The 72089-nt window shown below is 40.4% G+C and overlaps 1 protein-coding gene and 2 long non-coding RNA genes across 6 annotated transcripts in view; 1 reads left to right on the forward strand and 2 right to left on the reverse strand.

Moving 5' to 3' along the window:
- Nucleotides 1-12933: 12933 nt before the first annotated feature.
- LOC140706979 (uncharacterized) lies at nt 12934-41144 on the reverse strand. The gene is made up of 4 exons (XR_012086971.2): nt 26333-41144; nt 24948-25052; nt 23660-23767; nt 12934-20705 (listed from the first exon to the last, which is right to left on the reverse strand). It is a non-coding gene; the product is annotated as an uncharacterized LOC140706979 (long non-coding RNA).
- Nucleotides 41145-45961: 4817 nt separating this feature from the next.
- On the reverse strand, nt 45962-52889 carry LOC140706980 (uncharacterized). The gene is made up of 2 exons (XR_013545356.1): nt 52793-52889; nt 45962-48991 (listed from the first exon to the last, which is right to left on the reverse strand). It is a non-coding gene; the product is annotated as an uncharacterized LOC140706980 (long non-coding RNA).
- A 28-nt stretch (nt 52890-52917) lies between these two features.
- Nucleotides 52918-72089, forward strand: part of OXR1 (oxidation resistance 1) — a 298281-nt gene continuing 279109 nt past the window's right edge. For 2 of the 4 annotated variants that reach the window (XM_078393677.1, XM_078393678.1), the window contains exon 1: nt 52918-53074. The gene's annotated coding sequence lies outside the window, so the exon portion shown is untranslated. The remainder of the gene's footprint in view (nt 53075-72089) is intronic. The other 2 variants (XM_072999256.2, XM_072999257.2) reach the window with 1 other exon arrangement.

The raw sequence follows: 72089 nt of genomic DNA on the forward strand, positions 1-72089 counted from the left end.
ATAGTTGGCTGGATATCTTAGTGGTTTAGATATTGCTCGATCCAGTACCGAGCATACCTTTGGCAGCGCAGGTCACCTTTGCCTCCTTCCTGGGATAACGCGAGACACTTCAGGTCTCCCAAGAGTATCCCGGGAGGGAAGAGGGGAATGAGTGAGCTATTTAAATGGTGTTTCCCCCTCCCTCCATCCTCTTACTTACTGGCAACCCACCCACCTGCCCTATTTTCTAGTGTGAGTTCACCTGGTTGCCTTCGAGGGGCGAATAGGAATTTTTGACCCATCTCCTGATTGACTTTTGGATGCGGGGATTTTTTTGCCTATCCCACAGGTGTGGTGCCATTTTTTGAGGTGGAAATATTTGGTCACACAGGTGGGTAGTGTGGATAGAACAGGTTTTGGTGAGTCCCATCACAATCACAGGTAATATATAGTTCATCTGACCTCCCAGCGCTGTGGATCGTGCAGTTACAGTGCTTAAGGGGAAAGATGCTCTGGGGCCACACCCGGACCAACAGTCAAAAAGCAGAAGGTGGCTTGAGGTCCGGAGGTGGTCAAATTTGAGCCGGTCTTCATGACCGTGAGAACTTGGGGCTAGGGACTTGCCCATTTGTTTTGTAAGGGGTCTGTTGAGACCTTTGTGCTTAAATTGCCACCTAGAGTGGTCTTTTAGACCAGATGGGCGGGGAATAAATCAAATAAATAAATAAATAAATAAATAAAATAAACTGTCAGGACCCCCTTTTACAGAGGGCAAGAATGATTATTTAATAAAGTATGGCCCATGTTTATCCCATAACACTTGTCTCGCATCATTATTCCAGGGTAAGAGGGCAAATGACTGTGGAGCCAGAGGAAGAGAGTTCAATTCCTCACTGTGTCCTGCAGGAGAAGAGCCAGTCTGTGTAGCTTTGGGCAAGCTGCACAGTCTCAGAGTATCCCCAGAAGAAGGGAATGGTAAACATCTTCTGGATATTCTGTACCTGGAAAACCCAAAAAAGAACTAACATAAGTTGGAATTGACTTGATGGCATGTAACTTTGGGGTTCCCAGTGTGGTGTAGTGGATAAAGTGACAGACTAGGACTCTGGAGAACAGGGTTCAAACTTGGCTATTCAAGCAGGCTTTCCCTTCAGTCAATTAAGTCATTCTTATTTTTCTTCTTTTATTCTTGCCATCTTGGGACTCTTTGCTTTAAATTAACTGTTAAAATCGTAAATTTATATTACATTTTATATCATTTTGTTTTTAATGTAAAACTGTATATTTTAAATTGTTTTTATCTTCTAAATTGTGAGCCGCCCAGAGTAGACTATGTCTAGATGGGCGGCATATAAATGCAATAAATAAATAAATAAATAAATAAATAAATAAATAAATAAATAAATAAATAAATAAATAAATAAATAAATTACCACTCAGCCACAGAAACTTACTGGGGGAGTGGGACTGGTAAACCACTCCTTAAATATCTCACATTGAAAACCCTTTAGGATAACTATAAGTTGGATCTGACTTGACAGCATAAAACAACAAATAATAGCAAAACATTTGAAAGCCCATGTTCTCCTTTCAGATTTGATTGATCTGATGAAATATGATCACAAATGCTCTTTAAGCACATTTGAATGAAAGGTTACACCAGCAAAAAGGATCCACTCACTGGACAGTTTTCTCTAATACAGTGAGGGACTGGTATCAAACTGCTTCTTAATAATCCAGAAGGCACCTTCTGCTTAACGTATGAGTACTGTCTTGGTACCACCTACCAGTACCACAACCAAACCTTGGAAAAATTACTTTGGGACTACAATTTCTATCATTCCTCAGTCAGTACAGCAAAACCATGCTGGTTAAGGAATTCTAAGAGCTGCAGTCAGAACTACATACCACTTGTAGGCTCTGATCTCACTGTGGTTTTGAAGGCTGTACTCTCACTTCAGCAAAAAATATGCAAATAATTTGAATAAAATATGAACAAAACACTGAGGAAATAGTATGCAGCAGCACTCTTTTCCATCTGACATACTCAGAGAGTGCTTATCTGCTTATCAATGGATTCTTCTCATACTTGAAGGAGATAAAAAGAGGGATACCACAAGGCTCAGTTCTGGGCCTGGTGTTCATCAATATTTCTATTAATGATTTGGATGAAGGGATGCAGGGAATACTTATAAAATTTGTGGATGACATAAATTGGGTGGAAAATAACATTGAAAACAATCTTGGTAGGAACAAGCATTGGGCTGTAAATAACAGCATGAAATTTAACAGGGATGAGTGCAAATCTCTACACTGGGGAAAAGAAACAAACACACAGTTACTTCACTCAGTAATACTACATGCAAGAAGGATCTTGAAATTGTTGCAGATCACAGTCTGAATATGAGCCAACAGTGTGATGTGTCTGCAAAAAACACCAATGCCGTTTCAGGCGGCATTAACAGAGGTATATTCTCCAGATTTCATTTCTAGTTCCTGCCCATTCAGAATTGGTTAGGCCTCAACTTGAGTACTGTGTCCAATTCACACTTTAAGAAGGATGCCAACAAAGTGAAATAAGTGCTGTGTCCGGCATCTTCAGAGTGCTGTCCTCTGAAGATTCCGGCCACAGAGACTGGCGAAACGTTAGGAAGAACAACCTACAGAACATGGCCAAAGAACCCGAAAAACCCACAACAACCACAAAGTGAAATAAGTTTAGAAGAGGGAACAAGGATGATCATCTGTATGAGGAAAGACTGAAAGAGCTGGGCATGTTTAGCCTTGAGAAAAGAAGACAGAAGATATGGTTGCACTTTTCAAATACCTGAAGGATTGTCATACAGAGAAGGGGCAGGATCTGTTCTCAATTATACCAGAGTGCAGGGCACATAATAATGGGCTCAAGTTATAGGAAGCCAGATTTTGGTTGAATATCAGGAAAAGCTTCTTAACGGTTAGAGCTGTAAGACAATACAGTGGGGTCTTGACTTGAGAACTTAATCCGTATTGGAAGGCGGTTCTCAAGTCAAAAAGTTCTCAGGTCAAATCTGCATTTCCCATAGGAATGCATTGAAAACCATTTGATCCGTATCTGCTCTTTTCTGTCCATAGAAACTAATGGGAAGCTCCTATTCCGCCTTCGACCACTAGAGGGGGATATTTTGTTTCTTTTTTTCTTAGGTCAAGAAAGGTTCAGGGAAGGCAGGGAAAATACAGTCCAGGCAGTCCAGTACCAGGCAGTCTGAAGACTGTCTCCCAATCCACTCTCTAAACGCTGGGAGGAGTGAGGAAGCAGACAGGCACCCTTTTCACTGGCCAACAGTTAACTGAAAGTTCACATTTTGCACTTTCCCTGCCTCCCACGTGGGTTTTTTTCAGTTCTTAACTCTAATCTGAGTATGTAAATCAGGTCAATATTTTCCTATGAGAGCGGTTCTTAAATCAAAATGTTCTTAACTCGAGCTGTTCTTAAGTCAAGACCCCACTGTAGAACCAATTTCCTCTAGTTTTGGAGGCAATCAAGAGAAAATTAGACAGCCATCTCTTGGATCTACTTTGATTTGTATTCCTGCATTGATCACGGGATTGGACTCAATGGCCTTATAGGCCCCTTCCGACTCCATTAGTCGATGAGTTCTCTCAAGGTGTTGGAATCCAGTTCTCTGGCCACCATGTTCAGTGTCATGAGGGTGGAGGATGATGGGAGATGGAATCCAGCTCAGTAGAAGCCACCAGGTTGATGAAGATTGTGATAATGGGTGCCTATCCCTCCTGGATGGTTGACTGTGAACATACATAGGTATACACTTGTGACCTGCAGAAAAAGCAAGAAAAAAACAAGTTTTTTTGTGGCTGCTGTTTTCTATCATCATTATTTTTAAATTACCAGGCAAAGCCCATCCTGCTCTTCAGAGCTTTTGTTAGGATTTGACATGCCTTTTGTGATAGTACTGCCTTTTAAATTACTGGGAGATTTTTCTTTGAATCCTCTTGGTTCTCTTTCTTTTTTCAAAATTATTACGTTGTTTTTGCTAGTTTGCTTCAGTTTTTTTCTGCTCTTATATTCCTACACTTTTTAAATTTTTAAAATCATTTTTAGTTCATGTGCCATTTCATTCTGTTCCTGTCATAGTTCTTATTGGTAGTCACTGTGAGACATTTGTTGAGCGGCCAACTACACATTGTAAAACAAATCCTATAAAGAAGTAAAAGTAAATTAAAAAGCCATAGCAGAATTAAAGACTTGTTTTAATGTGTGCTAATATACAGTGGAATTTTGAGTTAGCGTCTACATTTATTTTCCCATTCCAACCCCTGTAGCGCATGGTATGTTAATGCATCTCGTGGCTTATTTTCACAGCCCTGTAAGGGACATTAGGCTCAGTTAGTGACTCACTGATTCCACCCAAATGAACTTCATGGCTGAGCAAAGGTTTGTTTCCCAAAGATAAGCCTCATACCCTGCTGCATGACTTACTCCTCTTTCAAGATTAGTACATGCATATAAAACAAATGCGTAGTATTTAATGGCAGGACATTATACTAGCCACGTTCAATGTTTTTTGGGCATGGTCATAAACACAATATGAAAGAATCACAACTGTGTAAACCACATCACAAACCTTTTGAAGTGATGTGTGAAGAATTGTTTCTAGTCTTTGACCCCCTTCATGTGTTCCAGGATCCTCCTGGGGGGCACATGGCCTGTTGCGAATGGCTGCAGGTAAAAATATACTCATGGCTCATGTCAGGTTTTGCTTCTGCAGTAAGAGACTGAGTTCGGACATTCTGGGCACTCCATGACCCTCATTCTTGTCCCTTGTTTAGTCATTATGACCCGGCCTTTCTGAGTCAGCTCTGCTGTTCCCCTGAATCAAGTGAACCCAACTTTGGTTGATGTGCCAGTGGCATGGTGGCAAATTATTGCATAAAAGGAGTGTGATAAATGCAATTGCTGTCTCCTATCTTACTATGATGTCTAAACGAACAGCCCTAGTGTGGATGTCCCTGCTTCATGTCATACTTTACAGGATAAAAGGCTGTCAAAAGGTTGTACTTTATTTGAAGACATTCTCTCTTTTTAATAATGGACATTATTTTTAAAAAGTAATAGTTACTTTTCTATATAATTATAAACAATTTAAAACAATGAATATTTGTTTTAAAAAAATATGTGGGAGGCTTATCAAGTTTACAACAATGAACCACAAGAATGAAGAGTGAGGGCCTTGAAGATGTCCATCAACAACCTAAACAGTACAAAGATTTCTAGGCTGCAGTCTTCCCTACTAAGGTGAGATGTACTATATATCTGCTAAAATTAGAGTAGGTATCCTATATCTGCATGTGGAACAAAGTATGCAGATCAGTACCATATTTTGTCAATTTTCGTAGTGCAGTGCCCTCTCTATTTAAATTCTTTGTTATTGTTTTTGTCATCATTTTGCAATATTTGTGTTTCTGTTCAAGCAAATCTGTGTCCCTTTGCAGTAGAACCATGGCACTGCAGTAGCTGCTGGATTATTCCTTAGCCATTGACCATGCTGGCTGTGGCTGATGGGACTTGCAGGACAACATAGGGTTCACCAACTCTAGACCAGTCTTGACCTTCTGTCAAAGTAAAGCCACAGACTACCCTAACTAGTAAATGCTGAAAGAGTTGGAGGTTTAAAACAGAGGTGGGCAATACTGACCCTCCAAGTACTTTTCGACTTGTTGTTGTTGTTTAGTCATTTAGTCGTGTCCGACTCTTCATGACCCCATGGACCAGAGCACGCCAGGCCCTCCCGTCTTCCACTGGCTCCCGGAGTTGGGACTATGATTCACATAACCCCCTACCTTTGACTATGCTGGCCAGAGGCGATGGAAGGCATAGGCCAAAACATTCGAAGGGCCACATACTCCCATCCGTGTTTTCACATGCAGCCCTGTCTTACCCCTGGAAGGGATATTACTACTTAATGAGGCCACTGGATTAGAACACTGTTATTTTCACATTTTAGGGCCTGTGAAAAGAACAGAGGATTTAGCATGGAGGAAAAGGTAGATGTGGAAAAATAGCCAGCTGTATGGCTTGAAATATACTAGATTTTTCTCCCTCCCTCCCCCTCTCTTTTAATGTAGGTTCACTAGGAAATAAAACTCACCATGTATTTTGGCTGGTCAGCAGTAATTCTTATAAAGTGGGAAATATGCTGTCAGACTCCTTATAGAGTTAAGTCACATTTTTTAAAAAAATTAAGTAGTTTTGATGGTTTTGTATAATATAGGGAAGGTTCTGACAAGAGGAATATTAAAGCCTAGAACTGTACCCTATATCCTTTCTCCCACCCCCAAAAAACTATGCTTTTGTTACTCAAAATAAAGATCACCCACTGTTTAGTTTAACAATCATTAACACAGACCACAATAATATCATTTATTTCTGCTGTAGTGTCTTAAAACGGTGTTCAGTTCCTCTTGGCTAGGATGCATAACTTTAGAAGACGTTAAAAATAGATACTTAATGGGGGTAAAACACTTAGTGTGATAAAAGTTCAAACCATACATATCTATTTAAGACAGATCTGTCTTCTATGCAAAGAGTGAGAGAACTTTTCTTTCTTCTGAGGCCTACATTTCCTCTAGTAATCTGTCAGGATTGTAAGCAGGCAGTAGTTGAGAGGAAGTCACCAGTGAGTGAAGCTAGCACTTTTCTCACACACTTACTGGCATTCCTTTTCGTCACCTCCTTTTCTCTGATGTTCCCATTTTCTTTCCACCCATCTTCCATCCTGACCGATCCTCTTACCAGGGTTCTGGATGGAACGCTTGCAGAGGTCTGTTAACATTGAGTTGAAGGCAACCTATTCAATAGGGCTTGCTTCCAAACAGATAGGAATAGGATTGCCCTACACACCATATCAATTATGCTGTGGGAATATGCTGCTGGTTCAATTTAAGGTGCTAGCAATCTGTTGAAGATTTTTTTTTAGCAACCTTGCAGTTTGCTTGTGCGACAGGGGGACTTTTCTGGGCTGGGATGACTTGTCAATCTATCCAGCACTACCCAATCATTCTCTCCCACCTCGAAATTCAAAGAGAGCCCTGCCTCTCTGCTGAGTGATTCCTTTCCCTCTCTTTAGCTTGTTGAAATCTGTTGTTGAAATCAGTCATGTTTGCTGGTTTGCTGTTTGATCTGTTCAGTTGTAAGTAATGAAGCCTTTTATATTTTCTTTTACAAATGTCTCAGTGAATTACTGAGACTGTAGGTGCCAGTTAATGAGAAATGAGTACTTGAAGCTATTCTGCTCTGTAAATCCCTGCACTTCTGCTGTGCAGTTAGAAGAATTTAACCAGAAATTCAAAACTCTGCAGCACAATTACCCATGAATCCTTTCACCACCTAATCCTAAACATCTCAAAGAATTGTTTTCATTCATTTTATATCTCATCAGTGGCCCCCATTTTCCTCAAACTCTACACTGAGAACCAGCTATATATGTCGTAAAATTATGGTGAGAAGTAGATATTTAATGTTTATTCCTAGACTGTGGAGAAAACTTGTACTTCTTTCTCTACTGGTGTTTTTTGTTTGTTTGATTGTTTTTTGGTTGTATTCAATTCAGCCAGCTAGTTAGTTTGATTTTATTTGGGAGCTTTTTCATGTTCTTTGTATGTGTTGTTTTCTATACCTCAACACATGTGGCAGAGATGGAGTGAACAAATGGTCGTAACAAATAGGGATACACTTGGTTTTTAGAGGCAATCCATTTGCTGTTTTGAAGGACCACTTCGGATTTTAAAGGACTCTTAAAATAAATTGAACTTGATTTCCAAGAATGTGAATACTGCACATCAGCAAAATGAAAGATTATTACAATAGAATTAAGTAAAAAGAGATGCCTGTGGGGAAGGTTTTTTTTTAAAGAAAAAAAAACCAACATGCTAGACTTTGCTGTTTCTTAATAACAAAGTATTTCCTCACACTAATTGTAGTACAGTGGACCCTTGACTTACAGACTTTTTGAGTTACAGACTTCTCTGGCCGCAAAATTTAGGTTTGACTTGCAGACTGAGATTTGACTTACAGACCAGAAAAAAACCAAAATGGAACAAAAACGGCCTGTTACAGGATTAATGGGTTTTCAATGCACTGTAGGTCAATGGAGACTTGACTTACAGACTTTTTGACTTGAGAACCGCCTTCCAATACGGATTAAGTTCTCAAGTCAAGACCCCACTGTATTTTCTCTTATTATGAATACAGTCAATGGTGGGGATGAGCGGGGAGAGATGCTTTAGCATTGCAAATTTATTTCCAGCCAACTCCAGTGAACAGGATCATTTCTTGCTAGGAAAACCTCTGCTTGATCCTTCAAAGACAGCTGAAGTTGACACTACTATATGCAGAGCAAAGTATTTGTCTCAGACAACGGATCTCAGTGTCATGAAAAGACGTTAAAATTGTTACCTATTTCACTTATTATTACTGTTATTATTTTCATTTAATATTACTATTATTGCTTTCATTGTTAAGGATAAGGAGATGTGCTTGTGGGATTTTCTGCCTAAGGTGCCAGAATAATTTAGCAGGCTTTAGGTACCAAGGTATGTTGACCTCAATGAACTAGAAGCACCATTTGATGCTTATGCTCAATCAGTAAAAGTTCTTGGGAGGTCCTGACTCAATTGTCCTGACTTAGATAGATAAATAATCTGGCTTGATATACAGGAGTATTATAACATCACATTGGTGGTCCATGTTCAGAATTTGTTGTCTTCCAACAGCCACATAAACAAGAGAAAGAAAAACTTCAAATGAGGCCTTCACTACATTTTCATTGTTACAATGAGTTGCAGTTTTTTAAACAGTCTCTTACTTTTCCAAAGCCCGTGCTCCTTACTTATGAAAAAAATGATGTTCTTTGTGGCATGTTCTTTATGCTTAGTATCGAGATGTCTTCACAATTTTGACAGTCTCGTTGCCTTGTTGGATGATATCCTGTAACACAACACACATTGTGGTAGTTTCTTGTCTTTGGGACCTGTACATGTGAAGTCAATCAACAGATACTCCTTTTTATAATGGCAATACTTATTAAGATGACTGGAAGAAGTTTCATTTTGCTTTGAACAGGATGCACTCTCAGAAACATCATAAGTTCTTTTACAGTTCAAATTCAGCCAGCGATCCATTCTGAGGCTCAGCCAAAATGTAGTGTTATGAAATTCACTGTGATAATATTGAAAGTCACTTTGCTTGACAATAACCAAACAGTTTATTAGCAGAAATCAAAGAAGAAACACAATAATGAAGTCCATCCCAAGACTCAGTCACAGAGGCACTGAATGACTCTCTCTCTTCTTGTGGCTTCTGACTGTCTGTGCAGTAGCAAATGTCACGTGCTGTCTCTCAGCCACTTAGCATTATTCACTTGCATGTTCTCACCAGGTGCAGAAATATCAAACAGTGATGTGTTATCAAACAGTTATTTTCATAACTGATTTTTACTTTCGTTTGTTTTTAATGGAGGTGATACATAGAGAAGGAAGGGAAATTAAGATTTTGTTCTACATTTACTTCTCTTGCTTGCTTTAATTAATTAAATGTCTAATTAATTAATTAATGTGGGAATGGCCGATGGTCAGATTCCAAAAGATCTCCTGTATGGAGAATTAGTGCAGGGAAAGCGCCCCAGAGGGAGATCCCAGCTGTGATACAAGGATATCTGCAAGCAGGATCTGAAGGCCTTAGGAATGGACTTCAACAGATGGGAAACCTTGACCTCTGAGCGTTCAGACTGAAGGCAGGCAGTGCATCATGGCCTCTCCCAATTTGAAGAGACACTTGTTCAGCAGGCCAAGGCAAAGAGACAGTCCTGAAACCAGCCAAATCAGGGAGCTGGACAGGGGACAGATTTTACTTATCTTCACTGTGGAGGGAATTGACACTCTTGAATTGACCTTCTCAGCCACACTAGACGCTGTTCCAAGTCCTCTATTCAGAGCACGTTATCATAGTCTCTCGAGACTGAAGGATGCCTAATCTAATTAATTAATTAATTCTATTTAAACTGAAAAAGATCACAACATTTCTTCAAAGCTTTGCAAACCTCTGTGATGACATTGTGGCCCCTCTGGGGCTCCGCAGACCACAGGTTAAGAACCTATAACATAGAGTATCTCATACGTACACACAAGTCAATTCCCCGCCCCCCCCCCCAGATATGTAACCATCATTTAATATAAACAAAACAGACTTTTAGAAGTGATGAAAGATGACATCTGATGTCGAGCTTATTGACATTTTAGTGAGAAAAGGCTGCATGGCTGGCAGCAAGTGCAGAAGATTCAAAAGCTTGCCAGTATGTTCATTCACCCAAAAGCTCTTCCTCAAGGCTCATTTGAAAATGTCACTGGTGGAAAATAAACAGATGAAAGGCTATCCTAATTATAGTTTGCTATCTAGACAATTGGTTGCTGAACCCATTCAAGTTAACACAGAGAGAAAATAAGGAGTGCAATATAAGAAATGTGAAAATAACAATTTATTTAGATAATTTTTTCTCATTCTGATAACCATTTTTCAAGCATTGTCATACTCTTGTATATTGTAATAATGTTGCATTGGCAGGTTATTTCATTTCAGCTTTTCTGTTTCCAATGTACTCTTGTCTGGCAGAAAAGCTTATAAAATATGGACACTGGGATGCTGAAGAATCCAGTCAAGTTGGAACCAATTTATAGTGAACCTAAGAGGGCCTTCAAGGTAAGTGTGATATTTAAGGAGTGGTTTTACCAGTTCTATACCCCCAGTGAGCTTCCATAGCTGAGGGAGGGGACCTGGAACCCAGGTCTTCTAAGTCCTTGTCCATCACTCTATTCACTACACCACACTGAGTATCTATTAGAATCTTTATCTATAGATTATGACAATGAAATGATATGTGAACACATTCATACAACAAAAGTGAATGAAGATTTACAATAAAACATAGGGGGTCTTGGATACCAAACAGGCATGAACCAACTTCTCAATTACATAACAGTAGATGTTGAAAGATAGATAGGACACTACATTCTATTATGGACAACCAACATAGTCGCAGAGATGCCAAACCATATTTGGGCCATTGGTTGAGCCAACGTGAAATGCCAAATTTACCATTCATGCCCATCTCTACGGCACAGCATAAAGTTGTGCAGGAAGATTTCAGCTAGTGAGTGCAAAAAACAAACAAACAAACAAACAAAAAACAATAGCAGCAGAAGCAATGTGCTATCTGTGGCGATCAACCTTGTGGCCCCTGTTTATTTGGCCCTCACAAAGGATCACACCCTTTTTCTCTTCTAGCTGCCACCAGGTATTCTCCTAATACCAATTATGTTATACACGTGTGCTGCCAAAACTAAGGGTTATTGAACTTAGGAATCAGAGGTTTAATTAACAAATATTCTTTTATTGTCAAGTAAATCATAAAGGTAAATCATGTAAGAACTGTATCAGGTATTAACATGGATTGGATCATGTATGCAATCACTTTTCTTCCAAACTATTATTTACTTTTAAACAATATCTCTCTTGTAGTACTTATAACTTCATTCCTGCTTGTTCAATATTGTTTAACCTTCTCAATTCCCTCTCCTAACACTCTTAGCTCAATTCTCTAACCCTCTTCTTCTCTCTTCTCAACCCTAACTGCCATTCCACATCCCCAACTGTCTCTCTGACTCCGCCCCTCCTGCTCTATCCTTGGCTCCTCCCTCTTGAGCTTCTGTGATGGACACGCAGGAATGACATCACCTGTTGGCTTTTCGCTACACCATCAAACAATTCCAACTTGCAGTGGCCCTTTTGAGGGCCATCTAGGTATACAATACTCAGAGGTTGTTTACCATTGACCTCTTCTGGTGTGGTCTGTGTAACCTTGCTTGTGTAGCCTGGATCTTCTCCCACGAGGCACAGTGGGGAATCAGACTACCAACCAGTAGCTCTGCAGCCAGGTGACCAATTCACTCAGCCATCCAGCCAGCTGATATTTTATCATCAAGTTCATTCCAACATGACAACCATTTCCTAATTTTGTAGACATAGAGTACTCAGAAGTGGTTTACTGTTCCCTCCGTCTGGGGTTGCCCTGGGACTATGCCACAGTCTCCAGAAGGTAAATCTTCTCCACTGAGGCATAGGGAGGAGTCAAATTCTCAACCAGATACAGTAGGGCCCATGGATTCACAGGATGCGAATCCAAGGCTGCGGTTATCTGCAATTTACCACAGGCCTATGTACAACATACAAGGCAGTGGCACTTGTGGCTTTTGTCTCACCTCCTTGAATGTTGTATGTATAGGGTTAACTACTATCTGTGGTTTCAGGCATTTGTGTTCCATCAAGAAACAGATCCTCCGTGGATACAATATCTAATGGCATTCTAACAGCAATCTTTTAATAGAAGATGGTAAACCAGGCCACCATGAGGCTTGTGGGAGTGCTAACATGCTTGCCACTATGGTGATACTTTAATAAACATAATAAACAGACACAGTAATCTGTTTCCTCTTTTGACAATAAACTTATCCAGGCTCACTGAAAATATTTTACATCTCCACAAAGTTTGGCTATTCCCTTGTTTCCTTTCTTCAACTCTTTTCCTCAAATATTGTCCAAACACTTCATTTGAGAACCTTCAGTTCATATATGCCTCACAATATCACAGTTAGCTGCCCTGAACCTTTTTGCAGCTCTTTGGACAATCAGCTTTGTGGAGAATGTGGACGCCCCCAGATAATGTTAGACTGCAACTCCCGTTAGCCTTAGCCAACATAACCAGTGATGAGGTATTAGGAATACTTCTGCAGTCCAGCAGTCTTAGAGGGACACAGAGTCCCAGCCCTGGGGTGAAATCATGTTGGGGTGAATGACATGTAGAAATGATATGAACCAGGGAGATATGCCTAAGAGAAGAAGGCTCTTTCTTTCTTTCTTTCTTTCTTTCTTTCTTTCTTTCTTTCTTTTCTTTTCTTTTCTTTTCTTTTCTTTCTTTTCTTTCCTTCTTTCCTTTTCTTTGCATTTCTTTTCTTTTCATTTCTTTCTTTTTCCCTCTCCACCCACTGCAATATCTTGCTCTATGCATTAAATCTATGTTTGCAGATTTGCATGGAGGTCTCTGTGGCACTAACACAATACTAACAAGCAGCAGGCATGCTTCCTTTTGCATGCAGAAGAGGAATATGATTGAACAGTCTGAAAGAAAGATAATTCTGTGGAGACAGCATTACAAGTCTTGATGGGCTGTGTTATGACATCGGAAGAACCTATCCTTCTTTCAGAGTTGGGTGGCTAGTTAAAATAAAGTTCTTCAATGCACATCTTGCTTGTAAGCTTCACATAGGCAGCTGATAAGCAAACACATGACTAGAATGCACTTAGAATGAGAACAATTTACCATGCTGCAACTGTTATTATATATTAATTGTTTTTATCTTGTCTGTTGTGAGCTGCCCAGAGTAGACAATGTCTAGATGGGTGGCATATAAGCGCAATTAATTAATTAATTAATTAATTAATTAAATAAATAAATAAATAAATAAATACTTTGGACTTTGCTATGTTAGTAGGAATCTTCTGATACAGTATTCTTAAGGGTTATTGCTCTAATGTTCTTATGTTTTTTATAAAATTGTGCAAGGTTATGGGGGTGTGGCATAGTTTATCAATGATAACCAGCCTGCCAAAGAAAGAAACATGAGATTTTAATCTAAAAATAACTGGAGAGTGAAAAATGTGTGTACTGTATATCTCTATCGCACCATTTGCTATTTTGTTAGCTAGTGTGCTATCTGTGTGAAACTTCTTTTGTCCACAACAAATTTCATATATTTATTTTGAGTCATGGCAAAATGAGATCACTATTAAAGGTCAGCAGTGAATAAGTAACTGTAAGTGATTGAGATAAGAATGTTGCAGCATCGCTTAGTCTGTTGCATGGATGTTGCAGGTGCTCCTGAGAACTAAGGGCTTTTTTCACTGTAGAGTCACAATGGAGCATTAAACTTCTGTTGAATAAAAGGGATGCAGAAGGACATTTTGAACAAACTTGAAAGACACTGGCTGAAATCCTATTGTGCAGCTTTATGTGTGCAATAGTGACGATGTCAGCAGCAGCAGCAGCAGCAGCAGAAAATCACTGCTGATTTAAGGCTTCCTTTGGTGATTTCAGGGAATATGCAACATGGTTGCATTATGTATGAGTCATGCACACTCTGGAATGGCTTTTAATCAGTAGTGATTTGCCCTTAATGGATGGCAATTAATATTTATTTGTTTACTTGTTTTTCTCCTTTATATGTCACCTTTCTCTTGATAAGGGAAATCGAAGCGGCTCACAGTGTCAAAAATGTTGAGATTTTGATCTCGTAATGTATTACATATAAATGTTGTAGAGTTGGAAGTAAAAATTTACCTGAGTCATGTACTGAGTGTATTCAGGTGTAAGTACCAAGGTTAAGGACTTGATGTTGTACAGCTGTAGAAAATTAGGTAATCTTATATAAGTAGAAAATAAAGTAATGTATTTTCTGATTGGTCCTAAGAATGTATATAAGTTATGTGTAAAGAGGACATTTTATCTGCTGTAAGTCAGATCAGTTTTTTCTATGCTATGTATTGTACCACGTCATGTTATGGTGCCAGACGAATGTCTATTCTCTCTGTATATATGTTAATAGACTAAGTTGGTATTTTACTCTCTCAGTGTTATAGTGTCTTTGGACCCTGATATTTCCTAACTCTGCTTATGTCCTGAGAATACATATTTAAGCAAAATTCTCAACCAAAAAAACCCTAACAGAATTAAAAACATAAAATATATGTTAAAACAATAAAACTGCAGTAGTATTTAAAACACACTGAATGATCGAATGAGGGCTCTATGTGCATAATCATCCCCATTATGCACATAGAGCTGCACAACATGATTAGATCAGTATCTGCTTATAGTTCAAAAACCTTTACACATCTAAGAAATGTGTTCCAGTAGTCCAGAGACATTTTAAGAAACTTAAAAGGCAACCTCTATTAATGACTCCGCTTCACGGATTGCTGCCTTGTCATGGTGAAGGGGCTTGAGTAATTCAAAGGAGCTATGAGCTATGCCATGCAGGGACACCCAAGATGGACAGGTCATAGTGGAGAGTTCGGACTAAACGCGATCCATCTGGAGCAGGAACTGGCAAGCCACTCCAGTATCTTTGCCAAAAAAAACCCTCCATGGACAGAAACAAAAGGCTAAAAGATACGGTGCTGGAAGATGAGCCCCTCAGATTGGAAGGCATCCAACATGCTACTGAGGAAGAGCGGAGGATAAGTACAAGTAGCTCCAGAGCTAAGAAGTGGTTGGGCCAAAGCCGAAAGAACGCTCAGCTGCAGACACGTGTGGAAGTGAAAGGAAAGTTCAATGCTGCAAAGAAAACTACTGAATAGGAACCTGGAATGTAAGATCTATGAACCTTGGTAAGCTGGATGTGGTCAAACAGGAGATGGCAGAATACACGTTGACATCCCGGGCATCAGTGAACTAAAATGGATGGGAATGGGCAAATTCAATTCAGACAATTACCATATCTACTATTGTGGGAAAGAATCCCATAGAAGAAATGGAGTAGCCCTCATAGTCAACAAAAGAGTGGGAAAAGCTGTACTGGGATACAATCTCAAAAATGACAGAATAATTTCAATACAAATCCAAGGCAAACCTTTCAACATCACAGTAATCCAACTTTATGCACCAACCACCAATGCTGAAGAGGCTGAAATTGACCAATTCTATGAAGACTTACAACACCTTTTAGAATTGACACCAAAGAAAGATGTTCTTCTCATTATAGGGGACTGCTAAAGTAGAGAGTCAAGAGATAAAAAGGAACAACAGGTAAGTTTGGCCTTGGAGGTCAAAACGAAGCTAATAGAGTTTTGTCAAAAGAACAAACTGATTATCACAACAACCTCAGATATGCAAATGATACCACTCTGATGGCAGAAAGTGAGGAGGAATTAAAGAACCTCTTAATGAGGGTGAAAGAGGAGAGTGCAAAAAATGGTCTGAAGCTCAACATAACCCCCCCCCCCGAGATCATGGCCACTAGGCCTATCACCGCCTGGCAAATAGAAGGGGAAAATATGGAAGCAGTGACAGGTTTTACTTTCTTGGGCTCCATGATCACTGCAGATGGTGACAGCAGCACAAAATTAAAAGACGCCTACTTCTTGGGAGGAAAGCAATGACAAACCTAGACAGCATCTTAAAAAGCAGAGACATCACCTTGCCGAACAAAGATCCACATAGTCAAAGCTATGGTTTTTCCAGTAGTGATGTATGGAAGTGAGAACTGGACCATAAAAAAGGCTGACCACTGAAGAATTGATGTTTTTGAATTGGACTGCAAGGAGATCAAACCTATCTATTCTAAAGGAAATCAATCCTGAGTGCTCACTGGAAGGATAGATCGTGAAGCTGAGGCTCCAATACTTTGGCCATTTCATGAGAAGGTAAAGGTAAAGGTAAAAGTTCCCTTGACAATTTTTGTCCAGTTGTGTTCGACTCTAGGGGGCGGTGCTCATCCCCGTTTCCAAGCCATAGAGCTAGCGTTTTGTCTGAAGACAATCTTCCGTGGTCACATGGCCAGTGCGACTTAGACACGGAACGCTGTTACCTTCCCATCGAGGTGGTCCCTATTTATCTACTTGCATTTGCATGCTTTCGAACCGCTAGGTTGGCGGGAGCTGGGACAAGCAACGGGAGCTCACTCCGTTGCATGGATTCGATCTTACGACTGCTTGGTCTTCTGACCCTGCAGCACAGGCTTCTGCGGTTTAGCCCGCAGCGCCACCACGTCCCCTCCCTGGAAAAGACCCTGATGTTAGGAAAGTGTGAAGGCAAGAGAAGAAGGGGATGACAAAGGACAAGATGACTGGACAGTGTCATTGAAGCTACCAACGTGAATTTGACCAAACTCTGGGAGGCAGTGGAAGACAGGAGGGCCTGGCATGATCTGGTCCATGGGTTCACAAAGAGCCGGACATGACTTAATGACAAAACAACAAATTAATGACTAAGCACCAAGGGAAGCATTCCTTGATTTTATCTTTTGTGTGTTTTTTAGTTTGAAGGTGCAATATCGAGACCGGCCACTGATCTTATTTACATACCACCCATCTAGCAAATTGCTACTTTGGGCAATGTAGAACACAAGTGAAGAAACCATTTATATAATATATAAGTTTCATATGAAAATTAACTACAACAAACTAACTCCGTCATTGCAAGCAAGAAGACTGGGACAGAATAAACGTTGCTTAGTATAATATGTATCCTTTCTTCTTTCTCCTCTATCCCAGTTCATTGAGGAGAACCTCTCCAAGAGCTTCTCTGAAAAGCTGTGTTTTGAGATGCTTTTTAGAGGTGCAAAGGGAGGGCCCCTGATGTAACTCCTGGGTTATTTCCTTCCATAATGAAGGCACCACAGCTGAGAAGACCCGGGTTCAAATTAATGTTATGCGCCTCTTGAGGTGTGAACAGCCATAGGCATGAGGTATGTGAGGACCACGTGAAATGGGTAGTCAAACCTGACAGAAGGTGGTCAAACAATATGTTTATTTCAATGGGGATTGACCATTAAATGTGATCAGAATTGGAGTCTTACACTAGGCATTACATAAGGACTGTCTCCTTGCAAACTCAATGGATTTCCCTATTACAACAGAGGTTTTTAGATGGTGTTCTGGTGCAATCTAGAGGTCTTTTGCTACCAGCCTTGTGCAGCTGCTGGGGAGTATTCAACCTCCCCACCATCCATCGTGAACTGAAAGTGTCTCCTAGAAGAAAACCACTGGTCCTTAGAAATGCCATGTATGAATTAAATGAACTGCCCAAAATATCCCCCTTCTTTTTTTTTAGCTTTCAGGGTTCTCTAGATGCACAACATAAGAGGGAAACGTTTCCAGAAATGGAGGGAGCTTGAATGCCCTTGACTCACACCATTTGTATTTGCAGAAGCCATGGCAGAATTGGTAAAATACTTTCATGTGAATCTTCATGATACATCAGTAAGCTTGACTCTATTGACATCCCCGATTGCTCTAACTCCACTTCCCTTGCATCCTGTGGCAGCAGTTCTCTACTGTGATTTATAGGGTCTCCACTGCTTTAAGCAATCTGCAGTTATTTATTATATGCACTATTTTACCAGCTTGTGCTTCAGAAAATAAATATGTCTGAAGCCCCACTGTTCTGTTGGGCTGGAGGCTATTTGTTATGTGAACATCTCTATCTGGCTGTACGTTCCCTTGCGATATGTCTGTTTACAGGATAGGATATGATACAATGCTCTTGGACCATATTGTACTAATATTAATTCTGGCACCCTTCGATTCTGTTGGTAGCATTACAAAAAAAAAATCCCATTCAAAACAATGCATTAGCTGGGATTTAAAATAGGAAGGAATAGTTAGAACAATTTATAACAAGCCTTCATGGTATCTTACCATCGCAGCTGTCTGTCTTCTTCTGTGCTCTTTATTGATTGGCTTTCCCTCTTTCTGTGTTTCACTATAAATAATGTATTGATGACTCACTGCTGTATGACGCCAGGATGCATTTACGATATATTTAGAATCTTTTCTAAATAATATTGGTGTAATGGCTATATGGGGCAGTGAATAAAAATAATTGTGGTGGGAGTGCATTCTGAAACACCTTTTGGAAGTTTTTGCTACCACGCCAGGTTCTGATGCCAGCCCGAGAAGTTTAATATTACCCACTAGGCATCACATAGAGTTTCCCCCACACAATAGAAAGATTTCTGGATGAGTTGCTACAATATCTGAAGGACAAGAGTGTGGGAGATAACCAGCTTTCAAACTGAAGTAAGCTCCACAGCTGAGGTGCCACCACTAGGCACAAGATTTTTGGATTTGGGACTGGGGGTTCAGAAAGGAAGCTCCCAGCTAACAATGGGGCAGTTTCCTTCCATCCCTGAAAGATATGGCAGAGCTAGGCCTATACTAGGTCAAGAAGTCTTTCCAGCTAGGCGTTATCTCCAGGTGAACCATATTTAAGTCTCTGTAGGTATGGGAAGTGTCAGGTGGGAATCCCAGAATGAAAAATTATCTGATTTGTAGTCCAATGCCCAAAAATCCATATCCAGTACTAAGAAATCTGGCCAACATAATGTGATAAATAATGTGATAAATAAAGGTGATAAATAAATGTGATAAATAAATGCCCAAGCATTGGGTATTGGAATGATGATGGATAATGAGAGATTTAAAAAGAAGATCTAAATGAATTTTCAAGCCCAATTTAAGAGTAGAAACAACTCAGAGGTACCCCAGTGGTTTGCCAGAATGCATAAAAATTACAAGCATATTCATTGGAAAATTATTTAGATTTAGTTTTATAAACTCCCACCGTCTGCCTAGCATGTGCTTCGGGTCAAGGCATAATAAAAACGTTAAAACCTGACATAAAATGGATGGAACAAAGGAAAGAAAACATACTATAAAATGTCCAAAAGCATTAAAGTTAAGATACAGCAAAACATTAAACATTGAAAACCTGTCAGTCTTTATTGCCCATCTCCTAAAGAACAAGGAAAGAGCCTCTTTTGCCTCTCATGGGGGGTGATGAGATATTATGAGGCACACAGGCAACAGAAGGGTCTTTCAGAAAAGAAAAACAACATCACACAGAAAAGGAACATTTCAGAGGTTCTGTAGAGCACTTCAGTTCAAAATAACTTGGCACATGTATCTCTGCCATGTGGATAATTATGAAAAGAGACATGGAAACCTCAAAGTGAAGATGAGGAAACTCATGCCTGCAGGCTTGGTATATCTCACAGGGTTCACCATTTGGTCCACCAAGCTTTTCTCCCAAGTCCTGCCCCACATTTGATCACATACCCCCTTGCCTGGAGAATACACTGAAGATGAAAAAAAAAAGTCCTTTTTCTGTAACTGTACTAATGGTCAGATAGCGGAAATTCCATGATTGCTGGAAATGTCTTATTTGAGTGAAAATTGTCTGATATATCTACTTATTGTACTGTGGTACTTCTGACAGGAACAATGAAAGAAAGAATATTAGAGTTATGATAACTGATTACTGCAATCTCAGTCCCATAATCATAAAACATCTGGCTTCAGTACTTAATTCCATGCAAGTGAGGAAGTGGGATGTAACCATGAAAGCCGAGGTTAAAATAAATAAATTTTAAAGGCTTGTTGCCTCTGATCTACTTTTTGTAATATTTTGTAATATTCTATGAGTAATATTTCTAGGGAAAAATGAATTCTACTATTTAAGGTCAAACTATTTTTTATTTATTTATTTTATTGAATTTCTACCTCGCCCATCTAGACCAAAAGTCTACTCTGGGCGGCATTACAAGTTTAAAAACAGTTTAAACCAATAAACATACACTATAAATCCAAGATGGTAAGATGTGAATTTAAGATACAGCAGGAGGGAAAGCTTGCCCAAATAGCCACGTCTTGAGTTTGTTTCTGAAGACACCCGAAGAGGGAGCCAGGCAGATCTCCACGGGCAACACTAAATCTCACTGAGATATTATAGGCACCCCTGTCCACAAAGATATATGTTGTTTCTGTTGTTTCTTTCTTTCTTTATATCATTGGTGGTGTGTGGTGTCAGATGTCTCAACAATAATGATGTAAAAATTGTCTAGGTGGGTAACAAGAAAAATTAGAATAATACACAAGTATCTTAGTAAGCAAGGGGAATAAAACTAACAACATAACTTAAATACAGACATACATGCATACCTACTACACATGAGCACAAATGAGAAAAATAGTGATTCCTTTTGACTGATGACTCATCAAAGTCAACAAATAACAAATTATGGATTTATGGATTTTTTGTCTGATAATCAATGAATCGATTTGTCATTTTTTAAAATTTAAAACCCTATAAAATGCCCCTCCAAGCACCTAGAGGTACCATATTTGCAGGGAAGCTTTCCCTGGAAATCTTCTGCAAGTTTGAGAAGCATGGGTTCCAGACATCCAAGTTATACACCCACAAAGTCGGTCCCACCAGGAAAGTGCCCTGTAACAGCTGGCTTGGGGAAACCCAATCTTCACCAAATTTGGAGGGATTGTAGAGGAAAGTCAGTAGAAGTTTTTCTGTGATTTCTGTGTCTCTAGATGCATGGGGGTGTGTGACATTCCTGGGAGAGCCCTCTTTGAAGATGTGTAACTCAGACATCTGAAATCCAGTCTTCACCAAATTGAAGGGTTTGTAGAGGAGAGTCAGAAGAACCTTCCTTTCAATTTTGGTGTTTCCAAGGGCCTGTTATAGCCAAACAAATCAACGAAGTAAAAATTGCTAAAAATTCATTGATTCATATTCATTAGAGGTATTGATTCATATGATTGTGATTCAATGAATTAGCAATTTTTGGATGAATTTGATTTGTTTTTTTTAATTCATGCCCATCTCTAGTGCCTACATATATGCGTACATACACAGAACTACAGTATCAACAGCAAAACATTAATGTGGCAGAGTTAAAGACATTAAAGTTCTTTAAATGATTTTACAGCACTTGAGAAAACAATAAAGATCATCACTTGGTTCTGAAAGGAAGATGATGCAGTCTCCTGGACATGACATTCCACATTTAAAGTGCATTCATCAAGAAGGTAATTCTCCCTCTGAGGTCAGAGATTAGAGTCCCAGTTTGGAGGAGGTGAGAGACATGACCCTTTCTTCTGCAATGTCAAAGGAATATTGATAAGGGATGGCCATAATTTGGAAAGGGGGGCATGATGTAATGGGGATTGGCAGAGGCTCTGGATCCAAAGCAGTCTGCCATGCCCCTAACACATGGGAAGATATAGATTGGTCCTTTATCTATATCTATAGATAAAGATTGGTCCTTTATGCTCATCTACACTATTTCCATTCCACTAGAAAGAAAGAAGGAAGGAAGGGGGGAAAAAGTACTGTACCTAATGGCTGGTGGTAAATGCCACTCCTCCTTTTCCTCACCTCTGCTGCCAGGAGCTACGTAACAGACTTAGGCAATGGCAGAATGCTTCAACACTACATTAAGATTGTCGTGCACCTCATTCCATCACTGGATGTTCGATCCTTAGATCTGCTTCAGAGTTCATTGCCCTATTGGTAGATTACCTCATTCTGGATTGTTTCTAAACACGGGGCTAAATCAGGCAAATGGGCTCCAGCCCTGTTCTTCCACTCGGTAATGGACACAAACATAGGTTATGGCTAAGGTGCTGTTGCCCTTTGCAGGGCAATGTTCCCATGAAGTAACAGAATGGGAAAAGGGGAAGAATGAAGCAGCTACGACCACAAATATTTTGAGAGTCTTCATGAAACAGTTCTTACTGATGTGTTACAAGGTGAAAACAAAGTTTATTTATTTATTTATTTATTTATCTATTTATTTGATTCCTATCCTGCCCATCTAGACCAAAGGTCTACTCTGGGTGGTTTACAAATTTAAAAACCATAAAATCAAAAACATATATTATAAGTAATTAAGATATGGCAGGAGGGATGGCTCCTTAAAACATATTGCTTCCAGGTTACATTAGGAAGGCTGCATGAACGTAATATTAGTGCAACACCCTTTTCCTCCCCTCTTTTCCCAGATTTTTTTAAAAATCCCTTTTGCTGTTGTCCCAGCGCAATAAATCAGGCTCTGAATTATTATTATTTTTAGCTATAGAGACTGACCTGGACCTTAGGGACCCACTTATTTTACAACGTGATGAAACAGAAGAAACTGTAAAAGAAAGAACTGCCAAAGCCAAGGAAATCTTCCTTTTAATGAATTTTTCAGCAATGCCCCGATCATTATCATTCTGGGTAACTTATTCCCTTCTGTTTTAAGCTCCCTTATATGTCAGTCAAACTGGCATAGACACTCATGTACACATATTCCTTGCTTTTCATTGCTCACTAGACTGAGCACCTTCACCAGAATCTGGAGTTAATGGACATGTCAGTTGTTTGACAACAGTTAAAAATCTGATCCAGAACCACCAGGGGAAATAATATCCATGGCTGGCTATCAATAATAAATAACAATCTCTTTGGGCAGCTGTGTGTTTTTTTCCCCTATGCTTTCAGCATTTTTATTTCTTACAAATCATTCAGCCTCAGGACAACCCCAAGAGAGACACTGGGGGAGGGGGAGAAAATCATGCTTGGCAGGCAAACTGCAAGACTGCAGGTTTTTGAGAACATGGGGCTTTCTCTCCCCCAGCATCTATCCCATCTTTAATTTTCTGTTTTGTTAAAGGAACAGGGGTAGTCCACATAACATGCAGTTCTTACAAAGAATTCTAGGAATTCTGTAGCACTGAAGGATCTGTAAAGAACAGAGTTTATTTTATGGAGCTTGTAAATTCTATGTGCTTTGTGAGGTGGCAGCCTATGGCGAATAAATATTTTTGAAACCAACCTATACATCCATCTTTCAGGCAGATCATCAGAATTTGCAGAGCTTTGAATGCAAGTTATGTCACAGGAGAAACAGACAGTACCCCAAAGGGCGGACTTGGAGCTTTGGAATTTACTGTTCCTAGCGTCCGCCGATTAGAATTTATTTTTGGCTTTTGGGCTGCAGTTCTGTATGTACTTACCTGGGTGTAAACAGGGCAGAGAAGCTTTTTAGGATAGGGTCCTGCCCCCAACACCAGATTTCCAGGAGAAATCCTAAATGGAGATGCTCCATTCAACACTTTGTGGTCCTGCTTGCCACATGTAAAATAGAGAGAAGTGGGCTCAGAAACTCTACTACTATTTCCAGTCCCTGATCAGAGATAATAATAGTGTGAGCAGGGGGTTAGACTCAATGGCCTTCCAACTTCATCATTCTGTGATTCTATGACATTGTGATTCTCCACCTGTCTTTCTCCATGAATCTTTTCAGGTCAGCTTTCTTACAGTGTCATTAACAGGAATAAAATACAACCCATTAAAAAAAACCCAGAGAGTAAAGATGTTAAAAACAAACAGGGCCAGGAAAATAGAAAATAGTAACATAAATCTTTTTTTTTTAAAAAAATGTGTGGTAAGCCACTTATGCGTACTCTGTACATTAAAACCCCTGAAAAGAGTCACACTTAGTTGGAATAGAATGGATGGCATGTCATTATTATTATTATGGTAAAGCAGCACCTGTTCAAGGTATATGCTGCCTAAAGATCAGTATAAAATGGTGACACATTTCATTCCTTATAAAGAATACATCCATACTAGCAGCTGAACTTGATAATGGGATAACTTTTTCCACCATCCAAAGATCAACAATCTAGCTTACCTGGCTCAAAGGAGATCAAGCTTCTGGCGATGACACATGTGAAATTTCAGCTGAGATAACTTTCTCACTCTCCCTAACACTAGAGCCAGCCTTAAAGATAAATATCATCTGCAACCCTGGCTTTGTAAAGGTGTAGCTGTAAGAAAAGTAAGAAATAAAATGGCAAGACAATCTCAGTGGAGTTTACAGAGAACCCTTATTCTCAGGTCATTTTTGGTGAGTTAACTGACAATGCAAATTGTGAGTGACTATTTGAAGAACATTAACATTTCACTCATCTCTGGCCTTGATTATTCATTCCTCTGTCTGCCAGCTCATCCGATATATTATCATCTTTTGAGTTCCCTCTTCTTGTTCTTTTTGTCTTCTACAGAATACCATAATGTTTCCTGTGCTTGAAACAGCCTCCCCCTCTCAATCTGTGAAGGCATCTCCTTTTGCTCCATCAAGTCCCCTCTATTGCACTCCAGAATTCATGCAGATCCATTTTCAGATCCACAGTTACTGATTCCAGCAAGTCCTACTCTGCCCATAATCACAGAATCATGGAATAATGACATTGGAAGGGACTTATAAGGAATGCAGGAAGCCTAATCAAAGTACTATACCTGTCATATGGTTTCCTGATTTTCTCTTGAATGCCTCCAGTGCTGGAGCACTCACCACCTCCGATGGTAATGAGTTCCACTGTCATGCAGGGGTGTCATCAGCAGCTGAAGGATAAGGGGAGAAAGTCCTGTTTTAATACATTTATATTTTGTATCTCTGAACCTGTTCTCCCTCGATGTCTGCCGAAAGTAAAGTGCTATACAATGTACAAATGGGCTGCAGAGAGAGTATACCTTGCCCCTTATAACCTGGTTTACAAGATACATACATAGATGACCACAGAGCACTTGACAGCTGCTCCTTTTTTGTGTTAGATAACACAGACAAGCACCTCAGTCACTGTATGTGTGCAAGCTCAAGTAAAAAAAATATATTATGCAGGGATGCTGACAAATTCTAAACAATTTGTGAGTAAATATGTACAAGAGCTGAGTACTGATGGGGTTCTCAAAAGGAAGAAATGATGCAATCATAGCAGAAGACTGTCAGCCTGCAAAGACAATCCTGAATGTATGACCTTGTTTCAGTACATTTGTCTGCCTTGCAAGCTTTCAATGACAAATGGTTTTCTTCAGGCAGTGCACCAAGTTCTTGTGGGTAGCTCCAAAATTATACATTTTTATTAAAGTCCCAAAGTATCGTGGCCATTGCTGGGGGCCAGGTGCAGCTTCTTAGATGGAAATAACGAGTCTGGAAGAAGCCTGTGGAGGGCAGGGTGTGGTTTCAAACTCCTCCTTAGCCAGTGGTTCGGATTGTATCACCCAACTCTTTAAGCAAAAGGTGGCCTGGCACTCTGAGCCACCTCATCTCCCCTTTCCATCTTCTTCTGAAACTCAAGGGATTTCTATTTGGCAAGGGGAAACAAGATAATCAGAAGCATGGCAAGCCTCCATCACAGTTGGAATTAAAACTTGAGTTAAACCTCTAGGATCAGCCAATTTTAGCCAAATTAAAGCCAAAGCAATCATTGTACCTAGGGGATACTTTCCTCAGCATGCAGTACTGCTTGTCTTGTGTCAAGAGTCCGTGACGTTCAACAACCCATGTTCGTGCTGTGACTATTCTATGGTATCTTACACAGTTAGAGGTCCAATCAAAATATCACCTGTTCCTGTATTTATATAGTTATCTGTGTTATCAAACTCATATTGACAACCAACCAACAGCTCACCAATACTTTAAGATTTTCACAGGGCAACATTTTAATTTTTTTGCAGTTCACAATGCTGGTCTTAGACATGTCTAACTCCATCAGAGGACAGAGGGGTGACATGAAACCAAATATTTGAACAAGCAAGTTTTCTGCTGTTCCAAAGTGTAGGAGCTGAAGCAACCAGCTCAAAGTACAAAAAGGGAGATTTCAAATAAAAGTTAGAACAATTACCTGATGGTAAGAACTGTTTGACAGTGGAATGGATTTTCTCAGACAGTGATATATTCCCCTTTATTGGAAGTTTTCAAGTGAAGTCTGGAAGGCCAGCTTCCAGAATGATGCATGGAGTTCCTGCATTTGAAGTGAGTTGGTGAGATTATAGTCTAAATCTGTAATGACTGCCTAAATCTATAAAGACTGTTTTGGGATGTACTGTGGAGTTTTGAATTTCTGGTAAAATTCTCCTTTGCTCTGCAGTAGAAGTACAGAGACCCACAAAGGAGCCTAGCTCCAAGTTCCCCGGAGTCCACCCCGTTCTTATTAATTGACACTTACAGTCTCAATAACTCACTCTCAGACATTTGTAGTAGAAAGAGTAAAAAACATTTCTTTACTTACAGTTACTTGCAACTACAGACTGGTGTGTGCTGCTTCCTTCACTGCACAAACACTTAGTAACCAACCAAACATATTAACAGTGAACAAACAACTGCCATTAACCAAGGAAAAAGAGGGAAAGAAGCACTCAGCAGAGAGTAGATATCTCTTTGAATTCAAAGGATGGAAGGAATGATTGGTTAGTGCTACAACAGCCTAGAAAACTCCCTTCAAGGCACAGAAACTAGAGACAGCATGCAAGGTTGCAAATAAAATTGTAACAGGAACTGGGTATGTATAGGACAACTGCTCCACCTCCTTGATCTTTAAAACCATTAGAGAAGGTACTGACTCTAGTATTGTATCTTACAAATAGGAGCAAGGTGCAAATTCTTGAAGGCTTTCACAGCCGGGATCCAATGGTTATTGTGGGTTTTCCGGACTGTCTTCAGAGGACAGGAGTCAGAACTCTGTGCTCTGTTGCAGTTTGTTGCAAAGTTGAGTATTTATAGCTGTGGGAACAGCTTTTGTCCTTTTCAGGAGATTGAGTGCTTATGGTGATCAGTGTGTTTTTGTTGTGGGTGTATTGTTGTGATAAGAGATGATCTGTCACTGTGATTGATGGGTGTCGTTAGCTGGTCTTTTGTGTGCAGTGATCATTGGTTCTTGTGGCTGGGTAGAGTTTGCTGACCTTTTGCAGGCTGTATTTTTCAGTGATGGGAGCCAGGCTTTGTTGAGTTTTAAACTTTCTTCTTTTTTGTTGAAGTTCTGCTGGTGTTTGTACAGTGGACCCTTGACTTACAGACGGCTTGACTTACAGACTTTTTGAGTTACAGACTTCTCTGGCCGCAAAATTTAGGTTTGACTTGCAGACTGAGATTTGACTTACAGACCAGAAAAAAACCAAAATGGAACGAAAACGGCCTGTTACGGGATTAATGGGTTTTCAATGCACTGTAGGTCAATGGAGACTTGACTTACAGACTTTTTGACTTGAGAACCGCCTTCCAATATGGATTAAGTTCTCAAGTCAAGACCCCACTGTAGATTTCAATGGCTTCCCTGTGCAGTCTAACATAATGATTGCTGGTGTTGTCCAGTACTTCAGTATTTTGAAATAGAATTTCATGTCCAGCTTGTTTTAGGGCATGTTCAGCTACTGCAGATTTTTCCAGTTGTTTAATCTGCAGTGTCTCTCATGTTCTTTGATTCTGGTGTGAATGCTGCACTTTGTGGTTCCAATATATATCTGTACACAACTGCCAGGTATCCGGCATACTCCTTCAGTGGTGAGGGGGTCCCTTTTGTCCTTTGCTGACCGTAACATTTGTTATATTTTTGTGGTGGGCTTGAATGCTGTTTGTAGGTTGTGTTTTTTCAAAGGTTTCCCCATGCGGTCCGTGAGCCCTTTGATGTATGGCAGAAATACTTTATTTGTGGATGGCTGTTTTTCCTCTTCAGTTTGGTGTTTTTCTTGGTTTGATGGCTCTTTTGATTTCATTCTTGGAATAGCCATTTGCTTGTAGGGCCCAATTCAGATGGTTGAGTTCGGTGCCGAGAAATTGAGCTTCACAGTTCCGATTTTCATGGTCTACCAGTGTTTTGATTATGCCTCTTTTTTGTTGAGGGTGGTGGTTGGAGCTTTTGTGTAGGTACCAGTCTGTGTGGGCGTGTTTTCTGTAGACATTGCTTCCCAATAGGAGGTCAGTTTTGCATATGACCATGACATCTAAGAAGCAAGGTGCTTCTTGTGGTGGTACCCTGTTTGCAAAAGCCCTTTTCCATGCCTGTTGTTTGAAGAGCAGGTTTAAGCAATTCATTTCCCAGCCATTGGGTCTTGGGAGGATTGTATGGTATTATCCATCTTATTGGCACCATGATTTTTGTTTACATTTTAGAATAAAACTTGTATCATTGATGCCCCCAAACACCCTACAACATGTGAAAACAACACCCCCAAAACACACCTTACATACTTTTTTGTTCCTCTAGCATGTATTGATTGATTGATTGATTTCATTGATTGACCCATCTGGTCAAAGGCCACTCTCTGCAGTTTACAACAAAACACACAACTGCATAATTAAAATATCAGATCAACAGAACAGAAATAAAAATAACAACATACAAATGAACAATACAATCAGAATACATTAAAATACATTTACATGAATAAACATTTTAAATGGCAGAATTGGTCAAGTTAAGGCTAGACAAATTCAGCTGAACTCCACAGGTATAATATTTTGAAATGCTTGCTTGAATAACAAGGTTTTTAGACGCTTAAAAAAAGAACACCCACAAAGGGGCTAGACGAATTGCAGAAGGAAGTTCATTCCACATCTGAGGAGCAACCATCAAGAAGGCCTGGTTTCTCATCTTCTCCCTCCAGGCCTCTCCTGGGGTTAGCATCCTCAGCTGGTCTGCTGGGGAAGTTCATGTAGGATGGACAGATCCAGTTGGAAGTAGAAGAGACTATGCTGTTTTACTTATTTTTTTCAGCTCCAGGGTGATGGAATTGCCACTATTATCTTTCCATCCACTACTGAACTCAGGTGGTGAGTGCTAATAGGACTGTAGCCAAAATGAGGCTTCCAGTAAACAGGCTAGAGATATCAAGAAGCTTAGGGGACTACTGAGGTTTGAACAAATTAAAAAGCAATGCTGAGGAAGAAATTTCCCACAGCAGCCACATGAGAACTGAGCATGCCCAGGAGCTGTGGAAGGTAGGAAGGAGCGCTGACAAAGAAGAGTGGAATGCTTTGTTTGAAGGGGAGAGGAGGATTAAGGAAAGCTTGGAAAAACATGGTGTGAGGAGGGATTCCCTGTCTTTGCATTCAGTAACTTCAGGCAGGAACACAATGATGGTTAGCATCTCAAAAAAAAATTATTTGTGGCAATGGTCATTGTGGATAAACAGTTAATGTGAAAGAGGATGAAAACTGGGCCAACCCAACTGGTGATCTCTTTAGCCATTCCTCCAGTGCCCAAAGATTCAGCCAATAACTTTGATCTATTTTATTATAGAATGTGTTTAGATTGCCCCCTCCATTATTTTCTGGGAATTAGGAGACACTGTTGTACAAAAAAGTATCTGGTAAGATTAATTGTTTTGCATCTGCTATTTTATTTCTCTGCAGTGATGTATCTATTATTTATGTTGTAATTTTATTTGACGTTTGTTGTTTTTCTTTGCTAAGATGTCTTGGGGCCTTTCTAAAATGAAAGATAGACAATATATTCCTTAAGCAAATGTTTATATAGTATGTCATTCCAGGAGGAGCAGACATTTGAGTTCACTGGGCCTTCAGGCAATCTTTCAACGCCCTTTTCCAGGTGCCCTTGTCAAATGACGAGCAATGTGTGACTACGAAAAGGAGAGGGACGTTTTAGTGATGATACAGCACTGTGTTCTCCAGAAAGGTGAACTTGATGCCCACATCGTGATCTATGAGGGTACCAAACAAATGTCATTTATGTTTTCTAAGCTTTTTAACTCTTAAGCTCATCTTGCTCTTTTGAAATCCCTAGCATTGATGGCAACTCCTCTTTTTTATTTAATCTGTTGCTGGCTTTATTGTGGTTTAAACATTGTATTTTTCAAATGGTTTCAGATGTTTTACTTTCAACTTTCCAGAGAAACTTGGTAGCTGGTCAGTGTATGTATATTGCAAATGAATGTTCACAAAATTATGGGGTAATAGTCAAAGTAGTTTTTATCTTTCTGTAGTTGTTCTCAATATGCTTTAGTAGGAAAACTTATAAAACTTTTAAAACTATTCAAGACTTTCCTAATTCATCATTTCAAATGATTTGAACTACCTCTTATGACATTTACAGTTCTGAGGTACTGCATATAAATGTGGCGTCTTGCTCGAGCAAAGCATGATTCAGTATTCCTGCAGGAGCATCAATCAACTTAATCCACCTGACCTATGCCTACTGCTGTCTGCATTTATTTAGGACCATCTTGCTGAGCACTGTCTTCTACACTTCTCTTTTGTGAGCTGGCATGAGCTCACCAACTGATAAGCACAAACAAAATTACAATGGTGTTTGAAATAGCAAAGCAAGAGAGAGAAAAACCCACAGGAACCTGAAAATCTGTCACTGTTCTTTTCATTGCATTCTCAGAACCCTATCACCATGCATGTATGCATTTTCACAGAATTCCCCCATTGATTCAAGAGTGTTTCTACACATTTTTTCAAATGGTCACATTTTTAGTTATGACAATTCGCTTGCATGTAATTAGGGGGAAAAATCTGTTGGCAGTTTTCTCCCTGTGATGGGGAACTGAAAAGATATGTGTTTTAATAAATAGTGATGCAGACTATTGAATAAGGTCTCTAAAATACCTCAATCTATGCATTTTTTCAATCCTTAGGTGTCTTCAAGATTACTTCTTCAATAGTTTGTTGACACAAACATACTAATCCTCTAATAGTGGAACCGCTTGCCTCTGGATACTGTGGGTGTTCCAATCGCTTGAGGTTTTCAAGAAAAGATTGGACGGCCATCTGTCCAGGTTGGTATGAGGTCTCCTGCCTTGGGCAGGGGGTTAAACTAGAAGACCTCCAAGGTCCCTTCCAAACCTACTATGATTCTATGATTATGCCATGCTATTATTTGTCTTGTTTCTCTAGATAGATATAATTTGCAGTCAAGAACCTGTTACAGACCATCTTGCCACCTTAGCATTTATAAATTGTTTTGATCTTTTACTTAGCTGTAATAAGAGAGTTGGCCAAAGGAGATTATTTGACCATGTGAAGTCAAGTGAAATAAAATTAACTTTTTCTAAGCAAACTGTGGCTTCCATATTGCTTTCACTGAAGAAAGAATGCAGAATAGTCAATTCTGGATCTGCTCCTGGTTAGTGAGGTGTGTTGTTCAAAACAACAACATTGAAAGTATATGCCAATGTGACCTAGATTTTGTACCAAGAAAAGCTGAACTCTGGGACCTGTGTAAATTATGCATATTGAAAAGATTTGCATTAAGGTGTTTATGTTCTATAATTCATCATCATTGTACCAAAAGAGCTCACGATCCCTTATAGGGTTTCTTCTATATGCCAACAGAATGGGGTGAGCTTTGTTCTCCTTGTACACAATGGGAAGACAGGAGTTGGTTATATTTTTATTACATCTCACAAACAGGTCTCAGCTTTCAAGTACTACAGGACTCTTCATCAGGCCGGGCCTTGCGGAGCTGAGGGGGTTGCAAGAGAAAATGATAGAAGTCCACCAAATTGTGGCCAGGTATAGTGGCCAGTCTCTTTAAAGCATTTCCCAAAATGGCAGCTTTAGCATTGTAGAGTCAGTTTTACCCCAGTTAATGCAGATTTTTATGTTCTTCACAATCTCAGTAGATACTCACTTATTATCCCCCCATTCAAAAGTACCTGTTGGTGACATTTTAGCAGTCTAGCTGCTTGTATAATTCAATGATCTGTCACATTTGGGCGTTTGATTCCCCGATATGCTTTGTAGGAGAAGAGCTAGCCAGTTGGAAAGGCTATACAGCACAGAACCTCTCCAGAAGAAAGGAATGGTAAACCACTTCTGAGTACTCCATACACAGAGAACATTTCAAAGGGCACATTATTATTAATTATTAAAGGTACCATCTACCTTTGTTTTCCACCTATAGGGTTCTTTTGTGTTTTTTCCCCTGCCAGTCCCACTACAACTGAACTCAGGTGTTAGTAAGTATTGGTAGAATGTGTGTACCTGTGGCTGTGATGGTTGACAAAGGCTGGATTATATTGAAATAGTAATATTTCCAAGCTCCACCTACCTATTTAGAAGCAAAACTAAGGAACCCAAAGATAAGTTAATGGGGTTTCACGTACCTGGGAACTCCTGTGACATGCAGAAGTGTATAGGTTTTGCTGCAGCCCTGTACATTTGGAAGGTTTTGTTGAATTCAGTGTAAGAAACTTCTGAGTAGACATGGATAGCATTGCACTGTTTGTAAATAAACAACAAAATTTTCAGCAAATGGACTCAACTTTCAGGACCTCGGTAGAACATTTCAACAAGAGAGATAAGAAATTGCTAGGAATAATTTTCCTATTTTCCCAGGAAGACAATCTCCAAATGAATATTGAGTACAAAAGACAGAAACTCCTGTTTTTATTGCAACGTTAGTTGAGTTGCCTAGGCACAGCCACAGGAAAATCGTGTACAGAGCCTTCGTGCTCATATTCTGCTTGTTAGCTTTCAAAAGATATGCAAGCCACTCTGTGAACAGAACGCTGGACTAGAGAGGAGTTTTATCTGATTGGGCACAATTCTTTCTGTTCTTGATCTTGAAAAGAAACTTCAAACTAAAAACACAAATCAGCAAAGCATAATTGAACATAGGCTCTTGTACTTACTTCATGTCTTACATGTAATTAAACATATAATTATATATTAGATATAACATATAATTACAAAGAGTGCAATTAAAAGGAGGAGAGATGAAATTTCCAACAGTAAGTTTTACTTCTTTGGATTTTTTTTCTTTTTTAAATTATGAAATGGCATAATATAGTCATTGCACTCTAGCTTGTCCTCCTTTGCATCTACTTGCTTTTATTCAGATGCTAAGTTTGATACATTTAAATGTGCTGGCTATTTTATTTAAATTCATACAAAGCATCCTGGTTTCTGCATGAATACTTTTATTAAATATAGCAATTTTTTTCTAACAGTTTTATTTAAGAGTTCCTGCACTTTCTAATTAGCATTACAAATTTAAAAAATAATCCCTTGCGAATTGGTTGTGCCCCCATGAAATATAGCGATGAGGGGCTAACTCTGGCCAACAGAGTTGGTTTTGCTTGCTTTAAGATGAAGGCTGTCCCTGCACTTATAAGGTTACAACTCCTTTTGTTTTTTAAAGTTACTCAAAGCAGCTTGTCTTACTAGCATCATCTTGGCATAGGGTGGGCTTTTTCCATTAATGCTTTCAGCAAATGGAAAACAGCAGATGAGTAGCTTTTTAAAGATGTCAGCTGCATGATCATAGACCCTAAGTTCATTCCCCCTAAATTCCTGGGATTCTATCCTGTGCCACCCACTCAGCATTTGCTATCTCCTAATTGACTAAATTTTCTTCCAGATAAAAGATCCAAACCCCTTTGTGATAAATGGATGCAGAAAGAGGGAACAGATTCTTTCAGCGGCTGCTCTCTGTCATCTATTATTGACAGTCTTAAGTTTGTACTGAAAGAGCTCACAAGAAACCCTTTCTGATCTCTTTGGATTGATCTTGCTCCTCTGGTTTCACAGGCTTGTCTGTTTTAAAGTACTGCTGGAAGCCATAAAGCCTAGTCCGTGCCTGCGTAACTTACAATTCATCAAGGCAAATATTACCCAACCTTCAACCATACATGGTTTTAGGCCAGATATTTCAGAATATTCCTTTTTATACACCTCAGCAGGCAGCAGAAAGAAGATGTACAAACTCTGAAGGACCACCATAAACAAGTTTCATTCAGCCCAGTGTGTCATAAATTGTGTGAGCTTTGCCAGCCTACATGCGCACATATCACACTATATTAGAAGTATCACACAAGACTCAATTTCCCCTTCCCCTGTTCCCCCTCCCTACTTTTCTGTTTTTTTCTTTGCTTTGATGTATGGCTTCAAAATTGGGGTGAAAACTGCTGACTTTTTATTTCTTTGCAAAAATGGCACAACTGGGGTGTAACTCCCAGGCAGTGTGACTTGCAAATCAATGGCTATCCAAGATTCAAATGCAACCCATTCTACAACACATGGATGTTGGCAAGTCTTTAGGTCCAAGTTCGAGTCTGAATCTTTGGTCCCAAGCCCCAAGTCTGAGTCCCTATTAAAAACAAACTATTTTCCCAAGGAAAAAAAATGGACGATGGGTTCTTATCTTGACAAGTCAAGTCCAAGTCATTAAAAAAAAAAAACTGAGTTGAGTTGTTGGTGCAACTTAAGTCCGACTTGACAGCAAGTCCCATGACTTGAGATCCCATCCCTGCTAAACCATGCCTAGGAGGAACAAGAACAGACAGATTATACTGACACTTTGCAAGCTCTGGAAGTAAGAAGGTAGTAACAGAGTCTATCTGCCACACTCATGAGTGTTTCTCCAACTATCCTTTAAATGTCAGCTTCTGTTTCCTGTAAGTAGTCTTGAATAGAGTTGACCAGGCTTCAATGCCTTACCTCCTGTGTGCTTTGTTGGTCCAACAACCAATTAGGCTACCAAGTTGGATAGCAAGGGTAAGTAAGTGCAGAATGCAGGTGTTGTTGGACTACAATCCACAGCATTCCTTATTATTGACTTCACTGATAAGAATTGTAGCTCAGCAACAGCAATGTAGGTTAAGGGCATGCTTCAGGGTGCACTGCTAATCTGAGTACTGTCTCCTGGATAGTGAACTTATACCACCTCTCAAGCAGGTCCTGGAAAATACTTCACTCTAGATTGGTCAAAAAGTTTAAGGATACAGCATATCTCTGTCTAGTCCAGCATCGTCACCAATGCTTTCTTGGTGCTACCTGCAGATATTAGAGACCGAAGCTGGGACCATCAGTATGCACATTGTCTGCTCCACCAATGAACTGCAGCTTCTCTCCAGAGCTGGTTTTCTATGGAGGTGAGTTGCCTATTCCTGACTCTTATAGATTGAGCCTATTCTCCTGCGTCTATAACAGTGAAACCAATAAACAAGCTACCTTCGTGGAATTAATAAATAAATGTATAATATAAATTATTAAGTCAATTCGATTTATTTGGTCAGGATCTCAACTGTTTCTCAGAGCTGGAACTAACTGTGTCTCACAGCAAGATTGATTAAAAGATACAGACAAAAAAAATTACAAAACAATAATATTAAGCCACAGTTGAATAAATTATAATACTGAAACCTAATTGGAATAAAAGCATAACAATAAAGTAAGTACCACATCCACCCATTTAAAGTCTCTTTTAAGAAGGTACATACTCCCTCAAAATTCTCTTTCCATCCCCAGCAATATAAACTGAACAACCACCACCACCACCACCACCACCACAACAACAACGTGAGCTGCCCCCACACCCATGATGAGAGTGTGAGTCTTGGCAGAAGGAGCTTTTTTAAAAGGAGAAAACAATTTGTACCAAAAGTCTTTTGCAGAATTGGGTCTGACTTTCCCCCTGAAGAGAAACAGGCTTTGGCAGATTCAGGCCCCAACAGGCAGTGGGTCCATGGACCTTTGCAGACTTTGGACCTTCTGGCCTGATAACTGAAGAGTCCTTACCAGGACTGGGCCCCCTCAGGCCAGGAGCAGCACAGTTCTTGTCAGACTCGGCCTCTGCTGAGCCAGGAACCTAAGAAGTCCTTGTGGGCACAGGCCTTTCTGGGCTGGTAATAGACAAGCCCAAAAAAAGAGGTCCAGCTCCTGCCACAACCAGAGGCTTTGCCAGCAGGAGGCACCCAGTCCTTTTGCAGCCACACCCCTTAGTCCTTGGGCTCTGCCAGAGGGAACATGAACGCACACACACACCCCTCCTGGGTGGCATGACCAGAGTTCAGGCAGAAACTGTTGCATGAGATGGCTGAGCATGGAGGCAGAGATCAGGCTGAATGGGCTGGCTGAAGAACTCCAGTTTCAAGGTGGGAGGGAATGGGGCCGGCCACTTGTCTGTAATGTCTCCAGCAGCCCTCTGCTCCTCTTTAGCCTTCCAGATGCCTTCGTTCTTGGAGCTTCACCTTGTCCTGTCTTACCCTGACAGCTTTTCCAGGTGACGCTGTCAGTTCCTCTCAAGGTGGATTGGCACAGACGTCTTTTCCCACAAACAGCACCAGTCAGCCCTCTGCATCTTCCCATTGATCCCCCTCCTCTGAGTCCGCCGGTTCACCTTTTATCTCTAGCTCAGCCATTTCCACAGCTGCACCTGCAAGGGCAGCGACATTCTCCTCTACCTAGTCCCAGGATCCAGATGAAGTGTGTGGAGAAATGTAACCATTCAGACATTGGCTGTGCAATCTGGTGAGAAACAGCCAGTTAGAGGGAAAGATACTGCCATGCAATTGCCTTGCCATGTGGGTATTTTCTCCACGGGCTGTGTGAACACACCGGACCACTCCACAAACAGTCCAAATTGTGACCTGTTTTCCCCATGTGATCACACACTAATTGACTGATGGATAGGTCAGTTCATGTTAGGATAAAAGAGGAAGTTCATATTCCCTGATCCATATATCCACAAAAATAAACAAGAAAGTTACTGAATCCTTTATGGCATTTGTGAATTATGCACTGTTTTCCAAGGGTAGGCTGGAAAGAGGACTGAGGATCACTCACACAAAGAAAAGGTATAGCTTCAAACATGAATTCTTCCAGTGCCAGATTCTGAGTTTGCCCCATAGTAAGGATTTAAGACACCATAATACTGTGCCCATTGTATTCAGTAGATTCCCCATAATCGATTTATGTCATAACAGCTCTGTGGCTTGCCCTTTGGAAAATCTTCCACGATCTCTCCAGATGTTTTGATTATCACCACCAGGACAATGGTCAAGAAAGATGGGAATGAAAGGCCAGAATATCGGAAGAGAACCATGTTATGCTGCTTGAGATAATCTGTGTCTAGTATCCACAAAGGCAGCAGGAAAAGAGGAAACCAAATATGAGATGGGCTGATTCAATAAAGGAAGCCACAGGCTTGAGTCTGAGGAGGGTCGTCGAGGACAGGACATTTTGTAGATCACACACTCATAGGGTCACTATAAGTCAAAAGCAACTTGACAGCACATAAAAATAACGATCCACAATCCATATCAAGTGCAAATTTTCAGGATCGCTACCTTTTTGTTGTTACAAAACATGGTGTTACAAAAGGAAGGGCAGGGGAGTGGAGGGCTTTGCCGCTGATCCAGGATGCAACACGGAATCCCGGTGGTCCTCCTCCTGCCTCTGCCCTCGCTGATTCTCCTCCTCTCCACTTCCATTTCTCCTCTCTTGCTAGTAAAATGCAATTTAGTCTGACAGAGGGGTTTATATATGCCAAACCAACTGAATTAATTCCATTTGGCATGCAATTGAAAATAAACATCCTTCTGGCAGAGGAGTATTTTGCATGCCTTCTAGCAAAAAAACAAACAAAAAAACCTCACTTCCCAGGTTAAAAAAAAAAATCTGTGCTTCCATTTACATCATGGAAACATCTTACTTTAAATTGATTTTATATTTTCTTATCTCAAATCAACAGTAGCTCTAATTGGCAGTGTAATCACACCTTTATTTAAGCTTTTCCTAATGTTAGCTAACTAAAATTCAGATACTTATATACAGTATTGTATATGTAAGCTTGAGGGGGTTAGACTAGATGATTTATATTGATTTTATAGCCATTAAAGTGGATTTGGATAAGAGAGTACCTTAACAGTCCTGAAGCATTACACAGAGGGCAATGCTGAAGAAGCTTGCCATAAAAAGAACTATAAAACAAACATTACATTAACACGCAGTGTCAGACTATGGAAGGCTGAGATAAATAAGAATATTTGGATTGATATTTGGGGAGATTTTATCAACTTTCTGTTAATAAAGGGGAAGGTTGTGTGCTTTTGCAAGAATCAATGCAGTTTTGGAATGGGGCTCCGTCAATGGAGGAAAAATTGGCCATATCTCCAGATGGTCCCGGTGGAGAGAAGCATATTGTGTATCTTCTCCCTTCCTCTTTGCTGAAATCACCCCTCCCTTTGACTTTCTAAAATATCTTGAGTGCTTATGGGCACTTCTGTTTCTTTGTGTCTGAGCCCAGTATTCCTGTTTCATCTGTTTTATCCTGAAGTATAGCTCCTGGTGTATGATGAGTGACATTGAGGGCACGGTGCAAGCAGCGATGCATGGATTCCCTTCTACAGTACTGGATTTCTGCCAGATTTCCAGCTAAGACGGTGGCTTCTTACTGTTCTAGACCTGCAGTTTCAAATTGTTCACTGTTTGGTTTTTGGTAAATTCGATGGACTTTCAAATCATTGGGACTGTACACTTCCAACATCACATTTAGGAGCATAGATCAGAGTTTATATATATCTTTGCAATGTACTCATATTTTATTTGATACCAGGAGAAGCACCCAGTTTTCCAAATGATAGAAACTCTTGAGTTCATTAGTATGCTTATCTGAACATCAGCCTTTCATAGTGTGGCTGTTTTTGACAGCCTAAATAACCATGGACTGTAAGGATGCACTGCTTACCTTCCCCACCTTTGTTCTTGACAATCTGAACTTTTCAAAAAATTTACCTACAGGGGATTGCTTTGCTACTGAAAAGACAAAACCCTGGAGTACTTGGGGGATGTTAATACTGGAGAGAAAATTCCCAGTGTCTAACAATTAAGTTCAACTCACAGCTTTGACCCAGCCCTGACCTAGATAGATCTCACACACTGCTTCATGTTATGAAATGAAGCACATTTCTTAACAACGGTGAACTGCATTCCTTTTAGAAGGCCATACAAAGTGCCTAACATTAGTGGAAAGCAATGAGTCTGAGGGGTTTTCAGAGACATGCTCTTTGTAAGAGGAGGTGTGGGTCCTTCAGACCAAGTTGGAGAATGGAGGGTGGAACTTCTAGTTTTCTAAGATTGTACTCTCAGACTGCCTTAAGTTATACATAAAATAGAGAACCAGAAACCCCCATCCCCATAGCACTTGTGCTTGCTTTTAAATCTATTTGAACAGGAGGGGCAAATATCCAAATGAAGTTAGGCATCCTTCAATCTCGAGACACTATGGTAACTTGCTCTGAATAGAGGACTTGGAACAGCATCTAGTGTGGCTGAGAAGGCCAATACTAGAGTGTCAATTCCCTCCACACTGAAGACAAATGCAATCTGCCCCCTGTCCAGCTCCCTGATTTTGTTGCTTTTGTGACTGCCTCTTTGCCTCATCCTGCTGGACAAGGGTCTCTTCAAATTGGGAGAGGCCATGATGCACTGCCTGCCTCCAGGCTGAATGCTCAGATGTCAAGGTTTCTGATCTGTTGAGGTCCATTCCTAAGGCCTTCAGATCCTGCTTGCAGATATCTTTGTATCACAGCTGTGGTCTCCCTCTGGGGAGCTTTCCCTGCACTAATTCTCCATACAGGAGATCTTTCAGAATCTGACCACCAGCCATTCACACGACATGCCCAAGCCAACCTAGATGTCGCTGTTTCAGTAATGTATACATGTGAAAAATCCCAGCTCGTTCTAGGACTACTCTGTTTGGAATTTTGTCCTGCCAGGTGATACCAAAACTGTGTCGGAGACAACGCATATGGAACATGTTCAGCTTCCTCTCCTGCCATGCACAAAGGGTCCCGGACTCACTGCAGTACAGGAGTGTGCTCAGGACACAGGCTCTATAAGACCTGGATCTTGGTCCTAATGCTGATTATTTTTATTTTTTAAAAAAGCAATGGTGTCCCAATAATACAAAACTAGCCTACACAAGCTTGACCTTTCCCTGACATGTCAGTTTTATACTCCTGGAGAACTCATACAACAGCTGGGAACTTTTCAGTTAGGAAATACAGTCCAGCCACATCTGGAAAGCCACATGTACTCTATTTCTGCTGTATGGCTCCTGCTTCCTCTCATTTTCCAAAAAAGAAAAGAAAAAGAAAAAAAGGGGGGATGTTTTCCATTGCTGGTCTATGAAATTAATGAGTTTTTATGGCCATCATAAAATAATACAATAATTGAGTTGGAAGGGGCCTATACAGCCGTAGAGTCTTTCCCCTGCTGAGTGCAGGAATCGAATCAAAGCAGAACTAACAGATAGTTGTCCAATTTTCTCTTGAATGCCTCCAACATTGGAGTGCTCAGCAGCTCCTAAGGTAGTTGATTCCACTGTTGAACTGCTCTTACAGTTGAGGTTTTTTTTTTCCTAATAAAGCAAAAGGACAAAGTGTGCTGCTTATATACTGCTCATTAGTACTTCAAGCACACTCTGGGCAGTTCATAAGTTAATTATGCAGGCTACACATTGCCCTTACCCCCCCAGCAAGCAGGGCACTAATTTTACTGACCTCAGAAGGTTAGAAAGCTGAGTTAAGCTTGAGCCGGCTAACTGAGATTGAACCCCAGGTCGTGAACACAATTTTGGCTGCTGTCCAACAGTTTAACCACTGTGCCATGAGGCTCTAATATTCATCCTAAATCTGGCTTCCTGTAGTTTGAGCCCATTATTATGTGTCCTGCACTCTGGGATGATTAGGAACATCAAAAGAGCTGTGCCGAATCTTCACATTCTGTTCACACACTGAGATGTCTCTAGTGAAGTCTATCGAAAGGACACGTCCTAGTCTCTCCCCATCTGTCTTCTCCAACCACTGACATTCAGAGGCAGAATGTTTCTGAAATTGCACTAACATGCAGTCATCACAGCCAGGCTTATCCTCCACAAACATTGCCTCTCAATGGATTCATGAAATAAGGAAAAATCTTTCATTTTCCCTTGCTGGAAATGGCATGTTTGGAAAAAAATCTAAATAACTAATAATAATGAAATTTAACATAAGAGCCTCGTGGCGCAGTGGTTAAAACGCTGTACTGCAGCTAAAGCTGTGCTCACGACCTGGGGTTCAAATCCCAGGTAGCCGGCTCAAGGTTGACTCAGCCTTCCATCCTTCCGAGGTCGGTAAAATGAGTACCCAGCTTGCTGGGGGGGCAATGTGTAGCCTGTATAATTAAAAATTGTAAACCGCCCGGAGAGTGCTTGTAGCACTATGGGGCGGTATATAAGTCCAATAAATAAATAAATAAATAAATAACAAAGAGGCACCAGAAGATGTTAGTTTTTTCTTTCTCGTAAGGCTATGTATAATTTGGAAGCAAAGGAAACAGTCTTCCATGAATTGAGGTGGAAAATGTAAGAGAAGTATGTTGCTCTTCCCACAATTTCCAGGAGGGTTTCCAGGTGTGTTAGTGCATTGCAGCAAAAAGGAGCTGTGGAGCTGGGTGTCATCAGCATATTTGTGACACAAAGCTCCACATCCCCGCATGACCCACCCAGCGGCCTCATATAGATGTTAAACAGCATTGGGGAGATGAATGAACCCCACAATTGAGGGACCATGGGGCCAATATATTCTCCCCAAGCTGGACTCTCTGGGGACGGGTCTCCAAGAGGGACTGGAACCAAGCGAGAGCAAAGCCATCAACACCCAACTCGGAGAGCCTCCCCAGGAGGATACCTTGGGCAACGGTATCAAAGGTGGCTAAGGTATCAAGGAGAACAAGCAAGGACATTTTGTCCCCGTCGGCCTCCCTAAGTAGGTAATCCAGCAGGGCAACCAATGCTGTTTCTGTGCCGTGGCACAGCATGAAGCCCGACTTAAATGGATCCAGGGCATCAGTTTCATCTAAGAGGACCTTAAGCTGTTCAGCCACCACCCTCTCAACTACCTTACTAAGGAAAGAAACATTGGTGATGGGCCTATAATTGCCAATGTTGTCTGTTGCCAAGCTCAGTTTCTTCCTAAGGGGCCTAATGAGTGTTTCCTAAAGGGCCAGGTCCTCAAGAAGAGACCCATTTATTATTTCAGTAGCCCATTCAGTTATCACCGGCCTGGCAGCTTTGACTAGCCAGACCGGGCAAGGGTCAAGGGAGGAGGTGGTGGCTCGGTGATCGAGGACCTTGTCCACCTCTGCGGACGTCACAGGTTGAAACTGAGTAATTCTCAATGGACAAGGTGCTGCACTGAATGTCTCAGCTCGATCCACTGCTTTCAAATAGGGTGCAGGATCCCGGCGTATGGCCTCCATGACAGTAGAGACAAGGAAAACTACTACAATAACTAATGCAAAGGAAAAGAGCTACATGAAAAGCTGCAGTCAGGGATCTGATCTTATTTTTGGTACCTTTTACATTTGCTTCTCACCTATCCTTTATAATTGTAAGTCTTTCTTCCACCATCCATCTAGATTTTCCGTTTCTTTTTACTACAGGAATTGTCTTTTTTCATTTTCTCTTAATAATATCTCTGGTTACAATCCACAGTTGTTTGGGCTCATGGTCATGAGTTTAGAAAAGCAAACCTGTTCTTTATGTGGACATTAAATTCATCAGGAATGTTGTTTATATTTTGGCATTAGGATACTTTTACTGCTTTTTTCAGCTTTATTCTAACATTTGATATTAACAGTACCACAAATTATTCCTGGTCTTGTTTTGGCAGAGAGAATACAGTTTCTCTATCTCCTGCTTCCAATTACATAGTCAATTTGATTTTTATATTGGCCATCTGGTGATGTCCACATTGTCTGTTCAGTTGTTTGAAACATGTATTTGTGATAAACAAATTGTTGGCTTATATTACTCTATGAATCATTCTCCTGCTTTGTTTCTGAACCCTAGGTCTAATTTTCCAACAACACTGGATTAAGCTTTGTTTCCTACTTTTGTGTTCCAGACACCTCTAATTATAAGCATGTCTTGGTTTAGGGTGTGACTGATTTTCTCCTGGATACTTGCATAAAAGCTTCAGTTTCATCTTCTTCAGCTTCTATAGTTGGAGTACAGATGTGAATGATGGCTATATCGATAGATATTCCCAGAATTCTGAAGGATATTTGGTCAGACCTTGCATTACAGCCCCTAACAGTCTGTGCTAATTCTTGTCTCAGTCATTTCATTTCTTCTGAGTTTGTAATTTCCAGATTAAAATGCTTTGCCATTATCTGACTAAAAGTCTCCCATTCCAGTCTACTTTAGCTGACCGACATCAAGCACTTCAGTGTTTAAATGTTCCATTTCTTGTTTTATGGTTTCCAGTTTACCTCAATTTATACTTCTGACATTCCATGTTCCAATTATGTGTGTTGTACAGCATCAGCCTTTCCTTTCATCTTTGTGTACATCAGCCACTAGACATCCTCATTTGGTAGATAGTGTTGGAGACGAACTCAAAGGGGAATAAATCTTTCCATTTACAGAATGATGTGGCAAAGAAAGGTAATCTCAGAGCCTGGTAGGTAGGTATGATAAAATGGCTATTGAGCTTTATACTCTATACAGGACCTTTACTATATTTCTAAAGGAAAATATTGATACATATGTTCATGACTACACACAAATAGAGTTATTTTAATACATCCTTTTAGTAGATGATTAACTAGGTCATGATGCCCTTTCAAAGGGCAAATACATTTATTTTGAATTAATTGAGTAATGCTGCCATAGGAGATTTAGTAAATGATTAACAGCTTTCTTAGAACTTAAGTACATAAGAAGAGTCCTACTGGAGGAGATCCAAGACCCATCTAGTCCAGTATCAGGTTGATAAGCATGGCTAACTAGGTGACTTGGGTGGTCCATAAATAGGAAATGGATTTTCTCATACTGTATGGGCTCCAACAACCTAGTTTTAAAAGAGGACTTGACAAATGTATAGAGGATGGAGCGATCAATAGCTACTATGCATAAGCATACATTCCCTCTATAGCAGAGGCAGTATGCCTTTGTTTATCAGTTATGGGGCAGCAAAACACAAACAAAGCTTGAATATTTTGTTCTTTTTCCTCCTAGCTATACTCCAATCATTCCATTTCATTTTTCAAATAGAATATGGCCATATCATGAAATATCTGAAAATTGAGGCTTATTTATTTTCCATTTTCTTTTGAAAGGCTAGACAGTGCTACAAAATACTGGGTTCTGTCCATAAGTCTCTTCTAAATTGTTATTGTTTCAACTAACATACTGTCCCATAGTGCTAGATCACTCTATGGGCAGTCTATAACATAGTTATGCAAATGATAACTTGCTCCCCGGTGAGCTGGGTACTCATTTTACCAACCTCAGAAGGATGGAAGGCTGAGTCAACCTTGAACTACGTGGACCCATTGGAATTGAACTCAGAGGCTTGATGAGTAGAGGCTTGACTGCAGTACTTCAATTTAATCACCGTGCCATGTGGCTCACTGAAGTTCTGTTGGCCACTGTTTGAACAGAATGTTGGACTAGAGAGTCCTTTGATTAGATCCAGTTTGGTTCTTCTGTCATCACTTCTCATTAAAGCATAGTTTATATTATTTATTCCTACAGGGGATTTGTTAGGTATGCTGAATCTGTATTTAACCATAACTTCAATGTACATCTATAAAATAAGACCTAAATAACAGAAACATATAGAATTTAATTTGAACATCCAGAGAAAGTGGATTTGGTGGAGGCTGGTAATCCATGTAACTACTGGAATATTTGTGAACCATTTCACCTCCCCTTCAGAATTAGGGTTGCAATATGGGAGTGATGTTAGATTACAAAGTTGGCTTGGCTATGTGAGTGACATCAGTGGATGGAAATGCTGTTGACCACTTCAGGTTGATACATCAGCTGAGTTTTTTTTTTTAGAATGAAATAACAACATATAAGTCTTATATACTTGCAAACTCATTATTATTTTTTTTCTTTTGTAAAGAATTGAGGTAGCTTGAGAAGATCAGGAAATTGCAATCAGTTATAAACTGAACCACAGTGATGTATGATCAAGAAGAGAATGACAGAAATAGTTCAGGCTTGATTTGCTCTAGGACCCACTTATTCATCTTTCTGGCTGTCCAGGCATCTGCAAAGCTCTCCTCCAGCACCACATTTCAAAAGAACCAATTTTTTTTGTCAACTTTCTTCACTATATGACAACAGTAATAATATCCCTTTGGTAGGAATAATAATATGGTTTTAAAAGGCAATGCACACAATCTGACATTAGAGTATATGATTTATTTTTAAAAACTGTCCCCTCTCCTAACATTAATTTCAGAAACTGGGCTCATTCCAAAATCTTTTTGTTACCAATTTAAAAAAATGTCCATAGCTGATAATTTGCTTCCTGAACTTTTTTAAAAATGGAAATAATCTCTACAGTAAATGTTTAGGATTTAACTCACAATGTTTAGTCTTAACCATTTGGTCTGCCCATTCATGTGCCAGCAATCCTGAGAAATAAGAAGTATAGTACTAGTGATAATGGTAGGAAAGTGGAAAGAGCAGTGGTGAGCATCACCACATGCTGTTGACAGCAAATGACAAAAGATAATTATGTGCTGGGTTGAGAAGAAGAAAACCAGACCATTGTATCATCTATCTGAATGTGTGGAAGAAGCTGGAATACGATTACTGTATCTATGCAACTTGTTTGCTCTTAGAATTTAAAAGAAGGGAATTCTCTAAAGCCTCTTCCACTTGTGAGTGGATAGCAATAACAATGCAGAGTAAGCGTTGACCTCTTTGGTCCATTTTTGTTCCATGTGGGAGTAGGAACTGGATAGCCACGAGTTAAATGTGGAAGAAAAATAATAATCTATTTTTGTCATGCCTCTAAAGACTTCCTTTAGCCACACTTGATGAATATTGATAGTGAAACTAAGAAACTTATATAACCATTGTAGCCTGTCAAACTGAAGAACAATAAAGTTATAATCCTACTTTAGTCTAAAAAAGTATTGCAGTATTTCCAGTCTAGTTCTTAATTACATTTGAGTTGAGACTTTTTGGGCAGAGGTGTCAAATACTCCAGGTTGCTTTTTTTTTAGGATGTACCTAAGAGTTTGAATTCACCTCACCTTTTCTGGCTATTCTCCTGAGAAAGCTTGGGGCACATGATTCAGGAAGGAAATGGTGGGGTATGCTATGTTTTAAAGGACCCTCTTTCTCCACCCTCACAACCTGGCCACTTTTGGAACCACAGCCACCTGAGGTACTGGAAGTGGCTAGTAAGACATATAGCTGCCGGCCAGTTAAATACATGAAGCCACCCATCCCTCTATTGTATGCAGTAATCAGGGTTCCCAGAGCAAGGTGCAGGAGAGTATGCTGGTCACTTTGCTATGGCTGTGTTTAGTTTCCAAAAGAGAAGCCTAGCAGTGGGAGCAAGATTCATCAGTCTTGTGGAGGATTCATCTGCCTTTATGGGAATACTAGCCTTACTTCAAAAACAACCTTTTACAAGGCCAGTTTCCCGGCTGTCCTGACACATGGAATCTTTTTAAAGTATCTATTTGTTGGAGAATGTACAGGTTGATATGAGTGGGGCAGGGATCCATTTATAAGAAGAGTCCTTGGAAGTCAGTAGGGTTGGCAGGTCGTAGATACTGCTATAATGGCACCACGACACACAAGACCAAAACCCCAGGGCTTTCTGAGTAGCAGATACTATGATAGCATCCTGCCTAGCATCATACTTCCTTCTGAGTTTAGCTGCAATCTTCATTGGGGGGATGACTGGATATCCCCTGGGGCGGTGTGTTGCAAGTTATCCCTACTGTCATGCAAGGTGTTTTGAGGTGCTTTTGTCTTAAATGACATGTCATTCACTTTAAAAAGCAATTTTAATGACAACTGTGGCCATCATCTGATCCAATAACCATGAACTCTGTTAAAGGACTATGAAAATTTTCCCCTGAAATGGCTGTTCCTGCATCTCTCAGAAAAGCTTTCTTACCACTGTCTCCCTTAAATGGGCAACGAAGAGCTTTACTAAATACTTACTCCTGGTGAAAAGGGTTAGAACTTATTTATTGGGATAGAACATGCATTTTTGGATTCTGGAGGCTTGCTGACTATGGGGACTATCATAATAAGAATCTGTTCTTCCAAATTTACCAACACACCACTGGTCTCAGGGCAGTGGATAAAGTCTTGCTAGGCTTCTTATATTGTAGGGTGGGATTCAGGGAGAGACAAATCTCAGAGAGTTGTTCCTCAAGAGGAGAAAGTTGGAAGTGCTGATCTGTTATCTGCTCCATTATCTGCTCCCATGGATGCTACTGTTCAAAGGTGTTTATACATTCATTGTGCACACAATGAGCCCATCTTTTCTTTCCAGTTTTGGTTCTGAAATCTCAGGAGCACAAAATTTCTGGTGCATTAAAGCAAAGCAAAGCACGCTGCTTATATAACGCCCCATAGTGCTTCAAGCACTCTCTGGGCAGTTTACAAGTTAATTATGCAGGCTACACATTGCCGCCCCCACCCCCAGCAAGCTGGGTATTCATTTTACCGACCTCGGAAGGATAGAAGGCTGAGTCAACCTTCAGCCGGCTACCTGGGATTGAACCCCAGGTCGTGAGCACAGTTTGGTTGCAGTACAGCAATTTAACCACTGCGCCATGAGGCTCTGTGGTTAACCCTAGAAGCTAGTCCAACGCTTGAAACCAACTGGTAGTCCCAACTACTCATTGAGCCAATGAGATTTACATAAATCGTAGCTTTCAGTTGATTCAGTGGTTTTACTTTAATTGGACTAACCACTGGATTTAGGCCTAAACCACAACTAATCTTGCATTAAGTGCTCAAACTAAATGTAGAGAAAAATGTCTTCTCTCACCGTTAATTCTCAGAAAAAAAGACCTGGCTGTGCAGCCAGAAGCTGGGAGTTCAGTTCCTCACTGTGACTCCTTGACAGGGACTGGACTCGATCTATAGGGTCCCTTCCAGCTTGACAGTTCTAAGATTATCATAGATTATAAATTATAGATCTCTTTTGTGACGTGAGGGTTCCATATAGGTACCACGAGAAGTAGCCACTGACATACACATTCTCCACAAACATATGTCATTCAATTTTTAAAGCAATCAACAACTGTGACAATCACCAGATCCAGTGACCATGAACTCTGTCAAAGGACTATGAAATGATTTCCTGCATCTCTCAGGAGAGCTGTCTTACCATTGTTTTTTTTCTGGCCAGATCTTTAGGTAGAACCCTGTGTACTTGGGTTCACTGTATACAGCCGAAGTCTGCCTTTATCATATCTAGCATTTTAAAAGAAAACAGAGAACCACTTCGTGATGTATCCATGCCCTACTTGAAAAATGAAATGGGATGAGAAGGGAGGACAGCTGAAAGCCAAAGTATTTCATGGGAACATTTTGAGAGGATATTAAAGTGACTTCTTTGTTCAGCACACAAGAGATTTGATGAAACTTGAAGTGACCTCAGGGCATCTACAGGCTTAAAATTTTACCAACCCAACCTTCATCATATACACTCGAGATGTCATAAGACATATTCACGTCTAGGAGATCAGACTGTTCTTCCATTGAACGTAGTATTATTGTTTACCCCAGGGGTATGGAATAATTGTCCCTCCAGATGTTTTGGCCTGCAACTCCCATCAGCAATGTTAAGAGTTTGCGGAAGTAGTTGAAAATATATGCAGGGCCAAGTGCCCTTGACCAAAAATCGCTCACTAACCTGGGACTGAGAGGTTGTTCAAGATGCCCAAGGTATTTTGCTGCATGAGGTGAAGAACAAAATGGTGTCCCTCAGTCCCCATTCTGTGTACAAAAAAATCAAAGGAACAGGCAGTGAATTTTACTTTCCCTTTATACTGGTTGCAGGGCAGAATCCCTTGTCAAAGACTGAGAACCAGTTTAGCTTGGATGAGTGGGTGGGTCATTGTTCTGTCATCTAGTAGCTTGTTGCATCTCAGTGTCCCAGTATTTGTTTCCTCCAGCAGTGATCTAATGGTTGGGCTGGCCCTGAAATTTGGGGTACAGTGGGGTCTTGACTTGAGAACTTAATCCGTATTGGAAGGCGGTTGTCAAGTCAAAAAGTCTGTAAGTCAAGTCTCCATTGACCTACAGTGCATTGAAAACCGATTAATCCCGTAACAGGCCGTTTTTGTTCCATTTTGGTTTTTTTCTGGTCTGTAAGTCAAATCTCAGTCTGCAAGTCAAACCTAAATTTTGCGGCCAGAGAAGTCTGTAACTCAAAAAGTCTGTAAGTCAAGCCGTCTGTAAGTCAAGGGTCCACTGTACCTTCAATGTGCCATCCATAGTTGTATTTTAGAAAAGGTAGCTGTTAATCTGTGCCAAGGAAAAAAACAAATTAAAAAGTAAAGAAGACAAAAACATTGTGGCAGACTGAAGAAGTAGACTTTTCCATAAAAGCTCACATTAGAATATAGCAGCTAGTCATTAAGGTGCCGCAACATTTTTGTCTTTTTTTTTTTTTTTTGCCTGAGATTCTATGTGATGGTTTTCTTGTGCCAGTGAAAAACAGCCTACATATTTGCAATGTAACTACTTCCTTTTGAATTCTAACATGCTATATGCATATTCTCTCTGCAAATAACCTTTCTTTTGGAGCTATGAAAATAGCCAGTTTATTCCTGAAGAAGCAGAACAATGCACAAAGAAATAAAACTAAAGCTTAAAATAGTGGAGTTGAGTAAGTTCAACATGAACTAAAATAGTGTCTACAAAAAGTAACCATTCCGGTTATTTCTGGCCAGTAATGACAGCTCTAAACAAACACACGTAAGCTGAAATCCTGTTGCTTAGTGTAGTAAGATGGACTTGAGTAGACTCACCAAATCAGTGGGGATTTGGTGAGTCACTTCCTCTGTAAGTTCCACTGAATCAACTGGGTCTACTCTTGTTGTGATTTGCTCCAACTGCAACTTTTTTTCAGTTGCAACTGGAGTAGGCTCATTTCAGTCAGTAGAACTTGGAGAGGAGTTGACTCACAAATCTTCACTGATTCAATGGACTTGCTCTAGTTGAAATTTACCACACTAAGTAACAGGATTTCAGCCACCATCTCTGGAATACTGGCAAGTAGGTGACTCATCCAAATGATTTCCAAGACCAGTTCCATGAAGCTGTGGGGCCATAACTGAGAACAGCATCTTATGTCCTTAAGGTGTTTGAGGCCTCTGGTGGGTGTGATCGTCTGTTACTGAAGACGGGAGGTTGGCAATATGAACGAGTCTAAGAATGATCAAAACTTCATTATGGTCCCTGTTTTTATATGATATAGTATTAATCTGTAATGTAACACTTAAATAGAGTTGATCAGCCAAGGTACTTTAAAGGAAGTTATTTCAATTGCTATTATGTTACAATTTGAAACAGAGGAACTATGCCTTCAGAAACAGGAGCAGAGGATACATGAAATTTGCAATGTATTTTAGTTCCTGGGCAGAAGAAAATATATTTTAGACGGGTCTCACTTAGGTTGCCTGGTTGCTCCTAGTGATATCACCGGACTTCACATGTTGCCAGTGCTGATCCAATACATTTTGCTGCCTGAGGCAGAGGACAAAATGATATCCACCACATCTTGCATGCTGCTGGTGAACAGGGTATACAGCAGGTCATGTAGTGATACACACAGCTGTGTCCTCCAACAAAGGCTTAGGATAAATAGCCAGGCTAAGATTGCTGTTCCCTTCCTAGGTTCTACAGTCTGGAATGGTCACATCTGTTTCAGAGTAAGCCGGGGCTATATTTAGCGGAGTATGACTGGTGTCTTTCGTGGGGTGCTTAGAGAGCACTGGAAGCTGTTGCTGACAAGAGAGGAAGAAAAAGGAGGATGTCTCCATTATACCACACACTATTGTGTGTTTAGTCGTTTAGTCGTGTCCGACTCTTCGTGACCCCATGGACCAGAGCACGCCAGGCCCTCCTGTCTTCTACTGCCTCCCGGAGTTGTGTCAGGTTCATGTTGGTTGCTTCGCAGACACTGTCCAGCCATCTCATCCTCGGTCGTCCCCTTCTCCTCTTGCCATCACACCTTCCTAACATCAAGGTTTTTTCCAAGGACTCTTTACCACACACTATTGCTTGAGGCCATGAAGACCTTGACAAGAACAGAAACCTGTGCAGTGATGGGCTCTGAGACGACAGAATTTGATTTTCAGAAGCATGTGTGGTGATTCCCAGTGTGGTGTAGTGGGCAGAGCGATGCACTAGGACTCTGGAGAACAGGGTTCAAATCCTTGCTCAACTATGGAAACTTACTCAGGGAGCGGAACTGTTAAAGGTAAAGGTTCCCCTTGACAATTTTTTGTCCAGTCGTGTCCGACTCTAGGGGGCGGCGCTCATCCCGCTCTTCAAGCCATAGAGCCAGCGTTTGTCCGAAGACAATCTTTCCATGGTCACATGGCCAGTGTGATTTAGACACGGAACACTGTTTACCTTCCCACCGAGATGGTACCTATTTATCTACTCACATTTGCATGCTTTCGAACCGCTAGGTTGGCGGGAGCTGGGACAGGCGACGGGTGCTCATTCCGTCGCATGGATTCGAACTTACGACTGCTGGTCTCCTGACCCTGCAGCACAGGCTTCTGCGGTTTAGCCCACAGTGCCACCACGTTAGCCCACAGTGCCACCAACCCTTAAACATCTCACTTACCTTGAAAGTCCTATTAGAGTCACTATAAGTTGATTCCGACTTGACAGGACAAAAACACACATATATCGTTCTTCTAATCTTCCTTACATTAGCCTTCCCAGCCAAGCTGGTACACTCTGCATAGGTTGAACTGCAACCCACTAGGGCCTCCAGGCAGAAAACTGATGGTTATGCTGGTTGAGGATGATGGGAGATGTTATGTGGAATCTTAGCTTCCATCTTGCAGGGTAGTATTTATCTCTGAGTGGCTCTAGTGTGATTGAGGTCATGTTTAAATGACCCAGCCATGCTATGAGTTAAGGAAGGGGTTAGAATCACACTTCTCAATAAGAAAAAAATATATTACAGCTTGATTGCTGAGGAAATACTACAGCTCAAGGGGAAAACATCTGGAATTCATGCAACAACTGAATAGCATCTGTACAGACATTTCCCCCCATCCCCCCCCCAAAAAAGCTCATCATCTTCAAAGGCTTTGTGTCTTCCCTGTAAGAGGTTTAAGGCAGGGTTATTAAGTCCGCGCTTCATAACCTTGCTATCTTAGTCAGAGAAAAAATGAAGAGGTTCTCTATGGTGAGAACAGAAAGATCACAGGGAACCAACCGTTTCCTTCTTTTAAATATATCTTAGCAATACGTGGAAGTGGGTGTGACAGAGAGAGAAAGAGTAAAAGAATAGGTGCTTCCCCCCTCCCCCAGCTGCGATTATATTCACCCCAAGGGGAGCCTTGAACTTGTAACCTGGGTCGCGGCGCTTCCCCGGACCGGGTCCTGTCTCTTTAAGCGCCAGCTGTTCTCCCGCTCTCCTCCCACCCATCTTCTCCTCCTGGCTATTTTTAGCTCGCTTTTCCGAGGCAGCATCCATTCCTCCCCCCGCCCCCCCCCCCGGTCGCCGTCGCCCGCGCCACCTCCCTTCCCGCTCGCTCTCGATGGTACCTTCCACACGGAGAAGGTCAGCCGACTGAGCATGCCTGAAAGGGTTTGCTCGCCAGCTCTGGACTGCGCGCTCGGCAATCCCATTCACAGGCAGAGGGCCCGGGCGGACGCACGCGCTCGCGCTCGCGCTGACTGGCTGGCTGGCTGGCGGGGCTGAGCGAGCGATTGCACCAGGCGCCGCAGGACCCAGGGAGACGCAGCCGCGCTCTCTCTCTCTCTCCAACACCCCCCCCCCCGCAACCCGCCTTCTCCTCCTCCTGCTGCTGCTGCTGCTCCTGACAAGTAAGTTTCTCGGCTTCTGCAGGGTCCTCCTCCCAGCCTTCTTCTTCGCGCCCCCGAAGTCACCGAGGGGTCCTGGAGCGGCTCGGCCGAGCAGCGAGCGGTGGCTTCTGGCGCCGGGGCGAAGGACGGGGGGTGGCAAGCGGGAGCTGTCCAGTGCCCAGGACGCCAAGCGCCCGGGACGTGCCGTCGCCTTCCTTGGGATAGTTTGGCACGTCTTTGCTGACGCTGCTTTGCGGTCCGCTGGGGCGCCTCGGGATTCTGCTTTCCTAACCGTGAACGTTTAATTCAATTTAATGCATCTCTTTTCCCCACCACCACCACCACCACTTTTGTTTTTTTGGTTCGGGAAGAAGAAGAAGAGGGGACGATCATAGGCACCCCGTTTTCATGGAGGAAAGGGTTTTTGGGGCTTGAGGACAGAAGTGGCGGCTGAGGGATGGGACCCGGTCATGACAGGAGACAGGATGACACTTCAAGCGGAAGAAGGAGGGATGGGAAACGGCTGGGAGATAAGGGGCCAGGATGGGACCTGAAGGCTGGTCAGGCACAGGAACGCAAAATCTGGCACGCTCTTGAGGCAGAATTCGCACCCGGAACTGAGGAGGAAGGCAAGAAGGTCCTCGGAGGAGTGAAGGGTGCAGGGGTTGGATGCTCGGGCATAAGGAGCTTGCTTGGAAAAATAATGGGTCCTGGGCAAGAGGCAGGACTGGTGAAGAGGGAGAGGGATGTGAGGGTGCAGGATAGGGCCATTCAGAGGAGGAGGACTACGACTTTGGTTTTCTAATTGCCCCTGGGGGTTGATTAATTGAGATGGCCAGCTTGTGGAAATGATCTAAAGTTAAGCAAATTAGCAGCTGGGACAGATGAATTGGTCCTGCTAGCCCACTGCAGTCTATGTGTCCCTAAGCCACCGTCCACCACCTTCTAGTTATTATGGTGGTGATGATTAGTTGGGGAAGGTGTTGTTTTAAATCCTGCACACAAACACTGACCAGGCAGGCTCATGTTCTGCTTTTACCCTTTCGGCAGGCAGAGGAGTTCGGTTTCAGAGCCAGTGGGGATCATTAGTGATGCCTATGGCAAGAGAGCTTGAGCAACGGGGCTGAGACTACAGAGGGTGATACGTTTGGCTTTTGGAGGGTTGGGTGGGTTTTCTTGCAAATCTCATCACCCGCAGCTGCTGATCCTGCCTCTCAAGCGAGGTGGCTGCCTAGCCCTTGGGTGATAAAGCATCAGAAGCACGTATGCTCCATTGCCACTGTTTTTTTTCTCCCCCTGCCTCCTAGGAGAAATGCCACGTTTTCCTAAATTTATGACACAGGCAGTGAGAAAAAGAAAATGCAGGTGCTGTCTGTATTCCCTTGTCCATCCTGTTTATGCCAGCCAATGCTCGTTCAGCCTAATTACTCAAAGGAGAAAGAATTAACACATTGCAGCTGTCTGTGAGCTTTTTATTTGAAGGAAGAAAAATTCGCACCCTCATTTGTTTGCTATCTTAAGTGCTCCCCTGTTTCCTTTGCTCTTCCCCAGAGTGAGGCTGCTTTGCTGATGAGTGATCAAGTTCTCGCAGTCTCCTGCTCTGCCGCTGTGGAGATGTGCTCTTGCATTGGGCTCATTCATTCTCCACAGAGCAGCCTCTTGAAATATGCATATCTGGCGAGATGGCTACACAAGTGGCGTTATTGTGCTATGGCTGTTATTACTGAAGGCGGATGTTAAAATTATTAATGCCCTGAAGCATCAGCAGAAGTAAACTCTGAGAGAAAGAAACCAAGCATGGTGTTACTGATGCTAGAGGTGAAGCCAGGCTAAACAGCTCTCTGAATTCAAATAAAGTTGCAGAAATGTACATAACCTCCCAAAGGGTGTATGTGTGAGAGTTAGTCTGTAAAGTTGTTCAGAGTACATGAATTTACTATAATCCGTTGGGAACAGGAAAAAAAAAATCTAACCTGCTCAGGGAAAGGGAACGTCTTAACTTTTTATATTTCATGCCAATGTAAGAAATGGGGCTTTTCAGACAGGATAGGACACGATACTGCAGACATGATAGTATATGCACAGTGGATAATATGTTTTCAACCCAGTCAGTGGCAATATTTAAATAACATGGCGATGGAGAGAAGATGCCTCACATTTGACTCTTAGGATATGGCATATCCTATTAAATAGCGTGCACTATCTATCCATAAACATAAATTTGTTTTAGCTGGGTTACGATTATTAAGGGGAAGTAGAAAGAAACTCTTTGTAAAGTAGGTTTCTGTCTTTAACAAAGAACATATAGCTGAATGAAAATGAGGTGATGCTGAGAAATGATCATCTGAAATCCTCTTTTACCTTTGAATTCAGTTTTATTTTCGTTGTTTTGATGTTATTGAGCCACTAAAGAATGTGTTTATGATAGCATGCATTTTATCAACAGAAAAAAATGTAGAAGGGTTGGTTTGCTAATTTGCTAACAGGGTATCTTGAGATAAAATTCCAGATTTGATTGGCCAGCTGCATAAAGGTTGTACTTTATACAGTACTTTAACTATCTTGCTAATCAAAGGTTCTTGATCTGGAAGCTAGATATTTTAGTTTTTGGTTTTATGGAGGAAATGGGTTAGCTTTATTGGCAATGTATTAATTTCTGTCCATTTTTTAATGCACAAAGCAATGGAGACCAGACGTGAGGGTGTGCAAGTTAAAAGCATTGCTTCTATTATTGGATGCTGCCATTTAGTTCATGGAACAAAATATGCAGAGGTCTGGATCACAGCTGAGAAGGCGAGATATCCAGACTTTATTTCCAGCAGTGGAGTTTTCATAAGCGGGTGCATGTCTGCTAATCCACATACCAACAGGATCCCTAAATGAGCCTCTGTACTCTCTCCCATCTAAATTAGCCATTCTCTCCAGTGAACACACTGGAGATGACATTCAATATTAACAAAATGTTCCCAATAAACAGAATGGTGGCTCTATTTGCTAATGGGGTGCCCCAAAGATCTGCAATGTACAGTATTGCTGTCCATTTAATACCCTGTTGTTCTCTTAAAATATAAAGGTCATCCTATACATGTTATATTCATGTTGACAGGCAGCCCATGATGGAATCTCAGTAACAATGTGAAAGTATGTGATGCATTTGTATCGGTGAAGCAAAGCAGATATCTTCCTGTAACTTGTTTGGATAAGAATTCGGTGGATATTTGTATGTCCCACAAGAAGAGCATATTACTATTGCTGCTACAATTATTGTATCTTATATGACTCATAAATAAAAAAAGCTTCCGAGAGACAAATTATAATAACAAGTAGATTATAATTGGTGATGATCCTCTGAATTATGAGCCTTGTGGTACATTGGTTAAACTTCAGTACTGCAACTAAATCTCTGTTTATGACCTGGGCTTGAGGGTCACTCAGCCTTCCTTGTGAGGTTGGTAAATTGAGTACCCAGCTTGCAGGGAAGGCAATGTATAGCCTGCATAATTCAATTCTTTACTGCCCAGAGAGTGCTTTAAACACTATGGGGCAGTATATAAACAGCACACTTTGCTTTTGCTTTTGTGACCAACAGAAGGTCCCATCATTAACAGCCTTTCTCAAGTCTTGCAAACTAAAGACTGTGATTCTTTTATTGAATCAATCCATCTTATATTTGGTCTTATTGGTATTCCTACTGCCTTCAACTTTTCTCAGCAGTATTGTCTTTTCCAGTGAGTCTTGTAATCTTATAATATGTCCAAAGCACAATAGCTTCAGTTTAATTATTTTTGGTTCAAGAGATGATCCAAGCTTTATTTCATCTCTCACCCACTTACTTGTTCTATATGGCATCATAAAACACTTCAACACCACTTTTTAAAAGAATCAGTGGTTTTTCTGTCCAGTTCTAACTTCCATACATAGTAACTAGGAATAGCTTAGTGTAGAAAATGTTATGGTATCTGAAAACACATTCACATTTTTGGGAATCTTTTATAGTTCCTTCATAGATGCCCTTCTAAGTCTCGTTGTTTTAATGTCCTGACTGCAGGCTCAATTTGGATTGAATCAAAATAAAGAAAAAAAGCAAGTATCCTTATTTCTTCACTGTCAACATTAAAGTTAAATAATTCTTCTGTTTTCACACTCTTTGTCTTCTTAAAGTTAATCTACAGTGCTGCTTTTGCACTTTCTTCTTTAGTCTTTCCCAGTAGTCATTTCAAATCATTGCTATTTTTTTTTCAGTGGTGTCACCTGTGTTTCCTATGATTAATGCTTCACCCACCAATTTGCACTTCTTTGTCATCTAGTTTCACCAGTTGTCACATTCTCCTTAATCTAGATATGCAAGTATATCTAGCTTCTACTAGTTAATATTTATTCTAGAAAGAATATTTTTATTGACAAAAATAAATCAATTAATATAGGAGGTAGCCTGTTATTCATAGAATTACAGAACTGTTGTAGGATTGGAAGGGATCTTGGAGATGTTCTATTCCAAACCCCAGCCCAAGGCAGGAGACCTCATACCATCCCGGACAGATGGCTGTCCAATCTTTTCTTGAAGAGGTCCAGCGATGGGGCACCCACCACATCCAGAGGCAAGCTGTTCCACTGCTTAATGGTTCTTACTGATGGGTTTCCAACCATTGGTTCCTGTCCTACCCTCAGGCGCAATAGAGAATAAATCGATCCCCTCTTCCCTATGGCAACCCTTCAGACACCGAAAGACTGCTATCATGTCTCCCCTCAGTCTTCTGTTTGTTAAGCTGAACATACCTAGTTCTTTTAGTTGTTCTTCATCAGATTTTTTCTCCAGTCCCTTGAAATAAGAGAAAATTATTATTGGATTTGCCTGCTGAATGTCTATAACATATCAAAATTTATCAAATTAGTTAAACTACCCTGCTAGAAAAGGGCAGCAGTAGGATATAATATGTATAGAACAAAGGCAGAATCTCTGCCCCTCTAATGAAAAAGAGACATGGACATAAGAATCTCCATATTTTTTTCTTAATCAGAGGCTGTTTTATGGTGGTAGCAACTTGAAGAGGTGAGATTCATAAAACTGGTTGTTCGCAATGAGGCAAGAGTCCATGAAAACATGCAGTGTAGTGATTTAGGAGTTAACAGGCTAACAGGTCCCCTACATCCTCTTTAAATTAGCTAGGTTATGGTGCTTAATGGAATTTGAGTGCTTCATAAAACATAATGAATAAAAATTGCTTCTAAAGATCATGACCCAAGATATCATGCAACCTTAAATTTTGTCGCAGGGAGAACAATAAAAACAATGATACTATGGTTGTGCGCAAAATAGATCTTCTGTGAAAATCAATACTTAGTCTACTAGCATAATTCATATTCATTGGGACTTCCTTTGGACAAGATTTCTCTTTCTGTTTCTCTTTGTACATGAATAGAGGATTTTCCAGGTGCCATTGAATTGTGAATGCCTTAATACAAGAATGCACTGCATACGTTTCCGCCCACTCAGTCTGTCAAAGCTGACTCCAGATTTTCTGCTTCTATGAATTCTATGTTTCAAAAGATCTACACCTTCATTTGCTTTAAATTGTTAAGTTCCTCTTTAACAGTGTTTTTTTTTTAAAAAAAAGAACAAAAACTTAAAAGGGGTGTTATTACAACAATTAGCCGCCTAGAGTGGTCGTAATTGACCAGATAGATGGGATATAAATAAATAAATAAATAAATAAATAAATAAATAAATAAATAAATAAATAAATAAATAAATAAATAAATAAATAAATGGCTTACTGCAGAGCGTTTATAGGGCTGGGATAAAAATGGATATCTGTAATAGACAACTTCAATGCCATACATGACACAAACCACAAGGAAAAATGTGTTATCACAGATTGTCATGGGCAGCAGGGGCATGAATGATTACTGTCTTCATGCAGTTAGTGCTGTTTATAGAGTAGCCAGTTAGTCTGAAGGGTGTCTTTCAAAGCAATTCAATATAATATTTCATCAAATGTACTCCTTCCTTTCAATATACCCATATTTCTATTTTTATGTCACCTATTTTGGGAGGTTTTGTGTTTGGTAATCACTTGTGAAATTATGGTTCCCAGCTGTTTACTTTGGGGGTCCAGTCTTCACACTGGTCCTGATGATGATGATTCATTTTTATTGCTCATCCTGTTATTGGATCTCTGCCAGAAGTCAGAGAATGCTCTTAAATGCCAGCTAAGTTCTGGTCTACCGGTAGAAATTGCTGAGAACTTTGCCATGGTGAAATAGATTGTATAATATTGAATTGGGGAGAAGGGGTGCTATTTTTAATGCTTCCATATGCAATAAACTCTCAGATTTGTTTTTTTTTTTTAACTACTAATGCATCAAGGAGAATGGCTCTTCGTGGTGCAATTCGGTGAGATTGGACCCTGGGCTTAATAGTCTTCTACTAGGGGATGCTTTATAGGCCATGTGTATACCTTTGATTCTGAAGCATATAATTTACATTACTTGTTCTCCTGCGAGCAGACTATTCCATATTCTCCTACATTCATAATATGTTAGAGGAAAAAATAAAAAAATAATTTGCTCATAGTGGAAATAAAAGAAGTATTGTGAGCAGTTTTGCATAGGTAAAGGTAAAGGTAAAGGTTCCCCTTGACAATTTTTGTCCAGTCGTGTCTGACTCTAGGGGGTGGCGCTCATCCCGCTCTTCAAGCCATAGAGCCAGCGTTTGTCCGAAGACAGTCTTTCCGTGGTCACATGGCCAGTGTGATTTAGACATGGAACACTGTTTACCTTCCTACCGAGATGGTACCTATTTATCTACTCGCATTTGCATGCTTTCGAACCGCTAGGTTGGCGGGAGCTGGGACAAGCAACGGGCGCTCACTCCATCGCGTGGATTCGATCTTACGACTGCTTGGTCTTCTGACCTTGCAGCACAGGCTTCTGCGGTTTACTGAAGTATTAAAATGGAGTTTGTTTCGGCTGTCCTGATGCTTCAAACATAGCTTTGTGAATATGCACCACTGCATTGTAGAAAAGGATACTGGTCTACATGGACATTTAGCCTGCTGTTTGGTTTGCTTCGGGGCAGGGCTGGTTCACTCCTAAAGACAACAACCAGATAATGTCTTCATTGGAGCAAAGCAGCCTGACCCCAGAGTGGTCGTATCTCCATCTCTCTGCCCCATCAGGGCTTCTACTTTTTTTTTTTTTTTTTTTTTTTTTGTGGGTAGGATCATTCCGTTTTGGTTGATTTGCAGCCTGTGTGATTGTTGGAAATGACCCAAAGTGAACCTTTCCCTGTCAATTTGCCAATATCACGGTGGCTTAAGAACAGGGCCACTTCAGAATATTGGCAAATTAAATACTTCCTTGGCACCTTGGAGGAGCTGAAGAAGTGAATTTTTTAAAATGTATATTAGGGATTTTGAGCAAATGAAAATCCTCCTGATACCTCACTCTTGTCTCTTCTTGTTTCCAAGATGAACTTTTCTGTTTCTGTATTCGCGAAGGCTTTCACGGCTGGGATCTATTGGATGTTGTGGGTTTTTCGGGCTTTTTGGATGTGTTCTGAAGGTTGTTCTTCCTAATGTTTCGCTGGTTTCTGTGGCTGGCATCTTCAGGGGACAGGAGTAGCACTCTGTGCTCTGGTGCAGTTTGTTTGGGAGTTGAGTATTTATAGCTGTTGGATCAGCTTTTGTCCTTTTCAGGTGATGGATGATTATGCTGATCAGTGTGTTTGTGTTGTCAGTGTATTGTTGTGGCCAGGCATACATTGGAACCACAAAAAACGAAGCATCCACACCAGAATCAAAGAACATGAGAGACACTGAAGACTAAAACAACCAGAAAAATCTGCAGTAGCTGAACATGCCCTAAAACAAGCTGGACATGAAATTCTATTTCAAAATACTGAAATACTGGACAACACCAGCAATCATTATGTTAGACTTCACAGGGAAGCCATTGAAATCCACAAACACCACGAGAGCTTCAACAAAAAAGAAGAAAGTTTGAAACTCAACAAAGCTTGGCTCCCATCACTGATAAATACAGCCTGCAAAAGGTCCACAAACTCTACCCAGCCACAAGGACCGGTGATCACTACACACAAAAGACCAGCTAATGACACCCATCAGTCACAGTGACAGATAATCTCTCCTCCTTATCACAACAATACACCCACAAGAAAAACATATTGATCACCATAATCACCCATCTCCTGAAAAGGACAAAAGCTTACCCAACAGCTATAAATACTCAGCTCCCAAACAAACTGCACCAGACCACTCCTGTCCTCTGAAGATGCCGGCCACAGAGACTGGTAAAACGTTAGGAAGAACAACCTTCAGAACACATCCAAAGAGCCCAAAAAACCCACATCAACCATTTCTTGTTTCTTGCTCTCATTTTTAAAAGCGATACATTGCATATGCTCTACCCTAATGTACTATGACATTTAGATGCAAGGATCTCACCAAATGTCCTAATGGGCCTCTCGAGCAACCATTTTTAGCCCACATCAGCCCACTCTAGCCAAGCCATGTAGCTCAGCCCATAATTCTGAAGTGAAAAAAATAAAAATAAAATGAGCATATACAACTAGATAGTTGCTCTTTAATTCCTGTCCTTTAATGTGTTCTTTAAATGCAGTCTTTCCTTTAACTTGCAGGTTTATTTAGGAGCATTTGGTGAGGGATTTCACTGCAAGCTTTTTGAAAAGTTCAAGTTCTGTACTGTAGTACCTACTGAACACCCTCATCCACATGTATATAGATACTCTCAAATGGAATTAGCAGTTCATTTTTCTGGATAAGTTAAGAACAATGGGCAGTATCTGCATAAAATTTTATTGCATGAGATTCACCATTGATTATTGGTCCCTGTGCCTTTGGGTTGGTTCTGACCAGGTTTGCTGGGCTTCTATTGCTACAGCAAATAATACAGGTTATTGGAGGCAACTTTGCCTGCTTCCTCTAGGTAGTGTTATTGGCTCAGAAACCAATCTGTTAGCATAGATATAAGTATGAATGTGAAAGTGATGAAAGTCTAGCACAGATGCTGCATTGACTAGCATTTATAACACATGATTTCCCATGTGTTGGAGGGAATGTGGGAACAGTGCAGAAGTACAACACATGTAGCTGGATTGCCCCAAAATACGGCTCTTCATAACTGGAAATAATTGTGGAGCAAAGTGTATAGTGCTGTAGAATCTTACTAATACTATCAGTATTTATAGGACAGAATGAGTCACCACATACAGAAACAATATTTTATCTTTGAGGAAACAGATCGTGCATAAACAGGGTATGGCTAGTTACCTTAATGGAGAAACTGACATGCAACGTCCATATAGAGGAAAAAACAGAAACAAAGAGATTTAAAAAAAACACCTTGGTACCTATTTATTGACTGTGTAAACAATGATACAGCTTGGAGTAGCCAGCCAAACCATCATGTTGGCTTCTGGAACGATGGTATAGGAATAACATACAATGGATTTTGAGGAAGGTTTAAGACAGAATGGAAATCCTATTCTTATTATTCTTATTCCTAATGTTAGTCAGTAATGATCACCATCATCTTGGTGTATGCACAGTGCCCATGTTTATACTGTAGTTCAGTTAAAATTAGTCTTCTTCCTCCCCCCCATCATTATTGCTAAAATTTTAAAAAAACTTTTATTTTTAATCAAGCTAACTCTGACAAAACAAATAAGAGGAACGGTGCCTTGCAGAAGTTGATATAATTCTTTTTTAATCAGTACTTGCTATCCTGTGTGGTTCATAATTTTTAATCATGATGCTCATCAATATATTTGGAACTGACATTGTGCTAACTGGTCTGTCATTTTCTGGTTTCTTCATGGAAAAAAAATGGTGTTATAATGCTGTTTTCCCTTTCTCCAGAATGGTGGTTTATTTTGCAGCCAAGTTATGTATTTTTGATGGAAAACTGGAAAGTTCACAATTTGAATGTGAAATAACCTTTGTATGAAAACAATCCAGACCCATTAATTTGTTAATTTCCATTTTCTTAAACGCTAGAGTTCGACAAATATCTACTGATTCAATAGACCTTTGCTAGCTACCCTGTTTCCCTGAAAATAAGACCTAACCTGAAAATAAGCCCTGGTATGATTTTTCAGGTTGCTCCTAATATAAGCCCTCCCCCCAAAAATAAGCCCCAGTTCAGTGAAACCCCGCCCTCCACCATTGTGCAGCAACTAGAAGAAGATGACATGACTGTATTTGAATAAACATAGATGGTTGTACCTGAAAAACATAAAACATCCCCTGAGAATAAGCCCTAATGCGTTTTTTGGAGCAAAATTAATATAAGACCCTGTCTTATTTTTGGGAAAACACGGTAATTGCATCTACCTAGGATTTCCTAAATTTGCCTCATATTGGAGGCCAAAACCTTACTCAGAAGGAAAACAAATTCGTGGACTGCATAACTTCAGGTTGCAGAGAAGAGATCACATAACTGAATGTTTGGCTTTCACAGAACAAGTTTGTACTAACAGAAAACTGTGTCTGGGACAGGGAGATGGCTTAGAGACCTCTATGTATTTGTGTTGAGGCTTTCCCCCCCCTTTTTCTCATGGGAAAGTATTTATGGTAGTTATTCCAGTCTGTGCTTCTTACATGGTTCTTCCATGTATTGTAAGAAATACAGAAGAGTATAATTAAAAGAGGGGAAACAAACAACAATGAAAATTGTCTACACTGCTAGTTCTGGCTTCTTCTCTTTTCTTGCTTTTATTTTGGATTGCTTACTCATTGCTTACAGTTGTAGAGTATTGTTTTTATTCTAACACTGGAACTGTAAACCTATGTCCAGGCTTCCACCTTTCCTTTTTAGGGCAGAAGCCAATATGGCAACTGCAGAATTCTTCTTGTGTAAGAGGCCCCTTGATCTTACTTGTACCTTCTGTTGCTGCTGCTACAGCTACATATTGCTGGTTTCTGCCAACGTATAGCAGCAGCAGCGGTAAGCAGAGAAGCAGAACAGACACTTGTGTAACTGGGCATCTTCCTTCTCTCCATTCCTTGGCTCCTGAATTTCCAGACAGATGTTTATGGATTGCAAAGCAGAGGGAGAATGCTAATGAGATATTTCTGTCAGCTGAAAACAAGAACAAAGCCTATATTTCACTCAAACTATTTATCGTTGAACCCTTGTTCTTCATTGTGACGCCACTTTAGGAAAGTTCTCCCATTAAAAAAAACAAAGGGGGAGTCATGGCAAAAGATGGCAAAACTGAGGGCACGTCCAGACAGAGGAAGTTGGAGCAGTCTGGTTCTTATCTTTAGAGTGATGTATTTTATCTCTCACCTGAGCAATCCTTCCGATCACACTGACTGACATTTTCTTCTTCCATGAGAAAGGTCCAGACAGATCATTGGATCACTCCAATTTGTTCCCCTTTTGATTAATGACACTCCTCTTCTGGCCCCCTGCCCTGCTTTTTCCTGTGGCTGTCATTAGGTGGACCCTGACAACTTTCCTTTTGCTGCTGCTGCTAAATAAAGCAAATGACATAGTGAAACAGCAATGCATCTACCTAGCATGGCACATGTAACACTGTCAATGTCCTCTCATTTATCTAGAATGGTGCTGCATGAATAGGAAAAAAAATAGTTTTTTTTTTAAATGGTAGAGTTGGGTGGGAATCTCCATCATCTCTTTCAATGCTGTAATCCACCAAATATGTCACAGCGTTGTACACACACACACACAAAACAACAACAACCCTGTAACCCTACCATTGTGGCAAAACGTGTAGATTCTGTGAACCAAACAGCACCAAAACTGACCCAGATAATGAGCGTTTCTGTCTGAGTAGACGTGCCCTCCTATTTCCTGGCAATAATTTTCCTGTCCAAGAATTGCTATCTAGATACATGTTTCCTCTGACGGCGGAGGTGTTGTGTTGCCATCATGACTGCTAGTCACTGATAGCCTTAATCTCCATAGATTTGCTCAATTCTCTTTAAAAGTTATTCAATAATGAATTGAGGAAGAAAGGACTTCTACCCATCTCATCCTTCTCAGTTTATCTGGGTCATTTATGGACAGCAAGTATGTGAAGTTGAAAAGGATGAGGGAGTTGTTATTGTTTTTGTAAAAAAAAAAAGCATATGGAGAAAAAAAATAAAGGTTATATACCCCTTTAAAGTGTTATGGTAACTGACAGGCTGGAGGTTGCTCTTCCCTGAGAGCAATAGAGGGAAGCCAAGAAGGAAGATTTAGTAAGATTTTTAAACCACTTCTCTACACATTTCTGACTAGAATGCAAAAGCTGCAGTTCATCCTCCCTCATATTATACTGAACAAAAACTTTCAAATGAGGACTTTGAGTCTTTGAAGTGTTCTCATTCCTAATCCAGCAACTCTGATAATCTCATATATAAAGAATAAGCAAGCATGTGATTTCTTACAGAATAGATCCTACAGCAGAGAGTCAGGGTTTCTACATGTTCTATATTCATTGCTATTTTCATGCAATGTGAAATTTTAAATACTTCTGTAACTTGGACAACTCATTGCTCCTACACATATAACAGTGCGGATTAAAATAGTAGTTCTGTTTCTTTCACAGCGGTCTTATAAAAATCAGTGAGACTGTATGTAGAGTTTGCTGACATCTAGGTGGCTTTGGAACCAATCTACCTATTTTGGAACCCCACTTCTCAGTCTGTAAAACGTGCACAACAACAATCAGTTCCACAAAATTATGAGAGATATACTCAAGAAACACTGACCATTTAGAATGTGAATATGTTGAAATCAAGAATGTGCAACTCTAATTTATGCATCTGCAGGCATCTCCTGTTTTCCATCTCCATGTCTATGGTGATTCCTGTCAGATGGTTGCATTGAATCATAGAATAATGCAATTGGAAGGGGCCTAAAAGGCCATTGAATCTAACCCCCTGCTCAGTCCAGGAATCCAAATCAAACAGATGGCTGTCTAATATTTTTTCTTCAACACCTTCAGCATAGGGCTCACCAACTCCTAAGGTAATTAGTTCCACTGTCATACTGTTGTAACAGTTAGGATTTTTTTTATTGATATTCAACTAAAATCTGACTTCCTTTAACTTTAGCTTATTATTACATGGCCTGCAGTTTGACATGATAGAGAACAGATACTATATGACAATCTTTCAAGTATTTGAGAAATGCTATCACGGTTCAGTCTTCTTTTCTTAAGGTTCGTTCGTTTAGTCGTTAAGTCCTGTCTGACTCTTCGTGACCCCATGGACCATAGCACACCAGGCCCTCCTGTCTTCCACTGTCTCCCAGAGTTGTGTCAAATTCATGTTGGTTGCTTCAATGACACTGTCCAACCATCTCATCCTCTGTCATCCCCTCTCCTCTTGCCTTCACATTGTCCCAACATCAGGGTCTTTTCCAAGGAGTCTTCTCTTCTCATGAGATGGCCAAAGTATTGGAGCCTCAGCTTCAGGATCTGTCCTCCCAGTGAGCACTCAAGAGTTAATTTCATTTAGAATTGATAGGTTTGTTCTCCTAGCAGTCCAGAGGATTCTCAAGAGCCTCCTCCAGCACCACAATTCAAAGGCATCAATTCTTCGGCGGTCTGCTTTCTTTATGGTAAAACATGCCTAATTAATTCAGTCTTGCCTCATAGGGCTTGGTTTCCAGTCCCATTATCACCCTTGTTGCCCTCCTCTGAACTTGTTCTAGTTTTTCAGCATCCTTATTAAAGTGTGGTGTCCAGTTCTGGACATAGGATTCAAGATGAGGCCTAACCAGTGCCAAGCAGAAGGGGAACTAGTATATCATGAGATTTCTGTTAATGTAGCCTAATAGAGGATTTGACATTTTTGCAGCTACATTGCACTGTTGGCCCATATTCAGTTTGTGATATACAATAATTCCAAGATCCTTCTTGCATGCAGTTTTACTGAGCCAAGTAAGTAATGACTGAGGTCAGAAACAGACATGTGAGATAGTCTATCATTTCTTTTTGTTATTGTTCCTCTCTTATCAAAGGTTAGGTGTCATCGTGGCTATTGTGAAAGTTTTGAATAGTGAGACTATGCTGCCCTGAAACAATGCTCTCAGGTTCTTTAGTCAGTAAATTCTTTTCTTTCTGCACTTACTTTACCATTATTATTTTTTTCTTAAATGGTCATCTGTCATTAGTAATTCTTGTTTCTCCTTATATGATTAAAAGATTCTATCTTTCTGTACTGTGTGCATTTCTATGATTTCTTCATCTTTACTCATTTCTTTTAGTACTACTTCACCAGTAACCCTCACGATCCAGGAAATGCTTAGCAATTTACAGTAAATCTACATTTCACATTTTTAAAAGTTGCCTGCCTTAAAAGTCTACAACTTCATACCATACAGCCAAACTGAGAATATATAGAACAGAATAATATACATTCTGAAGGCCAAATTTAAGTTTTTGTTGCACATTACATTCATTGCAAGGAAGCCACTCTAGACCATTTCTATGCTAATTTCTACTACATGGTTATGCTCTCTCTATTCAATCAAATAAATTCTACAATACGTATCTGGAAGTTGAGGCATGGCAACTGGACTTCTTTCTTGTTAGTCTGAAACGTTTCACTACTCATCCAAGTAGCTTCTTCAGTCTGAGGAGAGTTGGTAGGAGACCCCTGATATACTGTATCCTCCATGTTGGTTTCACTCCCCCCTGGTCTGAATAGGATTGTTAGAAGGGAAAAGGATGGGGTGAGAGAAGGATTGGGTGGAGGAGGACTGCAGAAGTGGAATTATCCTTCACCTCCAGTCCTTCGTCCTTCTAATGAGACTATTCAGACCAGGGGAAGTGAAACCAACATGGAGGATATATCAGGGATCTCCTACCAACTCTCCTCAGACAGAAGAAGCTACTTGGATGAGTAGCCAAACATTTCAGCCTAATAAGAAAGAAGTCCAGTTGCCATGACCCAGTTTCCAAATCACCTCAATGACTGAGAATCTTCACAGATATACAATATGTATGTTTGCCAATATGCTCCAGACTTCTATTTTGTAACCTTATTACATATCTCAGGCTGCTTGCTTTTTACTTATTACAAGGAATTTAGTTTTCTTAACTTTCCTTTCTTATTGCTTACTTCATTGGCCTTATTGAGTAACCTTTGCAGACATTTACAATGTCAACTAACAATACTGTATTGCCTGCATACTGGATGTTTAAAGCCTTTCCACTGACAGTGATGTCCCTGAGTGGAAGAGCCAAATCTTTAAGATCTAGTTTTGTGTACATGTCACAGCAGGATTGGTCTTCAAGATTTAAGTACAGGACTGCTTTGAAGTCTGATTTCTCCAAGAGGAAAGAGTACTTCAGATCTTTAATGCTAAAAGGCTGTCAGCTCAAATTACAGGTTACTTATAAAACCTTTTTCTGCTCTAAGATAAATTTACTGGACCCTGAACTTAACTACCAATATTTCTCACACTTCCTTCATTTAACTTCCAAATGTCTTGACGATGGATTTGGGTTTTGAAACTTAAAAAGATACTCCTGTCTCTGAGCCTAAAACCTAGGTCTAGCACCATCAAGCATGCCATCACTAGAGAGTGTACAGCCTATTGACTCCCTCATGGGTATGTTTGCATGCTGGATATTTTTGAAAAGTGTTCATCTGAAAGTTAAATTTTTAAAAAATCAGTATGATTGACTTTCCTTTAAGGCATACAGATTTGTGTTTGTGGAATACAACTATCATTCCAACATACCCCAGGCTTTTACTAGGTTGATAAAGACAGAATGCCAAACCACAATTTAGTGTTATAAGAATGGGCTGTGGTAAGTGCTGAGTTCATGCAATATCCCTTCACCCTCCTCTGTTTAATCCAAACCCAAATAAATTACAGTTAATCTTTACAGTTAACTGAAACAAACCAGCTTCAAGACATAGTTCTTGAAGCTGGCTTGTTTCAACTAACCAAGCTTAAGGTTAACTACAGGGTATCAACAATATGATGAACTGGGATAATTTAAAGGCAGAATCTTCCAATTTATTTACTGCCATGCCAGAGGATGGAGCAGAAACGTTGCCTGTTTTTGCAATGTTAAGCCATGATAATTACTTCTAAATGCAGATATTATCTTTTCTGTTTTGACTTGGTGATTATTTCCATTTATTCCCTGACAAATGATATGATTTGTGGGTCTGCCCCTTATAAGAAATTTAAAACAGCTTTAACTTGTCTTTTCAGTAACTGTAGCAGCTGCAATCTATCAGTCATCTATTAACCATCTGGGAATATGTTCATTATCAACCACATAGATCTTTTTGGCATTTCATATGAAATTAATGCATAATGCACCTTAACTGAACCTTAAGATTCAGTTACTGCAAGTAACTGATCAGATTAACTAATCAGATTAAGCTTGCAGGGAAAGTATATGAACATTGGTATCTGGTAGAGATACTGAGCACAACTGATACAGTATTAGGGGGGAAATTACAATATAATGCTTTTTTCCCTGCACCGTAGAGAAAATTGATACCATAAGTGCCCAATGTTGAGGTATATATCATTGGAAATAAATGTTATCATCCCATATATTCCCTAAATAAGGGGCACACTTTCAGGACAGAACCAGATTCAAATATTTTTATGGGACATTGGCTATATTTTTCATTGTAAACATAAAAATGACCAAGAAAAAAATCAGAGAAAACCAAGATAACGTGTTCATATGCATTTAGAAATTTAGCAGTAAGCAGATTATGCACATTGCACATTGAGTTTGCAACCCTCTATCAATTTACCTGCAAACCAGTCTCTTAATTCAGTGGGGTTTATTTCTTAATATGCATCTACAGAATTGCACTGTTTCTGTAATGTAAGCCTGTTATGTATACAGTAAGCATTTGCAGTCTTTTAGCTTAAGTAAGCTGTGCAGTATTACAAAAGGAATTTGGTTAGCAGGAAATCCAAGCCCAGTATGTGATAACTCTTATGCAAGGAAGGCTAAGGCCATTACGACAGATTTTGAACTCTCTCAACACATAGGTCTTATGATTTCCCAACATCTCCATTGTTCCACCTGCCTGAACAGAACAAAGATGGGGAACAGGTGACCCTCCATTTGTTGTTAGATTGCCACTCCCATCATCCTTGGCTGGCATAGCCAAGTTGAATGATGGGAACAGTCCAGTAAAATTTGGAAGGCCATCCTTCCCTCATACCTTCTCTAGAGGTATCATTCCAACATATCCAAATTAGGAAGCCATGGAAAATATGACTCCTTTGGTGCAATCTGTCAAAGCTAAGATTTGTGATAAGCGTGAACAATCTAGCCATCATATTATATGGCTGGATTGTTTCCCTCCATGATGGATGGGAGTATTCCAGATATTTATGAGATGTTGCCCTAAAGATTTTTGGGATACCCAAAAGCTGCTCTCAACCATCGTAAGACTAGCTACCCTTCAGCAGACTATTCCTGTTGCCCAAGGAAACAGATGAATAGCGCCACTTCTCTGCCTTTGGTGCAAAAAGGCCCTTCTATATAGCCTGAAATATTCTGAGTAGATGCATCAGTGCATTGATGAAAATTTGCACTTTGATTGCTTGAGCTTCTGACATATTCCATAGCCTGTGGGATGGATATATGGCCTAGATGCTCATGAGAAAGCATGAGGAGAAAGCAAAAGGTCTTGAGAAAAACAGGCAAGTATGCCTTTTCAATCTGCTTAGAATGCCTCCTTATCAGAAGCAAGGGTATAAAATTCTAGTTCACATTATCTGGAGAAAGTCAGCAGGTTTTATCCACTGAACAGTTTATAGTTGTTAGCAACCTTGCAGGGGAGGAAGTTTACTTTTCAGGAGAAACAATCATGAATACGTGAAAACGTTGGAAAGAAGCCAGTTCTTCTGGAAAATATTTATATTACTGTTTGTTAAATTCTTTCCTGTGTCAACCCTTACAAACAAAAATGGCTCACTGCTTTGTTTTTCCACCTTTCCATTTCTATAGCAGCTCATTTCCAATACTTTTCTCCTTCAACCCCATTTTTCTTGCCCTTATATGCCAAGGGCCTCTATCTGAGGATCTCGTATGAATCAATCTTGAAACACACCTAATTCTTGCTTACATTGAAATAACATTGAAAAACGATCTACTTTGCTCTTTTGTCTTTCTATAAACAGAACTTCCAAATATTTCAAAATGAGAAAACCAATCAGTATCCCCCACTTAATCTCTCCTGTTCTATAGTTTAAAACAAAAATATATACTGGAGCACAAACCACTTTTTCCCTTAACTTGATGTATCTTTTCAAACCTGACACAGACCAGGTTCTTAATGGCTCCATTGTCTTGAGATCCAGTCACCTTGCACGGATCAAGGGAAGGAGTCAATCAACTCTTGTGTCATGCTTTCAGGCTCTCCCTAGTATGAACAGAGAATGCTGGACTCAGAAAACATTTGTTCTGATTTAGGATGATGTTTCCTATATTTTAAGTATGTTGTTACTGCTAGCAGGTTGGAAGGGTGGAAGTACGTGCAAGCCCTAGAATTCTCTTCTTCCTGAGATTAAGGCAATACCAGTAGTCAAGCAAAAGAACAAAGCAACAGAGAAACAGACACCCATACATCACCATTTAGCACATTCTCTTGTTCACACTTTTACTTTTGCTAACCTGTTCCATCATTTATTGCATCATTTATTGCTACTCTGAGCCAGCCTGAATTTTTCTGTATTTGGGTAAAATAATATTTTCTTAGCACTCTTAAGAAGCTCCCCTCGATCATGAGCTCCCTTCTCAGAGTATTTCTGTCCAAAAAAGATCTCACCCAATATTTCTTTAAGATTACTGAAACCAGCTTTCCTATAGTTTGGAGTACATGTTATATCACTGTCAACATTACCTTTTCTCAGTGTAACAAATCCCAAGAGAGCATGGTCATAATAAGTTCCTATTGCTTCCACTTCATTTACCAATTCTTCTTAGTTAGGACAAGATCTGGGATGTTTGATCCCCTTGTCACTTCTCCATTTTCTGGAAGATAAA

The sequence above is a fragment of the Pogona vitticeps genome, chromosome 4 (genome assembly GCF_051106095.1).
Source record: "Pogona vitticeps strain Pit_001003342236 chromosome 4, PviZW2.1, whole genome shotgun sequence".
NCBI lineage: Eukaryota > Metazoa > Chordata > Lepidosauria > Squamata > Agamidae > Pogona > Pogona vitticeps.